Source organism: Haemorhous mexicanus, chromosome 5 (genome assembly GCF_027477595.1).
Source record: "Haemorhous mexicanus isolate bHaeMex1 chromosome 5, bHaeMex1.pri, whole genome shotgun sequence".
In the NCBI taxonomy this organism is placed as follows: Eukaryota; Metazoa; Chordata; class Aves; order Passeriformes; family Fringillidae; genus Haemorhous; species Haemorhous mexicanus.
Window position 1 is genome coordinate 12,121,793 of NC_082345.1, and position 56,406 is coordinate 12,178,198.

General features: G+C 40.1%; 2 protein-coding genes across 5 annotated transcripts; one reads left to right on the plus strand and one right to left on the minus strand.

Moving 5' to 3' along the window:
* Positions 1-824: 824 nt before the first annotated feature.
* Positions 825-35,635, plus strand: DNM1L (dynamin 1 like). Of its 4 annotated transcripts, XM_059845916.1 has the most exons (20): positions 825-1,055; positions 12,165-12,312; positions 17,406-17,444; positions 18,618-18,664; positions 19,727-19,798; positions 20,266-20,352; positions 20,964-21,126; positions 22,416-22,536; positions 23,150-23,281; positions 23,549-23,755; positions 23,953-24,073; positions 24,947-25,102; positions 25,219-25,308; positions 26,054-26,146; positions 27,911-27,967; positions 29,184-29,261; positions 31,440-31,607; positions 32,247-32,356; positions 33,501-33,660; positions 34,742-35,635. In XM_059845916.1, exons 1-20 carry the CDS (start codon positions 954-956, stop codon positions 34,796-34,798), a joined length of 2,208 nt encoding a protein of 735 aa, XP_059701899.1. In that variant the 5' UTR covers positions 825-953; the 3' UTR covers positions 34,799-35,635. The 4 variants fall into 4 exon arrangements, with proteins under 4 accessions (XP_059701899.1, XP_059701901.1, XP_059701900.1 ...); XM_059845918.1 differs by lacking the exon at positions 29,184-29,261 and having other exon boundaries at positions 826-1,055; XM_059845917.1 differs by lacking the exon at positions 17,406-17,444 and having other exon boundaries at positions 826-1,055.
* A 4,158-nt stretch (positions 35,636-39,793) lies between these two features.
* Positions 39,794-46,392, minus strand: YARS2 (tyrosyl-tRNA synthetase 2). Its single transcript, XM_059847804.1, has 7 exons — positions 46,363-46,392; positions 45,303-45,353; positions 43,624-44,522; positions 42,453-42,620; positions 41,186-41,341; positions 40,695-40,865; positions 39,794-40,459 (listed from the first exon to the last, which is right to left on the minus strand). Exons 1-7 carry the CDS (start codon positions 46,390-46,392, stop codon positions 40,300-40,302), a joined length of 1,635 nt encoding a protein of 544 aa, XP_059703787.1. The 3' UTR covers positions 39,794-40,299.
* Between the last annotated feature and the right edge of the window lie 10,014 nt (positions 46,393-56,406).

Here is a 56,406-nt window from a genome sequence, read left to right on the forward strand (position 1 = left end):
AGCCCGAAAGAGGACCCTCATTAACAGAGGATTAACCCTTAAAAGCAATAACCTGTTGTATATTCATATATCTCATACATTATGCATAAATTCCATTCAAACAAAGGATTCTGTCTGGTCATCGTCAACTTCTTCCTCTTAATCCTGACAGCGTCTTCATGGCGGAGCAAGGTGGGAAGAAGTTTGTTGCCTCTGATGATGGGGCAATAAATCTTCTTTCTCTGAAAGATTTAGGTGTCCTGTGGCTGCTATCTCGGTGCGTGTACCTCATTCCTCTCTTTAAAAATATATCCCACATACATAGTTTCTATTTTAACTACAAAAGTAACATTTTAACTACAAAACTACATTTATCATACTATTAAAATGTTAACACAGCACTACTAATCAATGCAACACAATACATATAGCAAATATCTGCGTAGAGCTATAGAATATGAACTTTTCACATTAGGAGGAATTTGTTCACAGAAAGAGAGATTGGGCATTGGAATGGGCTGCCCAGGGAGGTGCTGGAGCCGCCGCCCCTGGGAGTGTTTGAGGAGGGACTGGAGGTGGCACTCAGCGCCTTGGTCCGGTTGACATGTGGGTCTTCAATCACAGGCAGGACCCAAGTGTCCCAGAGGTCTTTTCCAGCCTCACCGATTCTGTGGTTCTGTGTAATAAAACCTGGCAGTTTTGCGATACAGCACCACAGCGCCCGCGCCCCCGGCGCTGTCCGAGCAGGGCGCGGCCCGGGCGGGGCCCCACAGCCCCGCGGCCTACAACTCCCATGGTGCCCTGCGGAGGCGCCGGTGCGCGCGGCGGGCGCGCAGAGGCTGCCGGGGGCCGGGCCGTGCGCGGGGGCCGGCGCCGATGGCGGCAGGCGCAGGGGGCGGCTGAGGGAGCCGCCGGTGCCCGTCGCGTCCATCGACCGCCGACGTCTCGCCCGCCCCGTCCCTTTGCCCGCCGCTATGGAGGCGCTGATCCCTGTCATCAACAAGCTGCAGGACGTGTTCAACACGGTGGGGGCCGACATCATCCAGCTGCCGCAGATCGTGGTGGTGGGCACGCAGGTGAGGCGGGCCGGGCCGGGGGCGCGGGCGTTCCCCGCCCCGAGGGCAAGGTCGGGGTGTCCATCGCGCTTCCGCCGCCGCGGACCCGCGGCTGCCTCCGCCAAGGGCACGGGGGGACGCGGCAGGCGAGGGCGGGCGGGGCGTTCTCGGTGCCCGCGTTCCCCCCGCACGCCCTCGGCGGCTCCTCTGCCTCAGCCCCGGCTGCGCTGGGAGCTCCTCGTGCGCCGCCCGCCCGCCCTTGGGCGCCGCTCGGGAGCGCTTCGAGCGGCCCGGGAGCTCCGCGGGGCTGCGGGCAGGGCCGGTGTCCCCGTACCCCGTGGCTTCGGCCCGCACCGAGGGAGTGCGGGCGGCGTCGGGGGACCCGGGGAGCGGCAGCCGCCCCGGTCCGTCAGCGTGACCGCCATCGCCACCCGGTTCCTCGCTTCTCTTCTTCAACAGCGGCCGCGCAGCGGGGCCGAACCGAAGGGATGTGGTAGCGGGACGGCATCTTGCGGGCGTGGATGGTTGTCCTTTCCCCCGAGTGCCGTTTGGACTCTTTGTCTTAGCTGGTGACGGGGAGTGAAGGTGGGAGGCGAGGCCGGCGACTGTTGGCTGCAACAGTTGCAACACGTGCGTGTGAGCCTGGTAATGCTCCTGGGCTCGAAGATAGCTCAGACCCTCTCCTATCTCTTCAAATGGGATGCTGCTCTTCGGCAGAACTTTTGGCAGGTGAACATGCCTGACCAGAGCTGCAGCGGTCACAAGGGAGTAGAAGATGAAGCTAAGACTTGAAGCTAATGGATCTCTCATTTTGTTTCTGTGAAATTTAAATATGTATTGAATGTGCTGTGCTCCTTGACAGTAGCTTGCTCACCAATGACTTCAATACCAAGTACTCTGTGCTCAGGATTTTTATTGATAACTTAAAACACCAGCTGTATGTGTAATTGCAATGGCATTTTTTTATGTAAGATTAAAAAAGTATTTTTTTTCCAGTTTCACTTAATGAAATATATTGAAGTGGCGTTTTTTAAAAATGCTTTTCAGCTCTGTCCCAGTTTTCTTTTCCCAGGTGTAAATACTTTTAATAAGTAAGTACTGAGAATTAAAACAGTATTGACATGTTTGCTTTCAGTAGTGTCCCCATCAGTATCAATATCTATTCAGTGCTGTATCCATGATATTTATGAGCCCCCTTTAATTAGCATGAAATTTCCTATCATGCCAAAACAAAGTCCTCTATGGACTCCAGAAGAATATCTAGCAAGCTGTATCTTGGGGTGTTTTTGTTTTAGTCAGGGTTGTTGGAAGAAAAAATTGTCTTTACTGACATAGTAATTCCATAGGTGATTATTTTATGCAATTAGTTTTAGTTTAAATAAAATATTATTAATCTATTAATTTGCAGTTAGTTTATTGGAGACCAGATTTCTAGACATGTGTCAGATATGGCATTAGAGCTGATAGTTTTGCTGCTGGTAGCTTTTTTCCTTTTTTTAACATGTGCCTTTTAGGTAGTCTTGTTTCTTTGTGAAGTGCTGTGTGGCCTTTAAGTTTGTTCACACAGTTGATATGTCTGTAGCCCACTGGCATATGCTGTCTTTGCTTTTTCGTCTTTGAATAATATTCCCAATAAACAGTCTTGAATTTTTCACCCCCATTTTTCTTGTAGAAGCAAATGCTGCCATTTAAGGTTTCTGTAATTCTCTGTTATTTGAGTTATGCTTTTTTGCTTCCAATTTGCCACATGCTTTTTTTAAATGCCCTTTTTACATACTCAGCAAGGAGAGGAAAAATGCTTTTTGAAGTAGTTTTCTGTTTATTTTTCTCTCTCTTCTCTACCCTTTTGTTTATTTGTGCTTATGTCTTTCTCTGCTTCTCATTCTGTGCATTAAGTTAATTCTTTCTTTTCTAGAATGTGTAGGACTAGTAGCTGTTTATAAGCCTTAATTCTGTTTCCCATGTTCTCTTTCCCCCACCTCTGTTATTTGGGATTTGTTTCCTACCTCCCTTGTGCCCTGAGCAATTGAAATGTTTTAATTTTTCCTCTTTTGGATACATTTTAGTGTTAATTGTGAATTGTTTCTCAGTACATTTTGCACATGTAGATGGCCTCTTGCACTTGTAGTGGTTTTCCTACCATTCAGTCATATGAGAATTCCTTCTCATTCTCCCTATAAATATTGTGTGAGTTATTTCTGTATCCTAGTACAGGGCCATTTAAGAAAACTGGGGATTGTGTTAGTAGAATTCAGAGGACACCTTCAGACTGCCAATTTTTCTTCACTGTTTCAGGGTTTTTCTGCCATTTCCAGATAGGTGTTCTATTTTTTCCCCAATTCAGTATTCCAGTTCCATTTTTAGAACTGTATGACTGAATTGCAAAAAAAAAAAAAAAAAAAAGTGTCCAGGTTAGGAATAAAATATAAAAATATTAGTTTAGTAATGTTGTAATACTCAGTGTTCTGGTTTATACAAATGCTTTGTGCTCTGTATTTTATGGGATAACGAGGTGGTTTTGAAGTGCCTCAACTAAACACATTAGAACTACAGTAAAGGAGGCGAGGGGACAAAAAGTGATTTGGTTAATTATGGCCTTTGTGTGGATAGGTGGTATCACAAAAGTTAAATGCCTACACTACCAAAGTGATCATAAGATTTAGAAGAAATTTAAGAATACCAGCCAGGCAACAAAATATCTGCCTAGAAGTAGGTAAAAATGAATTGTCTTTGGTTTTTGTGCCATTAATTCCTGGAATATGTTTGGGGGTTTTAGTAGTCATCAACCTAGTTTTATACAAACTTTATTGTCAGCTTTGCAGCAAAATTCTTCTAATACTGACATTATAAAAACACCTTGTCGGCTTTATTTTCACTTTGTAGTGTTAATTGAGGTAGAGACGTTGTAGTGAAATTGATGTAGCAACTGATGGAATTGACAGGTGAGATTTTGGAGTGACCTTTTATGTGTACATTTATGGAGTACTTTTGCTCAGTCTTCTGCTAATGCTGTTTTGAGACTAAATGGGGAGGTGTAGTTTACAGTATTTAGTAATTGATAAATCCATTCTGTTGGATGTTCCCCTGGGATTGGCTCACAGATGAGCATTACAGTTATTCCTTTTGTTTTTTACTGTTTGGTGTAAGTATGTTTGATGCTAATTCTAAACCACTTTTTATTGCAAGGTGGAAGATTTCTTGATCTGAGGTCACAGCCTGAGCACGTGGATATGTATAAATTTATGTTCTGGTAAGATAAATAGTTGGAAGAACGCTAATTTGGCTGTTAAGAAGTTGACAGCAATGGGAAGGTGATGTACAGTCCTGGCTAGTGGGATAAGGAGATGAATCCAGCTGATGCTATCAAAGCATCCTGTCTGAGAGAGACTGGTGCCTTTGTCTGGAACTTCAGGTGTTCTGCAGAGCTTCTGTGACTTTCCCTGGCAGGGGAACAGAAATTCAAACCACTTAGCTCATTCAGTGTAGCCTACATTGTGTTGGCAAAAAGCCAGGTTGAGGTGAAGGAAACTCCAGTTTGTACCAAGCAACAAGGAAAGCTCCATGCCAAGCACAGCCATGTCTTCCTCCCTCCTCTCTTTGCTGGGTTTTTGGTTTGATTTTTGTGGAGTTTTGTTTGTTTTGATTTTCTTTGTTTTTGTTGTTTTGTCCAAGGGTCTTTCTGGCAATTCAAGCCAATGCAAAAACCCATTTTTGAATAGAGGATGTAACCAGAGCATTGCTTCCATGCTGGCTGGGGACAGTTTGGTTTTTCTCCCAAATGTTTTGCAAACTTCCTGATTTCATTTTTTTTTTTTCTTTGTTTTCATATCTGACATTTACAGTCTTGGTTTTGGGCGTAACTGTTTTCCTTTTTTTTGCCATCCTTTGCTCATGTCGAGTCATGCCCTGACTGTTCTGTTTGTTTCAGACAAGCAGCAAAGTGAGGCTGACATTAATTAGCTATTTGCATTTACCAGACATAGTAGAAATGTTGCTGCTGATATGATACAGTGCAAACAACATTTAGTGTTGTGCTGTTTCTTTTCCCTGATGGGCTCCCTATGTTTCTGAACAGCTGAACTTTTTGGGTGCTGAAGGTTTCTGTGATTGAAAGGATGGCATTTTCACAGTTTCTATCTGCAGGCTTCATATGAATTAAAATAAAATTCTAATTTTAGGTCTAATAACTTGATCCTGCATATTAGCATTTTATGATTCTTAAAATGAGAGCATTATTAAACACCATTTAGAAGATATTAATGTAATTGTTTGCAGATGCCTAGTTATTTTGGAAGAGTGGAGAGTCTGCACAGAATTCACAGTTGTAGAAGGATGTGGATAAAGTCTTGTGCTTCTCTTTTCTTGCTTGGTTTGTGTGCTTTGTTTTGTTTTGATGCTTTACTGCAAGGGTTCTGTTCATCTTGTGATTAGCAGTTTTTTTTCTTGGAAAACTGCTGTTTTAATTAGACCAGGTGAGTCTTGTATGTTGTCCAGGGGGCACAGTGCAAAGAAAACATATTTTCAGGAAGATGGAGGGGAAGAGTATTAAACCAGACAGCACAGGCATTTGATTTTTACAATCTGGAGAGAAAATGCCTGTGTAGTTCTTGGAAAATACTTGTTTGTGTAGTAGCCAGAAGGTTGACTAACTTAGAGATTCTTTGGGTTTTTTTAATAGTACTGTTGTTTAGAACTTTTAAAATTTGAATATGCAAGTTGGTTTTATTTTGATTTACTTTACTGCAAGGCATGAATATAGCAGTATACACAGTGTTGTGTGAGGTCAGGATATCTGGCTTGCAAATATGAATCTTCAAATACCACAGTTCCATGATGTAACTGAGAGTCTGTAACTTGTTTCTACTTAGATGAGGCATTTTTTTTCTTAAGTGAATTATTGGAGGGCTTTGGGAATTGATGTACTGAGGAAGAAAACATCTGCTAATCATTGCTGTATTTGCTGTTGTTTGGCACTTGTCTGCAGTTAGATATGGATCTAAATGCAGGATTTCTGAAGAGTTTTGGCTGAGCTCTGTCAGTTCTGGCATTCCTTACTGCTGGTACATAAGCTGTTTTATGTGGAGGTAGTTCCTGTGACTTTGAGTCTCTCCCTGACCTATTCAGGAGAGCCTTCTATTCAGGTAAATGGGGAATGCCCTGCAGGAACAAGAGTCTTGTAGTCTGGACAAGATCTTGCATGTATTTTGAAACAATGAGCAGTGCATTATGCTGGTTTTACTGCTTTCTCAAGTTGGGATCAGCCAGTTGTCTCTTCTGCATCTTTTAGAAGTGTTATTTTGTTTCAAACAATGTCTTAAAATAATTCATTTGGCCTGCTTATAGCTTTAACATTCTTTTTTGATTAGTAAATAAATTTTTAAATTTGTTGGCTGTTTAGAGCCAGCCTAGCTTGGAGCATTCCTAGTTTGAATAGGAAAATTTTGTTATAATATCTGTTCCAACTAAAGCAGTTCCTTTGTGGAACTGCTCTGAAACTGCATGTGTACTCACCTTTTATTCCAGAATAATTTGTATTTGCAAAATAAGGAGAGAAAAAGAAATACTGCTGTTCTTTAGTTATAGCAGGCTGAACTCTTCCAGGATGGCTACTGCAAATAACTTTTTAAAGCATCAGTGTGGGTAATATTCCTGTGGATGACATCCAAGCCCAAATGTATTAGCTTTTATTTCCCAATGATAGAATGGAAATTTTTGAAAATTCTGTATGTACAGATTTCCAAGAGCAGGATTTACCAGCAGGACTTTTGGTACTTCTTGTATGGCAGAAACTGCAGAATTGCCACCATTTCATCTCAGATATCAAAGCCAGATGCATTGCTTTGCTTAATAGAGCTCTTCAGAAATTGTCTCATTGAGCAGTATGTCTCCTTGAGAAGTGTCTCTTTCTTCACAGCTCCTTACTGTCATTCCTGAATGTTTGTATTGTGCCACTCCAAAAGTCAGAATTCTGACATCACTGCCTCTATTTTCTTGCACTCTCCTATAAAAAAGTCTGTGTTGTGTTGCTGGAGTTCTTTGCATTTTTTTCCCTATTGGATGAAATAGTAAAAAAACTTATCAGTTTACCCTGTTCAAAAGCAATGAGCTAAATTTTACACTCCTTTCAACTAATTTTTGGTTTGGAAGTTTCCCAGTAGTTTATTGGACATGTTTCCTTAACAAGGCTTTTCCCCCACAGATGTACTGTGTATTGGCTCCACAAAGACTTTATGAAGTCTAAAGATAGACAAGGGAAGGCAGGAGATTCTTGTAAGATGACTTGGAGTTTGTTGCAGCTGATTCAAGTCCATTATCATTGTAATAATACTTGAAATACACAGCAGTCACTAATCCAAGCGTGTGACCATAAGAAATTTGGTGGTTCTTGTGCATCAGTGGGACTCCAGGTGAGCCTTGTGTTAATTTTTCCTTCTTGCTTCGTGGACTTCATAAGAGTAAGAGCAGACTTTGCTTATTTACTGAGCTAGCTGGTGAGACCCTGTAAACTAAAGGACAGTGAATCAAGGGACCTGGCATTCCGTTAAGGACAGCCTCATGGACCACAAAGCAATAGTCCATCCACTTGCTTGGGAGAATGAGTGGAGGTCTAAGGAGAGCAGTATTGAGAGAACTCATGACTCAGCCTTTGCACAGCACACTCATGCCGGAGGTGGAAACAAGGACAGGCTCGCTCAGGGATATAAAAATCCTGCCTGCATAGGCAGAGGTGGTATTGAGAAAGCCACTGTTAGTGGTAAGGGCATCAAAGGCAGAAGGAACTTCTAGCACTGGATCAGGAGTTAAAAAAAAAGAGAAATAGGGAAATGAAGGCTTGCTGCTGTGTGTGACTGGTGATCCAGGGACAGTGGATATGGACAAGGCTGAGGTGCTGGATCCTTTCTTTGCCCTGGCCTTCTCCATCAGGTCTTTTAGGCCTTTATCCCTATAGGCAGGGTTAAAAATGGAGAGTAACTCAGTGCTGCCAGAGGATTGGGTCAGGGTTCTTTTTTTTTTGATATGGAGAAAACATCTTTGCATTCTGTTTGGTGTAGGGAACAAGACTCCTAAAATAGTAACACTAACGAGGATTTGGAAATAGAATAAGAAAGCCAGTGAAGTAAATGGGATGGGGTGAATTTGAATGGTTGTTTGCAGTGTTACTTCATCATTTTCAAGATGGACTCTCTTCCATCTGACTTGTCAACAGCCCTTAAGTGTTTTTGGAAGTAACATCTCTGGCTATTAATGAAGCTGGGCAATTATAAAATCATGCACTTGCTGTGTGCTGCTTCTGAATTCTCAAAGCTGTGGTTTGTAATGCAGCAGATTGTAACCCACATTTTCTCTTAAGAATAAGTGTAATGGATGGGAGCAAATGCCTTTTGATACTTTAATGCGTGCACAGTTGAAACATGCAGGGACAAGTAAAGAAGAAATGAAGGATAGGGAAGCAAAGCAACCCCATGAGGACTGTTAAAAGTAGAGGTGCTGGTTATTTGGAGTGGGTCACAATTCTTACAGCTCACAGCTTTTTAATTTGGGAGGATAAGTGCACAGATGTTTCCCAGTGACTGCCCTTCATCCTTGATTGTCAGCATCATCTTCAGATTAATCTAAACCAAAGATGAACGTACAGAGGTGTATGTAACAGGTGTTACTTAGGCAGTGAGAATGCTGATAAGGTTTCAATACACTCTGACAGTACATACAATGTAAAATACAGAAGTCCTGTGTGCATAATCTCTTTATCTTAGTACTTCAGAGGAAAATGGTTTTACCATCCACCAGACACAGGTGTTTCTCTGTGAAATTAATGGTGGTTGACAGAGCAGAGTGTATAGTAGTTTGACTCAAAGGTTAAAGGAATGACACAAGATGTTCCTGTATTTGCCCCACCCCCCCAGCTTTTTTTCTGAGCAACCTCTATTAAGTTCCTTTAGATATCACAGCTAGTAGATATTTCAAATAAGTATCAGATATTAGTGTCCAGAGGGAAAATCTGCCTGATCACCCATGAAAAGTTAGAGTTTGTTAATGCTTTTTTTGACTCATCATGAAATGAATCTCTGGATTTCAGTTCATGCTTAAAATTGTGAGGAGCATTTTAATGAGATGCCAAAACAAGTGTGATACTTCTGCAGAATCGTTCCTTAAAATTCCTTTGGTTATCAGTGTTAGTGTCTGTCTATATCTATTCTATGAAGGTCTGGCTGAACTGACTTTGTATTCTTAACAGACCCATATCCCTTGCTTCTCCCTCACTGGCGAAACAAGATCAGCTTTGTGTTTACTGCTTCCTGCACCGTGTTCCCAGACAGTTCTTGGTAATGGATGCTGAAGAGTCCAGATTAAGAAGTGCGTCATTAGATAATTGTATTCCAGCAGCAGATTGCTTTAGTTGGGAGTGTAATGCAATTTGAAAGAATTTCCTGATGTATGGAGTGCTGTAATGTTTCATTTAGTGTGTTTGCAAAGGATCCAGATTGTTCCTTCCCCATCCAGAGGTAACTGGGAGCGGTGTAAGACACAGTGGTTTGCTTCTATACGTAGCTTGGTTTACCCATTTTAGCTTCCTGCATTACCCCTCCTTCGGAAAGACAAAAGAGCAACAGTGTGTAGCAGCTTGTCCCATGGATTTTGGTTTCCTTTTGTGGTGAGGTTGTTGATAAGGATTCCTGCTATTTGTTACTATCCCTTATGTGCTCGGATTATATGTTCGTGAGAAGCCACTTCATCTAAGTCTGATCTCCAGCCTTGTGAGACTGAGTCATCATTTTTCCCATGCCTAAGAAAATCTTGCTCGAGAGACCACAGAATCATCAAGACTGGAAGAGACCTTCAAGATCATCTAGTCAACCATCAACTCAGAATAATCACCCCAAGCCATGTCCCCAAGTGCCACAACCAGATGCCTCTTAATATTTGAAATATTTTTAATAAATGAAGCACTGGTCTTTGTTTTTTGTGGTTTTTTTTTTTCCAATGCAGAAGATGAACCTTTATCATCTCTAATTTTTTTGGTTAGGCATTTCACTTGTTTTAAGTAAGTTTCTTGAGAAGTGGTTTGTTATTTGTCTCTGTGAAGTTTGTATTTTCACAGTCTATAATATCAGTAGTTCTTCAGAAGTGGGCCAGACCAGGAACAAGTCTCAGGGAGGCTTGCAGATCTAGTTCATGCTTTGGTCAGGTTGTTCTTAAGTTATTTGGTAAGAGTTCAGTGCCCAACAGTCTGTTATAAGTTGCTTGCAGGGAAGGTGCCCAAAGCTGATTTGGAGAAGGACAGTTGAAGAAAATTATTAATAACTTTCTAGGGGAGTCTTTTGAAGGAAAAACAAATTTTAATAAGGCTGTATTTCTGCTTGACCCTGCTCTTTTTCCAAGTATTTCTAAACCGTTGATCTCACTGCTGTCAAATGTGGTTGAGATTTACTTTGAATAATACACATAATCTCCATTGGTGTGTTATTTACGTATTGAGACAAAGGTTATTTTTTATAAAACATCTTTTTTTTCTGTGCCATAAAACATATACAATAAAGCGGTACAATAAAAGAAGGCTTTCATTTGTTGTTGTTCAAACTTTCTAGGGGTTTGGCCTTGTATTTTAATATCTATTTTGTCATTTTGCATTCAAGCCCTATTCAATAGGTTTTAAAACTCATATAAAATATATGTCTTGTTTTATTGCACTAGTAGAAATGTACTGTCTGATAGCAATGTGTTGCTTGACTTCTCATCTATTTTTCAGTTTTAGAAAAGTCACCAATTGTCACTAAATTTGTGAGATTTAAGGATATTCATCACTTTTTGTATATCATATTATGCTAGGTTATATACTAATTTGCTTGAAGCCTCAAATCTCTTACTTCAGAGCTGGTAGGCTGAGTGGAGGTTCTATAGCAGTTACATAATGCGCATTTCAGCTGTCAGAAGCATCTGTTGGTTTCCTTTTTTGGTTTTGTTTTCTTGTTTGTTTGTTTTCTAACAAGAGAATTGTTTGGTAGTTGCATTAATACAGAAATATTTCCTAGATGATGGCAATGGCTGTGAGAGCAGGTTTTCTCATGGCATCACCACGTAGCCTTAGAGCTGCAGAAAATTGGAAGAGTTCAATACAGTTTTGTTAAAAAGACAAAATCTTCTCAATTAGGTTGAGTATTATATTGACATATCTGTGTCTATTTTTTGTTGTTACTTTTAACATGGTATTTGTCTGGAATCACTTTTGAGACCCAGGTTTTCACAGCTCCTGTTGGACTGGTTATGAATCTTACACAGGAGTTCTGCAGGAGAACATTTTAAATGTAGATTTTCAAAGAATATTTGTAATTTCACAGCCTTTAAGTATTTCCCGACTTTTTACAGTTTGTTGTTATGCAAATGCTTAAACATAGAGAGAGTGTGGGATGCCATGAAACAATGTTTGTTTCTATGTTTAGGGTATAAAATACTGTCTGTACTTACCAAGCTGGTACAATACATTATACAAAAAAAACCAACTAACCAAAAAAAACCCCAAACCCCCCCATCCAACCAAACCTCAAACAGAAAGGAATGTAACATTGTAGCAGCCTATGTACTCAAGTATACATAGTTAATATATGTTTGTGTAGTGGCTGCTGCTGGTGTCAATTCAGGCAGCCCTTGTTAATTCTAACAAAAACTTACCGAGAGTTAAATTCCTCAGTTTACAAAGCAGTTTTACTTCAAGATTTTAGAAAATGACATAGCACAAGAACGTTATAAAGAATGGCATTTTTTTCCAGAAATGTTTCTGGAGAGTTTGATATTTGTGGTAGAAAATGTTAAATAGGAGGTTAGTTTTTCTGAAACCTACTATGAGTTTAGTTTGACCTTAAGAGATAAAAACTGTGGGACAAACCATGTAGGTAGAAACCTGTTCTGAGTATCCCAAGCAGATTTAGACAGTTCCTGGCTTGTAGCAGACCTGTGTCACTCAGTGCCTGTGCAGTGGCACTGCTCTGTCTGCAGGGAGTCTGTCACATGCTCCTTCAGGCACTCTAGCACAGGACAAGACAGAGTGCTCTTTGCAGGCCAGATGAAGGCAAACTAAAATATCACAGCATTTTTATGTTTCAGAAAGTAATGTAGCTGTATTCCACTTTTCAGAGCAGTGGAAAAAGTTCTGTGTTGGAAAGTCTTGTGGGGAGGGATCTGCTCCCACGAGGTACTGGAGTTGTCACCCGGAGACCCCTTATTCTGCAGCTGGTGCACGTTTCCCCAGAGGATGGTCGGAAAGGAGCTGGAGATGAAAATGGTAAGTGTGATCCAATAATGTGTTTTGCCTTTTTATTCAAGTTTTTCCTGTCCTTTGCAATGAAAAATCAGTTGCTGTAACCTTAAAACTCTAGTATGCTTTTTAAAATTTGCTTGGAAGAAAACACAGCTGTTGTCACATCTGTTTTTTCCATTTAGCAAATGTCATGAAGTCACAATCTTTTGGATATTCAAAATACCTTTAATGTTTTAAGCTTTCCTATTCTTGGGAATTTCTTTTGAGAAAAACAGGCATTTCAGTTATAAAGATAATTGTCTGGAGTGTAGAGAACATGATTTTCTTGTGTGTTTTTCATCCCCTCCCCTTTTGCAGTTTATATAAAGTATTTCATTGAAAGGGTGATGAGTATAAGAGTTTTTAGAAGGAGGGTGGAAATAGGTAAGTTCTGGAGAAATGAAAACAAACTTGTAGTAGAAGCAAACAGAATTGAACTGACAAGTTCTGAGCTTACACATGCCGCCCTACAGGGCTGCACTGAGAGAATTCAAGTGCATCAAGGAGGGCACATTAAATGTTCTGTAGTTTTTACTTTGACACTTGTCTTCTGTACTGCTTCTATTTTGTCCTTCAGCAGATCAAGACAGTGATCTCAGTTGTCCCTTGGGAGTTTCAGTGTTCATTTTATACCAACTAATGCTCCTGATTAGGAGCAGCAGAGGCATATCCACCTTCTGATAGTAAGATAAATCTGAGGTTTTTTTTATGTAGACACTAACAACTGCACAGGCTTTTGTTGGCGTGATAAACTTGGGACTATAAATATTCTCATTGTGTTCAAATTTTTCTTAATTTCTTTCTACCAATGGTAAGTCAAGGTATCAGATGTTCTTTACAGTATTTATTTTCCTGTAATATTTATGGCCTTTGATTTCTGAAGGACAGTTACTTGTATTGTGCTGTTTGAAAGGTTTAAGCTCCAGGTCACAAGCAGAGAACACAGTTAGGGTTCATAACAATTAGCATGCAAACCATGTGAGAAATTGTAGGGAAAATTCAGGCTGGAAATTATTTCTGGAGACCTCTAGTCCAATCTCCTCAAAATAGGGCCCACTCTGAAGTCTAGACCACATTTTTTTGGTCTTTATCTGCTTGGTTCTGAAAACTTTGAAGGCTGGAGAATTCAATCTCTGTGCAACTTTTAGAAATGGCACATTTGATGTCTTTAAATGCAGTTTTACGTTGCTTGTACTGTGCAGTGTATAGTTTGTATTTCTAGAACTTCTCAGAATGCTTGGATTCTGAGTTGTAGGGTAAAATACTATTTTGCTCTTCTTTGCTACTTTGCAGATGTAAAAGGAGGTTTTGTAATTGGAGTATTCTGAGTCAGGGCAGAGCCATTTTGTTTTAGGTTGTATTTCATTTGGGGATTTGGATTTTAAATTAAAAATTAATAGGGATGTTGGGCTAAATTATTATTTATGATGCCCATGTAGATTTTTTTTGGGGGGGAAACAATCAATATGTAAATTGTTAATGTTATAATCTCATCTTGTTCTTCTGAGAGAGATGTGGGCTTGTTTGGTAAGAACAGGGATTTGATAAGAACAGAAATTGTGATTTACCAATTGAGTTTGAAATGTCTCTCCAAAATTCAGGCAAATTATGGTCTAAATGGTGTTGTCACTGATCTGGTCTAGCTTATGTTCAGATTGTGGTGTGACATCTGAGAAGATGGGATCAAGTAGCTTGGAAAGAAAAAAAGATGACAACCTCTTATCCTGGCTGTGCTGTGTAACATTGTAATAAGTGCCATTAGAGGTCTGTTTTTAGAGGTAATTGTATTTGGTATGAGGTGGATGTTGAGGTAGGGTTGAAGATGGATTTGGGATTTCCCAGAGGGAAATAGTCTTGCAGAAAAGGATTTTATCCACATGAGGGATTTCTTTACAAGTTGTATATTGGACTGATACAAGAGTATCAGTCTTGGCATGCTGCTTTCTGAATGCTGGCATTGAACTCTCTGTGCACCCAAATAGTTTTATACAACTCTCCTCTTTTGACTTCTGTTTTGTGATTGTCACCTGTGTCCATCATAATGCTTGCTCTACTGGTATTGTATATTGACACAGCCATTTCAAAAGAGCTACTACTCTGTGGTTCTTACAAGCTTTAATTTTACCTCTGTTGGAGTGTTGGCATCCAGAAAGCTTCCCAGTTTTTAACACAAATCACTTTTGACTGCTCTGCTGTTCACTTAGGGAGGGGATAAGTAATACCCTTTGTACTGTGATCACTGCAATAAATAAGAGAGTCAGAAAATACCAAAGATAAATTTTCCATTAAATGGGAAGTTCTGTATTTTTTATAACAGGCTAATCTGTATATTCTACAGGGAATGTGTGTAATTTGATGGGAAGGAAATGTTCTCATCATGCTTTTGCTGTTTGTTGGCCTCTAGTGATTCAGCACATATGGTGTGTTTGATGTGATGATACCACACTGCAGTGTTCTCTGATCAAATTGCAAGAGTAGCAGCACTTATCAGAGAACAGGGCCTGGTCTTGTGAATTATTAAATTGGCCTTGCAGTGAAGACCTATAATGGTAGTTCAGAAATGGAAGATCAGAGAGAACATGCCAGTGGCCAGGTAGGTGCTTATAGATTCCTTTTTTTCATTTGTTCCAAGATAGGAAACTGAACGTTGTTCAAATTCTGAGCAGACAGAATTGATACAGAAACAGGAATAATTAATGCAGATACATTGCTTGATAAATCAACTTTGTTTTGTTAGCCTTTTGCTCTCTACTTCAGATAGGAATCTCTTACCCCTAGCTCTCAAGCAGTGTGGCCTGCTTCACTGGGCTTGGCTTTGTAGAGGCACTAGAGAGGAAGAGCATTCCCTCAAAAGTGTTTGCAGTCTAGTTGGTGTAAAGGATGGGAAAAATGGTACAACAGTTAGTATTTGGGAAGTTCTCATTGCCATGCTGCTGGAAATCCTCTGTGGTGGTGGCCTTTTATGACTCCCACCAGCTTCTCCATTGGAAATGAGTAACAATTCTATTGCTTTAGAAAGGGACAGCAGATACCTGAATAACTGAAGTCAGTAATCTTTGTATTTTATTGAGCTTCTTAAAGGAGTGTTGTGGAGTAGGACATAACAAGTACAATTTGGTGGAGGGCAGTCCTGAGAAAAGTCAAGTAATCCATCTGCTTTTCCTGGGTATTAATTAAGGTTTGCAGGTCTTACTACAGTTTATGGAAAACCAGAAAAGTATAGACTATTGCTTTATTCACGGGATGTGTGGGGTTTTTTTTTGAAAAACAGGATCTGTTTGTTCTTAATAGTTGCTGTTTTAGTAATTTCTTACCATGTGTAATACTGGATTTCATCATGACCAAAGGGTCGTTTTGTCACTCCTTTATCTAGCATTTAATTTTTAGTGTAATCACGTGATTCTTCTGAAGGTATTGCTTGAAAAGCTTTCAAAAAGTAACATAACTGAGGGAAGACTGATTTACCAGTTAAATGTGTGATAAAAAACCATTCTTCATGGAAACCAGAAGAGTGGGTTCCTGAATGTAGGCTAGTTAAAACACTTTCTCATTGCCTTGAGCATTGTTACCTTTAGAGAAATGCAAATCCTTCCTCCTTTCCTAAAAACTCCTTTCCATTAAATTGGATCTATTGGAAACTTTTCCATGGATGTTAGCAAGTTATAAAGCAGTGTCTCTGACCCGAGTGTGTTTTTTTAATATTTATTTTAAGAAGCTTCTAGATAATACTGAAAAAAAAATATTTATACATGGAACTAAGCCTAGTACCTGGCTGCAAGTTCCCATGCCACCAGAATGAGAATAATTTAAGACTAAAACAGTGTCTGAGAAGGAAATCATCTCCCAAGAAGGGTCATAACCAGAGAGTGCTTGGTCCATATATTTCAAATGTAACACTTAGCAGTATCTTGCTGTATATTTTTCTTCCTGGCTTTAGGCATCTCTTTAGTCCCTTAGATTCAATTTTCAAGAGGAGATGAGCAACACAATACTGAACATGTTATAGTTTCTTCCTCTGTGTGCATTTTACTTTATTTCCTTTGAACAGTAAATAAAACCTTTTAAATAACCTGGAATTGAGAAACCCTTTCATTTTGCACTTACTTTGGAGACTGGTATGTCATTTTGCCTATTTACTAACCAATACAAGCAAAAGTTTTTCCTGATGTTATTTTCTTCGTAGCTCTTGTGCCTGCAGAACAGTAGGGATGAAAGTTTGGTTTTAAAACTTTTTCCTTAACAGATCCAGTCCATCATATTTCTGTTGATGATGCACACACCTTTGACTGAGCAAAACATCAACTCTCCAGATGAACTAAGCTGTTCAAAGAGATGAGTTGATTATTGTTTACTACCTGAATTTTGTACCAAACCAAAAATATCTTAACCAGTTTGTTTTGCTGCTTGTACTTTCAGGGTGTTGTACAGACATCACAGGAAAACAGTTTAAATTCATGAACCCCTCAGTAAGAAGTTGGAGTGTTTTTGTAATGAAATTTCCATAAATACTTTGAAAAATTAAAAATTGAGAAGGGTAATGCATATGTTGCCTCTTCTTAAATCTGTCTCAGAACTGATGTTAGTCTTTAATTGAGTCTTAAAAATATTGATGCACAGCATCAGATTTCCTTCCCATACAGTAACACTACTTCCAGTGACATTAAAAATGTTGCTTTACTCTTTCTGGTTCTTCCTATGAGTAAATTATGAGAAATATATTTTGCCAAGGAAGTTTGGCTCTGTGGAGCTCAGTGGTGCTGTTTTCTGTTCTCAGATAAGAAAATACATTGAGCTGTTGGAATTAGGTGTATGGCAATAATAGTCACCTTCAAGTCAACTTTGTTGTAGAGAATATCTGATTAATAGTCATCATTTATATGTGTTTAGTTAAGATCTTATTTCTGTGCATATTGCTAATATGTTACACACTCTCATCAATACTAGAATAGCATGCACATCTGTCTGCATGCATTTGTGCTCTTTATAATTAAATCTGGTACTGAAAGTGAATAAAATGCTATATTAAATATGATTAAAAATGTTAAACACCATTCAATGCTGTTTCTCTTTAACTGCAGACCCTGCTACATGGAAAAATTCAAGACACCTTGCTAAAGGTTGCCTTTATCCACTTGCTTTTTCTCCCTACACCTGAAGTGCATGCTTATATACACTAATCACATACATTTCATGCCACATGGTTGTTGATTGATTACACTTTTCCTTTTACACTTCAGCTACTGTGGTGATTATTTTGCTGTCTTGTGATCTGATTGGTTTTCAGTTTTCTGACCTTGTTGCATTAGAATGAGATAATTTTTGCTTTTCTTCTGTGCTGTTGCTGCTTCATAAAACTTCCTGCACTTTTAATTCCCAAATCCTTAAAAAAAACTTTTTTGATCAGCTTTCTTAAATTTCAATTTAAGTGAAAAAAATGTTTGGAAAGATTATTTGATTGTAGGTAAACCATGTGTTTGCCAAAGGGCCAGATTTCTTGTAGACAGTTCTTGTAGAGCAGATTGCTGTGTCAGGGAGCACAGAGGAAATGAACCTAAAATAAAAATTGGATAGGGAACTTGCCTCTAATACCTGGAAACCTAATAGTGAAAATGTGAATATCTTGCAGTGTGACTGAAACTGCTGCCTATGCTACAAAGCAGGAATTGAACAAAACCTCCTTTGCTGTTTCTGGGACTGCTCTTGCATAGTCCCCAAGTAATTCTGGACCTCAGTGGTGACTGACAAGAGTGAAGATGTTTGGTTCTTGATAGATTTGGGAAGAGACATGTTCTCCTAAGGCTTCTTTGTTATGCAGAATTCTTATGTATTTTCTGTTTGCTTGCTTTTAGTTCTACAGGTTTTTCTAACTTTTTCTTTCAGCTGTAATTTGATCTCACTTGCATGGTTTAGAAAAAAAGATGCTAAATGGTAGCCTTTTCTTTCCCAGGTTTTTAAGCTATTGCTAATAATACTTTTGTTTTACAAGCTATATTTAGTGAACAAGATCATTTCTGAAAGATTGCAGGATAGGTGATTAGCTCAGTCATAGGTAGGAAGGTGGACCTTGTGTGAGAAAAATTAAACATAGTAGTGAGGTGCAATGTTTTAATAGACAAAATCATAAATCTATTTATACTGAGCTATGTAACATCTAACTGTAGAAAGCTAACTAATTTTTCTTTGCTGCTTGAAAAAAAAACAAAAAACCTCATAGTTTTCAATGACCAGGCCTTGGAAAAAATGTTAGTGAAAAATCTACTTTTTTCTGATGTGTCCATTTTTATTTTCAGAGGTAGATGCTGCAGAATGGGGTAAATTTCTTCATACCAAAAATAAGGTATGTTTACTCTCTTGATGAAGTAGCAGTGTAAGATACATACTTAATTGTGTTATCTCTTCCCTTGACTTTCCTGAAAAGGAAGGAATTTATTGGTATTATTATACCTGCTGTACTATATGGCAGAGTATTGAGGATTTTGCGTTTTGCTTTTTATGCGTAGAAAACTTTTGAAAACATAAAATGTCTGTTGTGTGAGTCATTGATTCTGCTGAGTTATCATAGTCCTTTTTGGGTTATTTTATTGTTTATTCTATTTTGTGCATTGCCAAAATTAGAATGGATGTCACAAAGACAAGGACAGGTGTAAGCACAAGTCATTTCAGTCCACTGAAGAATTGGCTACTTCAGAGGTTTGTTAGAAAGCTGTGAGAAAGAAAAAAGAGCCTCATGTGCATCAGGATGAAGGAGCACAAACTGAGATGACCTAGCACCTCAGGAAGAGTCAAAGCTTAATTCTTACTTGAAGAAAGTCATATTTTTGTTGGCAGCTAAATGATACAAGTGTTTATTATTTTAAAGTGATTTTCTCACCTTCTAGGCAGTGCTAGAAATTGAAGTAAAGTTAGAGAGGAATACAGAGGGAATCAGTGGAAGGATAGCTCTGTGCTAACCTTTTTAGGTTGGTGGCAGGAGAACAGTTTTTACAAGAGTGGAAAAATTTGAAAATTAAACTGCCCTTTGTCCTCTTCACGATGAGAAGGGGTTTAGGCTACATGTTGCTTATTAACTTCAAAGGATTACAACTAGACTCAAAATTGAATTAAGTATTTGAAATTCTCTGTAGGTTGACACAAATTAACAACTTGTGTCTGACATTGGTCGTAAGTGCTAATAACTGCCATCTCACAGAATTAGTCAATAGATTAAATACCAATTTCTGTAGTTTTTAGCACTGATCATTCCTGTTTACATCAGTTTAAGGGCTACTAGTAATTCTTAGATATTTTTAAAATATTCTGTATACTTAGAGGGTTTTTCACCGTCCCTTGGAGAACATTATTTTGCAGTTAAGTAAGTAAATGCTGTCTTTGATTTTTAAACTGTTTTTTCTTCCTTCAGATCTATACAGATTTTGATGAAATTCGTCAGGAAATAGAAAATGAAACAGAGAGGATTTCAGGAAACAATAAGGTAAATCCTGTACTGTCCATCTGTTGTCTTGCTATTGATTTTCTTGCTGCTTAAACCTTTCTTAAAGAGTTTCAGCAGCTAGGAGTGAAAAGCACTTGACTGTTCTAATGAAGAACGTGGGAATACTTCTTGTTATCTTGAGATTTTTTCACTGTGTTCATGAGAACAATTATTTTAGCTGAAAGATGGAGAATTGTTGCTTTACGTCAAGATTCTGTAATAAAAGTGCAAAAAATAAACTTGCTTTCGTTTTTCTACATTCCTGGCTTTATGTAATTTTAAAACTGGCTGCTGACAAAGACAAAAGAATTGGTTGACAGATGGTTGGCTTTTTTCCTTGCTATGTGTTTTAAGGTATGTGGTGAAAGAAAGTGTTAGTAGTATGAAACTACAGCCTTTGGATTTTCATATGATGAATTTAAATAATCCTGGGCAGTAATTATCACTTCTTATTAATGTATTTCTAGGGGATCAGTCCTGAACCCATTCATCTTAAGATTTTTTCACCTAATGTTGTAAATCTGACTCTTGTGGACTTACCTGGAATGACAAAGGTAAGCTGTAGAATGCTCCTCTTCTGACTCAGTGTGTATTTTTGAACAAGGTGTGCCTGTTCACTCTTTGCCTTTGTTCTGCATGGCTAGATAAACTACTTTCCTGGGGTTCAGTAGTGTTATGTAAATTTGACATGTCACTGCCTTCTGGGGTAAGATTTGGGTTTCTGCTGCACTTTGCTGATGTCAGAGATAGATTTGTTTATGTTTTTCCTTTTTCTACGTATATGTGATGGTAGGTGTATGGGCTGCATGTTCCTTTCCATAGAAGAGGTAGCACTTCAGGTCTCAGAGCTGTTCCTGCAGATAGATGAGTATTTGGCAACTTGGAAGGTCTCTTCCACATTGCTTCTCCAGGAGTGGCTATGTGTATTTTTTGTAAGAGGCTGTATAAAGTGAGGATATCCTAATAGACATGTTCAGATCCTGCTTGTTCAAGAATAATATGAAATAATTTTCTGAGACATGACGATGACAAGATGACTTCTTTCCCTGCCCATGCACACATCCCCACCCCACTCTGCTAGTTGTGCGTGTGGTTCTTGGACACCCAGCCTCATGCAGGCATAAAGACACAATTTTGAGCAGTTCCATCTTGTTTTTTTCTCTAGGTGCCTGTTGGTGATCAGCCTAAAGACATTGAACTTCAAATAAGAGAGCTCATCCTTCAGTTCATCAGCAACCCCAATTCCATTATCCTGGCAGTCACGGCTGCCAACACGGACATGGCCACTTCTGAAGCCCTGAAAATAGCTCGGGAGGTGGATCCAGATGGTAAGCACCAAGGCTAGCTGGATGCTGCAATTCAACTGCTTTTTAAAACTCAATCCTAAAATAAAACTGAAGTTGTTTGAGCAAAAGATAGTAAGAAAAATAAATGTCACCATATTTCCTAGAAAATCTAAGTTTTATATTTGCTTAAAGACTTCTTGCTGCAGTCTCTGCAACTCAAGAAGCTATTGGGATGAATCAGTCACTGATAGATTTCTGGCTTGCCAGCAGGCCAAGTAACTATTCTAATAGTCATGGAGTCACTTCTGTTTCCTCAGCAGCAAAATGGTGTTAAGAATGTTGGGAGTTTTCAGAGTTTTAGTAGCTCACAGTGGTCTCTTCGGGCAGCTTCATGCTTTATTGTCCAACATTGTTTCCTTTGGTAGAGAAAATATGCCCACTCCCAGCTGAGTAATTGACTGTCTAGCTGTTAGTTTAGTGACTTTTAGTAAGGATGAGATGAATTCTGTGCCCTGTATTTATGTGGGAGAACTGACTGATTTAATGGAATAGGAAAATTATAATTTTATATTTACCTAAGGACTTTGAAACAGATCTGAAGCTACTGGCTGCCTGCTTCTTGCTTAAATGCTGTCAGTACCATTGACTAACAAGTGGCATTGTGTGATTTGAAAGAACATGGATTAACACACTTGGAAAATAAACATACAGAAATTAGGCTAAAATTTATAGTTGGTAGCCTCAAATTTTTCTTTCCATAAAATGTAACATTTCTTGATTGTTTTCAAACCCCAAGTCTACTTTGACTTGTCTGCCAAAAACCTTGAGGGAAAACCTCTTTGGGCAGTCTGCGCAGTTAAACCATCCTGGTTCAAAATATCCCTTTTATTTTACTCCTGTAAAAGTGATTGACAGTGTCTTTTGGATCACTTCCCAAAATTCTGAAACTTAAAAGGTCTAGAGTGGCAGATCATGTTGCAGGTTCTGCAGGAGTAGTGCTATATAGTGAGAACCTACAGTACTAAAGTAGCTACACTCACATGAAGGTTTCAAGACCCAAGAACTTACTGATTTTACTGAGACGCTGGTTTATCTTGTTAGACTCAAAAAGTGTGTTACATTTTAAAGAAAAGGTTCTTGGCACATTTTTTTTCAGACCAAGAGCTCAGGAAGTATTGAGACAAATCCTATGTGTGTCAACCTACTGGTTTAGATGGGCAGTATTTCCCTATTTAATGAATTTAGGTCACTAATTCTCCATTTGCTGAATTATGAGTTTTAGTTACTCTGGTGAAATCAGAACATCCCTGTGAGTGTTTTCCTTTTGGTAGGTCGAAGAACCCTTGCTGTTATCACAAAGCTGGATCTCATGGATGCTGGCACTGATGCTATGGATGTGCTCATGGGAAGAGTGATTCCAGTCAAACTTGGCATCATTGGAGTAGTGAATAGGTCTGTGTGGGCACATTGGTGCTATTTTTAAAACTCTGTTAATATGAAGTAATGCTTCTGCTTTTATAGCCATGAATATAGTTTTAAGAATAAGGTGACAATGTTGAAATAAACTTCTGAATAAGCAAGTGAGAAGCTTGTTGCTCACTTCTCAAAGCCTTTGTTCTTCCACTCAACCAACTGCTAATGCAGACAGGAGTAGAGACACTTTAGAGGAACTGTAGTGTCACCCCTTCAGCTGTTGTCCTTCAGCTTGAGGGGTGCTTCTGGTCAGCTGTGCACAATAGCTCTGATCCAGCTCAGGTCCTGTATATATTAGTCCTAACTGCATATGACTGTGGTACTGTTTGCTGTATTTTTTTACCTTACTTGGGTCAAATCTCATGTAGTTTTGGTAAGAGCATTGCTTACTCTGTGTATAGTTGCTACCAGTACAGATTTGTTGACTGTGCTGCACGGAGAAACAAATAAAAACCTCTAAATTCTAAGGAAGGTGAGTTATGTGTGTAAAGCAAAACCCAGTTGTTAAATGTTCTGTCCAGAAAAGCAGAAGTGTAAATCACTTTTACTTTGCATCCAGTAACTAGTGTGTAACTCTGCCTTTTACCTTCAGGAGTCAGCTGGATATTAACAATAAGAAGAGTGTGGCTGATTCCATTCGTGATGAGTATGGGTTTCTCCAAAAGAAATACCCTTCCCTTGCCAACCGAAATGGAACCAAGTATCTTGCTAGAACACTGAACAGGTATTCCTTGAAGACATAAACTGATGGGTTAGAGATATGTGCAGACTTTTCTTTTTGCCCTTAGTGTCTCTTTTGGTGCTGTACAGTAATGCATTAAAGAAAACTCTGGTTGCAAACTCTGGTTCTCTCGGTTTCTGAATTTACTGTAATTTTCCCAAGTAAATGTTTTCCTTTGGTGGTTATTTTGTGTCTCTTCTCTGTTTTGATGGAGATGATAAAGCTGAAACTTTTCCTCCCTTCTAATGAGGGACTGTTTTCTATTTTTAGATTGCTGATGCATCATATCAGGGATTGCTTGCCAGAACTGAAAACAAGAATTAATGTTTTAGCTGCCCAGTACCAGTCTCTACTGAACAGCTATGGGGAACCTGTTGAAGACAAAAGTGCTACTTTATTGCAGCTGATCACCAAATTTGCCACAGAATATTGTAATACTATTGAAGGAACAGCAAAATACATAGAGACTTCAGAGCTGTAAGTGCAAGTGTTTTCCTGGAATATTGACTGAGTGGTTTGGTTGATCCAGTGGCTCTTACTGGCTCTCACTGGCAATATTACTACACTGGACCGTAACATATTCAAAAAAGTTTGAATCCAAGCAACTGTATGAAAGGTTTTAAATGAGAGCTTTCTTCTTATTTGCTACTTCAGTTACTATTTTCTTCTTTCAGATGTGGTGGAGCCAGAATCTGTTATATTTTTCATGAGACTTTTGGAAGAACTTTAGAATCTGTTGACCCTCTGGGTGGCCTTAACACAATTGACATTCTGACTGCCATTAGAAATGCCACTGTGAGTGTTCTTCTGTACTTTTGAGTGTTGTGGCTGTATGTTAGATAGGAAGCTAAGGTTTAATTCTATATAAGAGGCACAACTTTGAGATGGTTCAGTGTGTTCCTGACAGATTTGGTTTCTTGCTAATACAGGAATTGGTGTTGCTAAGAATTAACAGAGTAAGGCCACTTTTAAATTTTGCAGTATATAATATGATGTTCACTCCTTCAGGCTTGACTTTGGATGTCACACCTGTCAGTCTGCTTTTGTACTGTGTCTGTTGTGTGTGGACAGACAGGCAGGTTCTGCATGGTCTTGGAGCATGAGGTACTCCATAGCAATGATCTGTGTGTATGTTCCTATCCTCCTGTAAATGTAAAATGTAAAAACAGGATTTAGTAACAGGAAAGATGTCATATTTCAGGTAAAAAATGTTATATGTGTAGCTAAGCATTGGTCTGTATGGTCATAAATGAAATTACTCTAAACACTGAAATCCACCTATCTTGTTGATGTGGCATTAGATGCCCAAGACTGTCCGAAAAATAATGGCAGTGCCTCTCTCTGAAATTAGAAAGAAAATGTCTTTGCCTTTATAATAGATTTCATCAAAATGTGGATCCTCAAAAAGCATTGTTCAGATTTGAAAGCCTAAAAGGGACATGAGTAGGTAGAAATATCCCAAGATTCTGTAAGGATGCTAGTTAATTGTTGTTTAATACATTTTGTCTTAAAGATAGGAACTTACAGCTTTTATTTTTACATATTCTTGAGACCTGTTCTGAGTGTCACTGTGACCTGATTTATTCTGGGCCTCATTAAATACTACTTCATAGAAAAGCATCCTATTTTATATACAATTTAGCAGCTTTCTCCCTCCTTTTGAACCAGGGTCCTCGTCCTGCCTTGTTTGTTCCTGAGGTTTCCTTTGAGTTGCTGGTAAAAAGGCAAATCAAACGTTTGGAAGAACCAAGCTTGCGCTGTGTGGAGCTGGTTCATGAGGAAATGCAGAGGATTATCCAGCATTGTAGTAATTACAGTACACAGGTAAACATGCATGCTCTATAATTGGGATTGTAATCATGGCATGTGTGTGTGGGTGTGTGATTACTTGCTTAAAAACTTCTGGAAGTCTCACCAGTAAAATTCGGGTTTGTTTTTAGGAATTACTGAGGTTTCCTAAATTGCACGATGCCATAGTTGAAGTAGTAACCTGTCTTTTGCGTAGGAGACTTCCTGTCACAAATGAAATGGTAAGTTTCCATCTACTGTAATTTTGCTGGTAAAAGTCCATGTTTTCTGGAGTCTTGATGTTTCTGTTTGCACAGGAACCCAAGTTATTAAAGGAATCTTAACTTATTTGTTAAATTGGTAGTTATTTTATATATTCATGTTTTGATGTGTACACATTTAATATGTACACACTCTTCTATATTATAGATACATATAAAACAAAGGGGTGGTGTTAGGGTTAAGCAGGTTGTCCCCTATGTTTCAATTTCCCAAGAACAATTCTACAAAATTTCGATTTAACATCTTCTAGTCTTCCTCATATAGGTTATTTCCCTCCCTTGTAACAGAAGCTGTGTGTTTACTGTAGGGTTTGGGATGCAGTGATGAAAATGAAATTGTAATCCTTATTCTGTGTGTTTCAGAGGCTTGTAATGCCCTTTACCTAGTGAAAACTAAAAGTTCAGCTTGTACCTTTAAATAAATATGTTTTAATATTAAAATCTGATTTGGACTGCCTGTTGGGCAGTAAAGAGTGTTTCGGTATTTGACTCTGCATTTGATGTGAAAAGCGAAAATTGTTTGGCATACTCACTGTCCCTCACAGTGAACCATCTCTCCCTGGTTCACATACTGTGGGTGGTTTGTGGCTGAGTGTCTTTTGCTATAGGCAGTTAGGCTGTGCTTGCCAGCATTGTAGGTCATTGCTCTGCACTGGCATTAGGTTTACTCCCTGCATTTTTGATCTGGGAATATCTTGCATTGCAGGTTCATAATCTGGTGGCCATTGAGTTAGCTTATATTAATACCAAACATCCAGACTTTGCTGATGCCTGTGGGTTAATGAATAACAACATAGAGGTAAGAAAGTATGTTCTCTTAAAAAGTTTCTTGCCTCTTTAAGTGAGGGTGAAATTCATAAACTAACAAATGCTTCAGCTTCTTTCCTTGAAGCATATTTCTACATTTTGAGGCATGAGAAATGTGATGAATTATGAATATCGTGTATACTCTAGTGATCTGTGGATTTGTTAATTTCTATTGCATATTACTTTTAGGATCACTGGTTGATACTTCACTGAAAGGATTCTGTCTGTTTTTCAGTCTGGAAAATAAGATGGGCATCTAATTGAGTATTGCCTATGAAATGAATTTTTTTAAGGCGGAATTGAAATATGTAGTTGTGAAATGGCATTCATGTTGAAGTAACTGCATTTTGTCTTTGACACAATGTATCAATAATGTTCCTCTCATTCATGAAAGGATAATACAAGTATTGTTTCTTCTGTTCTGGTTCTAATTTCTGCTTGCTTTTGGTTTTGTTCTTGAATCTCTGTGTTACCACACTTCAGTCTCCCTGAGACATTTTCTCCCTCAGTCTCCCGTCAGTAATCTTGTGTTTTTCAAGTCCAAATCTGATAATACTTATTGCTGCCATCATCCTGTGGAAGCAGTTCAACAACCAATCTGCTCTGTTAGATTGGAAGAACCAATCTGGTGTTTTTGCAATCTCATTAATAAGAGCTCATTAATGCCCTTGTGTTTATCCAACACATTTTAATTCATCACAGAATCATAGAATGGCTTGGCTTGGAAGGTCATCTCTTTTCAACCCCCCTGCCATATGCAGGGACACATTTCTCTAGACCAGGTTGCTCAGAGCCCCATCCAACCTGGCCTTGGACACTTCCAGGGATGGGATATCTACAGCTTCTCTGGGCAACCTGTTCCAGTGCCTCACCACCCTCACAGTAAAGAATTTCTTCCTATGGAATACGTAATTTAAACCTACTCTCAGTTTGAAGCCATTCCCCCTTGTCCTTCACTGCATACTCTTATAGGGTTTCTTTTTTAAAGGCTTACATTAAAATTTCTACTCTATACAATTTCTTCTATAATCTGTAAAATTTCTTCCTTCTATACATATATTCTGTACTGACTAGGTATGCATTAGAATTTGACTTGGTAGACTACTCTTTAATCTAGTTCAAAAAAAATGTATTTGGAAACTGCTGTGAGTACAGAAATTAAGACTTTGTGAAGCTGGACATAAAAAATTGTATCATCTCGTGTTACTTAAAGTAGTTTTTTTCCTAATGTTTTCCTAAAGAGGACATTGACATTTTTGAAGAACCAAACCATGTAAACCCAAGCCTTATTTGGTGGACAATCAGTTGTTAATTTCCAGCAAAATCAGACATTTCTTTGTCCTAATTGCTTCAAATTCTGTTTTGCTATGAAGCAGATTCTGCCGCCTCCTTCATTTTGGGCTAATCATGTGTTGGCCACAGAATCAAATCCTTTAGACTACTTGGAGGATTTACAGCTTAATGAGGGCTGTAGGGTATCTGTGGTGAACCGAATTGTGGAGTTTTGATATTGTTTTTTAAAGGCTCAGGCTTTGATTAGGGAGTGTGGTGCAAAAAAACTTTGCAAAACTTCTTATATTGAGAATTTATCCAAATAATCAAGAGTTTCATAGACCACAGTATTAGCATAGCACTGGATGAGATGAAATTACTCGTGTTTGTGTCTAAAATGGAAGTCATCTGTAAAATGTGGATCTTGCCTGTGTGTTGATACAGAGTAATACATAATTGAGGTCTTGCTGGATTGTTTTTAAAGGAGCAAAGGCGGAACAGGTTAACCCGGGAATTGCCTTCTGCTGTGCCACGAGACAAGGTAAGTAAATGTTTGATTTTATTTTTTACCTAAAGCTGAATGCATTCTCCTAGATCCAGTCTAAGTATTGGAAATTTTCGTATGCTGCTCTAGTAACAGTCTTGGGAGCTTACAAGTATTGAGTTTTTTCTTTTCAGTTTCATAAGACAGAAGTGGAATATCATTTTCTTTTCTTTTTTTTCTTCTATAATTTTCTTTCAAGGATGCAATTTTTGGGATGTTTTAAATCTGGTATTTCAGAAGACTTGTCTATAAATGTAGTAATATGCTTATTACTTGATTTTTGTCACCTCAGGTGAGGTGTAAAATGCCTGCAGATGTTAAAGATGGACTCAGAAGTTTCATGCTTAAATTTGTAGCTGAGACACACTGATTTCAAAAGATAAACAAGTGATTTAAAGTATCCAGTTCCAACATAGTGACTTGTGGTTGATGTTTGTTAAGTCACTCTTAAAAGTGCAGTTTATTGCAGTCTTACTTTCTTTGGCAGCAGATGTTGGAGGTGACATTTTCAGTTGTTCGTCATAATCCAGTCATGTATTCTGTCTCTGGAGTTTGCTTAATGTAATCAGGTTGTGGGATTAGTGCAATGACAGGAGTGGAAGAACCAACCAAATGTCATGGAAAACACTGTCTGGCTGTACAGTCTGACAACAAGCTGGAATTTTAGAGTTATTTAATACTATGTGAATTATTAAGAATTCAAAGATAGCGACCATAGTTTAGGATCCTTATGAGGTTGAAATAGGAGTTTCTACAGCTGATAGAAATCTGTTCACTAAGTTCATTACCTTAAAAAGTGAGACAAAGTCCTAGAGTAGATCTAATACTGTTGCCTTTAATCAGTGTAAGAGAACTGATGGATGAACTGGAAATGTAAGGTAGCGATCTAGAGATTGCTTTCAGTGCTCTTTGATCCTTCATTTTATTGATTTCATAGTTAAATCATCAGTGTAGGAGCTGAAATAAAATTGAAGGTCAGATAATCCAAAATAACTGTCTTGGAGATGCTTTTTCTGGTTTTTTTTTTCCTTCTCTTTTCTTTCTTTTTTTTTTTTTTCTGCTTCTATTACTGTTTTTCTTGCAAATTCAAAATATTTCTTTTCTGGATTTTGAAAGATGCTAGTAGGTAAAAGTGTATGCAATTTGCTAGGTAAATTTGGTGGTCTTCAGTTGAATTTTTTTTTCCCCTCCCTGCATTTTTTACCTTCCTTAGTCTACTAAAGCTCCAGGTGCATTGGCACCTGCTTCCCAGGAGACTGTTACTGCTGCTTCTGCTGAGGCTGATGGCAAGGTCTGTCTTGATTTTTCCTCTAAGCACTGCATGCACGTTTCTGTTGTGGTGCACCCCAGGTGTAAGGAAAGCAGTTTGTCCCTAGTGTTCTGTCACCAGCAGTGTGTCCTACCCAGTCTGGATGTCCTCCCCAGTGTGGATTACTTGGCACTACTGGTTTTATGTGCAGTGGCATGTCAAGACATGCCATGAGGTGGCCAAGTCACTGCTTTCTCTTTGAACTCTTGTTTGCAATATATTGTGGTGCAAATATGCACCTAATTTTCCTCAAACTGTCCGTAGATTGTTGGGTGCAACAGTACTGTAATCAAAAGTCTTCAGCATGGCTGTTAAACTGCATGTTTTTAATGTGTTGACAGTTAAAGAAGGAGGACAGAAGATAAGCTAAAATGTGAGTTTCCTGCTTCCTGCAGGGAATCTTTACAGGCTTTGTTCAAACTGAACCTCCTTTGTGTTGTTTCACATAATTGTTGAATCTCTGGTTTACTTATATTTGTGAAATGTGTTCTGCAGTGTTTTTTACATGTTAGGTGTGCTGTCTGATGTGTTAAAATAACAGCTTGTTATTCCTCTGAAGGCTTTTCTGCTAATTGCTCTTGCTAGGAGTAAAATAAAATGGGCAGTCACAAGTTTGTCTATTAGAAGTACCAAGGGGACTCAGGCTTTCTGCTTTATTGCCTGTTCAGATCTTAATGCAAAGCTTCCATTTCTGTCCTGAGCAAAGTGGTTAAAGTCAAATCTAGTAAATAGTAGAATTGTAACTATTATTTCCATCAGTGTTTTAGAGGTTTTGATATGCTGCAAAACGTAAAAACAACCCAAGAGCCATTGTGAAGATAGTGTTGTGACTTAGGAAGCTGCCAGATTTGGTTTGCATTTCCCATAAACCCTGTCCCCTGTGGGGTGGTACATTTCACACTCTCTTGTGTGGCTTTGTTTCTGAAACTGCTTTGGAGGTAGAGCAGGCTCCACAGTAACACAGAATGAGAGTGACATTTTTGTCATTTTGAACAGCTGTCTTGCAATCAGAAATCATGCAGTGGAGCTTTCCTTAACAATAATTTTCTCTTATTAGCAGAGTTTGATTTGAATTCCTAGTGTGTTGTACAACTCTGAGCAGTTGTGCAATTTAAATAAAATTTTTGATGTGCACAGCTTAGCTGAGTTTCCTTCTGTTTGCTGCTGCTGGTATTCTACTTGCTATGCTTTGTTTCTCACTTTTTTTTAGATTTAAGATCAGCCTGAGGTGTTTCATTGTAAACACAATAGATAAATTTAGCTTTTTTCCTCCCATACCTGAAGCAAGACAAGTACAAAGCCTTGAATGACCTTTTTCAAACAGGACTTTATTTTAAAGCACAGAGCAAATAGAAGAGATATTAGGCTTGTGGAAAGGTACAAAATAAAAATCGCCCCTATTCTACATCAAAATCAACTTTAGGTTTTTTAATACTAATTAGCATATGGTGGATACTGTCCACTAATATTTATTTTGTTCAGTGATTCCTAATGTTTGAGAGTTGAGTGTTACATCTTTTTCTCAGAAGATTCATGAGTCATTCTTTGTCTGGAACTCCCCAGAATCTCTGATCTTCACTTTGAGAGGATGAAGATTTTTGTTTTGATTTGTTATAAAAAAAGCCCTTCCGTTAATTCTGACAGCACAAATATGATCATAGCTGTGCTACCTCAAAACAGAAATGTTCATATTTTTTAGCTGTTACTGTAAGAAACTGAAGTTTGTATTTAAATAAAACCTGAAGTATTTAAATTCAAGTATTGCAAGAGCTGTGGTGATCTTCAAAATAAATTTTCAGAATGATCCTGATAGTCTAGGATGTGTGGTCAAGGTCAAATGACTTAGAAAGACCACCCCATATTTCAGAAGTGATTTGTAGACTCTTAAAATGCTATGGAACTTCTCCAGGTGAGACATTTTCATACCCTTTATTAGGGACAGTATGAGTTTTAAAAGCTTTCATTTTACTGGTACCTTTGGTGAGCTGGAACCAGCGAAGGGAGAATAAATTTACGAAATTTGGGAAGAACAGAATGAAGGAATATACCTATGAAATTCTTATTTTTAGTGAGTTTTACCTGTAGTGATTTGATCAGATGCTTCTCTATAGTGGCCAAGTTCTAATTCTGCCATGTTTTTTCAATGTGCTGTTTGTGCAGAATCCTTCTGTAGGAGCAGATGCACCTCAGGAGTCTGGAACAGGCAACTGGAGAGGAATGCTGAAACCCTCCAAACCAGAAGAGGTATCAGCAGAGGAAAAATCCAAGCCAGCTGCAGCCCTACCTGCTAGTCCTCAAAAAGGACATGCTGTAAACCTATTAGATGTGGTGAGTCTTGGAAGACAAATTGCTTTTCTTGGTAGTTCAGTCTCAGGAAAGAAAGCATCTCAATTCCAGATCTTGTAACTTTGCTGCTAATATGTGGTCTCTTTGTAAATAATTCACTATTGCAACAAGGAGCTCCACCCAGTCTCTTCTGCTTTGCTCCTTGCTTTATCCCAATCTCCCTGCAACCTCCCTGCCTGCTGCAGTTTCAGGGCTATGATTGGGATAACTGGCTTCCTTTCACAAATTCCTGTGCAAGTGAACTCCTTGTCTAGATAGCTGTTGGTACAGAAACAAATCTTAGCTCAACTCAAATGCCTGCTCTTCTTGTGCTGAATTTAATGTTTATATTAGAGGAGAACCATTAAAGACAAAACCCACTTAAGTTAAAAACAGATGGAGATATTTGAAGTATTTGGAGATGTTTAGAAAAAAATGTAGTGGTGACCTCTGACCTTTGTTTCGCATATATGGATTTTGATATGTTTCTAATTTTATTTCTGAGGAATTATAGGTTTGTTGCAAGACAGATTACATCTATCAAACTCAGGCTAAAAGAGCAGTAGTTAGAGTTTTGAGTTTTATTTACAAATGCAAATGAGCAGAATTGGTTAGCTGAGGGTTTTTTTTTTTTCCACACAGCCTGTACCTGTTGCACGCAAACTTTCTGCCCGTGAGCAGCGAGATTGTGAAGTGATTGAACGACTTATTAAATCTTACTTCCTTATTGTCAGGAAGAACATTCAGGACAGGTAAACTCAAACTTCCTTGAAATATTTAAGCCATGAAAATATTGTGATATTTCAAGAATCATATATATGATCATGTTATTTTTATCATGTTCTTATGTTTGTAAGAAGAGAGAAAATTAATGAATTTTTTAGAAGGGACAGCAGCAGTAAAATTTGACACTTCACAGAATGAAGCAGTTTGAAGAAGCACTTTTTTCCTCTAATGGTTTCAGGTTCTGTATATTAAGTAAAAGGTTTAATTATTTAGGAAGTGCCTTTCTCTGGAGGATGCTTCAATTCAGATGGAAGATTTGCAGCAAATAACTGGAATAATCTCTAGATGCTGTGTACCCCGACAGAATTAGCTTTGCCATACTGTTATTTCAAATGGGAAGGTCAAATAGGAGCTAGTGTGTGTGGCTCAGTTTTCTAGCACTTAGCTATAAGGATGGAAATGGCATGAAAAAGTTCTTTCTGCTGTGGAAAAATCATACTTTTTCTTTAATGAGGAATTCTATAAAACTTTTTTTGCTTATGTGTTTATGAAAAGGTCTAGCTTCATATATATTTTTTGTGTATATGGGAAGTCTGAGGGGAATTCAGGAATCTGGAAACCAGATTTTAGAGCAGGTTAGTGAGGCTCATAGGTGTTTTAGTCTATCCAGTAAACTATTACCTTCAATATAATTTTTAGTATTTCATGGCAGAGGAGTGCTTTGTTTACCTTAACTTTACTGCACTGTTTGTAATATCAGAGATGTGAATTATTTCTTTGCCTCTTTCTTTTCCCATTTACACATAAAATTTGGTTTTAGGGCTGACATACTTAAATGTCTGTCATCCCATGCACAGTAGAGAGAGGTTGGCTTCTAATGAGCAAAGTTATTTATTCTTATTTTGTGTTTTACACTGTTCATGTTTTTTACAATGCAGCTTTTCTATTTGGAACAAATTAAGTTTAATATGAATTAATTCTACTCTAATATTGTACATGATGCTGCTTTTACTTGAGAGAGTTTTTATTTGGTATTTATGGTAGTGATAGATTCCTGATAGTTTGAGCCAATGCTCTGTGTAGCTGCTTGCCCTCATTGTGCATTCTTCATCTGGAACAGACCTGGTTTTGAACAATTATTTTAAAGAAACAATCTTGATGTGCTTGCAGTGTGCCAAAGGCAGTGATGCATTTTCTGGTGAACCACGTGAAGGACACTCTCCAGAGTGAGCTGGTGGGCCAGCTGTACAAATCCCTGTTGTTGGATGACCTTCTCACAGAGTCTGAGGACATGGCACAGCGCAGGAAAGAGGCAGCTGACATGCTAAAGGTAATGAGGAGATCAGGAGCTCCTGGGAGCAGTTCACCATATCAATGGGAGGCTTTTTGAAGACTTGTTTTCCTTTTTTCTTTACTGCTTTTTAAGACTATGCCAGTGTATTGCTTTTCTCTGCTAGAGGAATTAAAACCAATACATGACCAGAAAGGATTACATAAGAGCTTTTAAATCTGCAGTTAGCAGGCTAAATAGAAAGTAGGTGCAGTTTCTCTTTTATGACAGACTTTTAAAACTGTGTATGGTGAAGAAGTCTGCCCTTTTTGAGAATTTAATGGATTGCCACTTGTTTTATGTCTTGGTTTGGAAAGACAGGTGCCTGCTAAGGAAGGCAGGAGCCTCCCCTGAAATGGAGAATGTAAACCCCCTCCCTCTGAATTGCTATAAACTTTAAATTTAGGGGCTCTCCAGCAAAAAATATGGGATCAGGTATAACGGTTCTTTATTAGGGAAGAAAATAAAAGGATAAAATAAACAATGCAGTAAACTAAAACAACACTGACAGAATCAGAACATAACCTGACGCCCTGTGGGTCAGGGTGCTGGTAGCAGTCCAATTGGAATTGTGGCTGCAGTCCTCCTGGAGTGTCAGGTGTGGTTCTGCTGGAGCAGGAATCCTGTAGAAGGGTGGAGTCTTCCTCTGAAGATCCAGTGGAAGAGGCAGATGTTCCTCTGGAAAATCCAGTGGAGAAGCTGTGCTGGTGTTCCAGAATCTCCAGATTATATCCAGTTAGGAATGCTTGGCTCTTCCCTCTAGGCGGAGCATCTCCCAATGGGATGCCATAGTTCTTATCGGTCATGCAGTGACATTCAATGGCCTGTTATCAGCAGGTGTCTCTCTGGAGGGAGGAGGGGTTGTGGAAGAGATAAGGAAAACTGCCCACTTAACAGAAGATAATTGCCATACAGATGGCAAATAGAATACAATTTTCTTGACAATCCAGGACATTTTGTAATGACACTGATTAGCTTTGGTTTGATTTTTAGCTTTGCATTTCCCAGACTGCTGCTGTTTTGTCCCTGGGAAATCTCTCCAGCATAACTAACTCTGACTTTTGTGTGTTCCTGTGTGCAGGCCCTGCAGCGAGCCAGCCAGATCATTGCAGAGATCCGAGAGACACATCTTTGGTGAAGACTGTATCAGCCACACTATTTATATGCATTGGAGGTTACATTGGCTTGACAATTGCTAGGCATGGTATACGGAGTAGAATTTTTATTTATGAACTCTTCTTATCTGTGTACTGCAACTGTGTAAATCTGCTCATGTAAAGACAGTTGGTTTGATTTGCAAACAGAAAAACATGCTGTATTTTGCAAAAGAAGTCGTATTTAATCCATATAATAAATGGCTCTAAATGTTTCCTTACCAGGTTTCTGGTGCAAATTAAAGCAGACCAAGTCTTCTGTCTCAGTGACAGTCTCATTTGAACTTGGGGAAAAACATTCAAGTTCCAGTGCCTGACTTGCTGAACAGGTTGCCTGTGGTTAAGACAGCCAGTGTAGTCTTGTGGCATAGTTTTAAGCTGCTTTTCCAGTAGAAGTTTCAATACTGTGAAGAAAAGAGAGCACCGAGTATTTTCTTTCATGAATATATTGCATGCACTGTGACAGATGGAGGTCTCCATTTTATAGCACAGTAGAGATGTTGAGCGTATTACTATGTATGTGTGTTCCCTTTTTTTTTCCTTTGTCCCCAAATGTTTCAATGGCAGACAAAACTTCAGATTTGATTTCATGGAGTATCATGTAGGAAGAATTAGCCTGGAGCTTGTGAACAAGAACAGCCTACTAAAAAGTGGCTGCAGAGTTATTAATGTGCACTGGAGCTTGTGTATGAATGTTGGAGTTTAAAATCAGGCACAAGGATACCTTCCCCTTCCTCCCCCCTGGGACCAAGCCCCTGGACTATCTGATAGTAAATTTGCTCTGGCAGAACTGAAAATAAAACTGGATTTCAAAACTGTCATGGGATAGTAAGCGTTTCTTTTAAAAACAGATGAAGTTGGCCAGGGAGAAGGGGATGCCCACAAATTCTGCAAATTTTGGAATGTATGACAGTATGAAAGAAAGTCTGTGGAATTGGAATATTTATATCAGAGATTACAGTTGCTTTTGAGGAAATTTTATTGTGCTGTAAGTAGCTTTTTTTTTTGAGGACAATCGTAAAATTATGAAATTTTTAGGTTGGAAATTAAGTTGATGAGGTTTCTTTTTTTCTTTTGAATATAATTCATACAGATGACTATTGATCACACTAGCCTTGAAAAAGTAAACATTTTAATTTTTATGAATAAAAATTTATTTAAACTTCAGCCAGCATACTTGCATGTACTTTTCAAGCAGATTCACTCTTTTGTATAAAGTGAAAATGTTTACTATAGTGTTGCTGATACTTTTTCTTTAACACAACTTGCATGAAAAATAGGACACTGCTGTTAACCTCCATGGCTTGATTTTATGGTATTGGGCCACAATAGTGAGGTTTTCATTACCATATGCAGTTCCTTCCCCTGAAATCAGTTGGCAAAAAAGGAATTCCTATGGTAAGCTGCTAAAAATTGAACATTCAAAAATTCAGTTTACAAGAAGCTGTGTTTAAAAATGTATTTTTCTCATGGTAATCTTTAGTTTGGCATCAATATGAGCACAAGGAGTTAAGTCTGACAGATGCAATTTTGGATACTTCATGTATGATCTGAGGTAATTCTTGCAGAACACAAATACATATGGTGTATTTTTAAACAGCCTAAAAAGTCATGGTATATGCATTACACGTAATGAATACAAAGGAGGTACTTTTATCTTGCATTGTATCCTGGGATGGTAGTTCTCAGATTTAAGAAATTTAACTCAAGTGCATACCACTTTTTAAATCAATTTGGTGATCAGTGAAAGCTTTTTAAGTTTTGTCAAAAGCATTACATTTCTGTTTGGTATTCACCTGACACCTCTCTCTTTTTTGCTTTCAACATCCAAGAAGTTTTCAACAAGGTAGTGCCGTCCATAAGTGATCTGCTACCTAAGCTTTAACTCTCAAAGTTCAGTCAGCAGTCTCTGTGGAGAAATACTCTGATTTGTAAAGTTTTGAAATGCTGCATAAAGCAAATGAATTTCATTTATTGAAGAAATTCTTGCAAGTGATACCTGGCTCTGTAATGTCATGTGAAATTTCCAGTGTTAATTTGGTTTCTGAAATGTTATGACTTTTTTTGTTTAAGTTTCACAAAAAGTTTCAATTTGGTAATGTTTGAGTGCCAAGAAATGAACTTGATTTGTAATCCTAAATGCAAGACTTTGAAGGTCCATGCTGTAACAATCCTGTTATTTAATAAACAGATAATACACAAAATAATTACTCCAGAAACAGTTTTGGACTGACTTGTAGTTCTGGTGGCAGGACTTACATGTACTTGTAAGTTAGTAGTATAAGTACCTATATGTGTAGAACCTTAGTTATGATTTCACTTGTTCTCACTCAATTCTGCATTCTTGAATAGATCCATAACTCATAATCTAGACAGGCTGCTCATGCCTACTGATAGGTTTGAAACAAGCTGTGTTCTGGAACTGAACTAAAATACTTCAAATGCCACTATTACTACCAGCATTAAAATAAATTATGGGGAAGCTGTGGAAAAAAGCCTAACAAGGGCAGCAACTGAAAAATTCCCAGATTAGACTGATGGTTTACAACTGTCTTCTAGATCGCCTTAGTAAATTTAAACTTGAAAAAATGTTGTCACCAGTCCATGAGTTTTAGCTAACTTGCTCTCCAGTGGGGAGAGAACCATGGAGGGGAAAACCCCCTCTAGCCAAGTTCAGATTAGCAAATGTCTGACACTGATACCTGAGCTGTTGTAGTCCTGCTGTAACTGAAACACAGTATCCTCCTGATGGGAACTGTTTGTGTTCAGTTGTCAGGCTCAAATTTTACTTACTGAAACAGATGGGTAGAGGGGACAGTGGTATCTCTGTGCTTCAGATCTTACTCTGAAGTAAACGGAGCAGACCTTGTGTAAAACCTGCCTTTGTTCATTGCTATGTGGATGAGTGACAGATGCCAGATTGGATATGGCAAACTCAGATCCCTGCTTTATGGACCAAACTTGCCACTTTATTGTGCCCCTGTTGGGAACTTGAATGGAATTATCCTGGGTAATTTTTTTTCTGCAGTTTTCTCCTTCAGCTGTGAGAGCAATGGGTAGCTGATGTTTCCTGAGGTCACTGAGGATCTCCACTCTATCTGCTTTTTGTTGCTAATTAAACACTGCTTTGAGGTGAGAACAAGAGGATTGGTTCCTCAAAGTTTAATACAACTTAGATATGGTTTTGTGCTCAATGACACTCTTTAAACTAGTGAAGGTGCTTTCATGCTCCCTTAGTTTTGAGTTTACCTGCTGCATGCCCTTTCACCCTTTATCTCTTGAATGGTAGGTGCCACAATAAGGTTAAATTCAAGTCTTTCAGGCTGTGCTGTACAAATGTTTTTGGTGGAGCTTTTTAAGTTTGTTGGTTTTAGGTTAAGTATCTTAATAATAGTTACTTTTCTTTTTGCACTTTTAAATCATGCATATGTAACCATGTTAAATACTTTAATATTAATTACTCCTTGTTCACATTTGAACAAGATTGGACAATCTCCTTCTGATTTTCTGAACATGCCTGTATGTAAGAATTAAGGCTAAGAAAGAATCGTTGATTTTTCCAGTCATCCTTGATCCTTGACCCAAGTGTTCAAATGCCCAGTTGTGACGGCCCTGTATGGTCATGGCAAGTAGTGCTGGCATCCAGCTGTTTCTCTGGGAAGAGTCAGGGAAGGGTTTGGAGTGCTAGGACTTGGTCAAAGGCAAGCATGGACTAAATTTCTTGAGGTTTATGAATCTTATTAGAAACCTTGCATGTAAAGAATTTAATTCCTTTTTTGTTTCATGTTGCTAAAAAATAAATTTACTGATTTTTTTAGAGGTGGATATACATGTGTGTCTGCACCATTTGACGATGACAGAAAACAGGCAGGAAAGAGATCAGACATGAAACACTACTTATTTCTGGGAGTTTTTCCTGTAACCAGAAAGAAACTCTCAAATGGGTGTGTAGTGGAGCATTTTGGTCCCAGGTGCATGTTTCTGATTTGCTCCAATGCTTCTGTCATTTAAAGAACAAGGTGGCTGTGTTAGGTGGATGGGCTTTCCCTTTCCCCTTCCCTTCCCCTTTTAATTCCATGTGCTTTCTTTCAGGTAGAAACGACTCAATTACTTTTGTTATGTAATAGAGATTAGGCTAGAGATGTTTCATTATGAGACAGATAAGTATGATCTGGAAACTGAAATTAACACTAAGACCATGCTGAGCTTTTGAAAGGACCATTATTTCAGTTCCTCTGCCAGAAGAAACTGTCATCTATAACAAGCAAGCCACTACATTTTATTATTGCTGAAATATTGAGTCATGGTGCAAATGAAATCAGCATGAAATTTATCAAGTAAAAAGAAACATTAAAAACATACCTAAAACAGTAACAAACTCCCCACCCAACTCTAGAATATATAACCACATTCCAGAAGCTAAGATTAAGGCTTTGCTCCTTGTGGCTGCTGTCACTGCAAATTTATATTGAAGATTTCATGGACCAGGAAATTGTTCTCCATGGCCTCAGAGTGAGATCTGATCCTTGAAAGAAAAGCTGCAAAGTACTTCAGCTTCCCTCATGTGTTTCCTGGTCCAGAGATCCTTGTGGTGCTGTTCACCCACAACTCCCGGGCAGCTAAGATTAAACAAAAAACCCCAACTTTCATGTAGATGCTCCAAATCTCCTGGTATAATGTGCTATCTTTCAGCTGACTGCAGAGCCTACAGAACTAGTACCAGGATATTCCTTCAACAAGGAATGCTGGATAGCATGGATGTCAAGTGGACCAAAGAAGTGGAACTGCTACTCCCCTTTTAAGTCAAACTATGCACACAGAAGGTCTGAAGGATTCATTAGGCTGATTTAAGCTTTGAAAGGCTCTGTACTTTCAGATTTCAAAAGTGAATTTGCTGTGTATTCCCACATGAAGGCTGGAAAGCTTTAGTGCAATGTGTCCCCATACATAACCAAGAACCAACTTACATTGGTGCCTGATCATTTATTATGAATCTTTATTATGAATTTTCTGCAGCTTCCTTCAAAGCAAACCTCTTCAGGGAAACATGACCACAAGTTGTTTGTCTTTGCCCCCAGCAAGGTTTCTTGGTTCCATGAGCACACGCTGGCTGTAAGGAGTGGGTTTGAGTTTGCTTTGGCTCATTTTCCTGTGGGTTATCCTGTGGAATAACTGGCCACTGTTCCCCTACAACACAGAAGGCTGTTACAGGAGGGGAAGCACATGTTCATCGCTGGACTTTGAAATGAATCTTTTAATTTTCTTCTTATGCAGATCCTTATGAATGGTGCTTTGAATAAGGCAGAGTATCTACAATCTCTTCAGTGGTATAACTCAGCTCCTTTATTTTAACTCTGGTGCATTTTGAAAAAGAAGTGTTGGGCAGTCTGTGAGCTGTGTAGTAATGCACAGTACAGAAATATCTTCAAGTATATCTTCAAACAGCAGAATCAGAGACGTGTCATTTTAGGGAGATACTCTGTTGTCACAACTGCAGCCATTTTATAATGTAGTAATTTTTCTTTCCAACCCTAAGTAATGATACTCCATTCTTCAGAATATGCTGTCCCAGAATAAGAACAGTCTCAGGATTAGTTACACGATTCCCATTTATTGAAACTCCTCCATCTGTAATTTTCCGGTACCTTGGAAACAAAACAGAAACAACTGTTACTTGCAAGAGAAAGCTATTTATTAAGAATTGAAAGTTCACTTAAATTTTTGTTGTTGTTGTTGGATGCATAATTGAATACATTTTAATTCTTCTGCACTTCCAGTTCAGGTCAACAGTGACTGAAATGAACCTTAGCCTCTACTACACTTTCTGAGAAAGGTAAATACTGTTTTGAGAATGAGCCACGAGCACAGGTGAGAACTCACCCACTAGGTCCATCTGGAATGGCATTTGCTTTACGACACAAGTCAAGAACAGTCATGCCAGGTTCAAGCATCAGTTCAGCAGAAGTAGCTTGTCTGAAAAGTTCCTGCAGCTCTTGGTCAGACATTTCTTCCAGTGCCTCCACACTGCTGTAATAAAGAGCCTTAGTACACCTGTGGGAACAAAGAGCATTCAAAATACAGAGCTAGTCTTCTCTGCACACAAAATGCTACTCATCAGATTCCCCGCCCCAGTTTCTTTTGGGAGTCCACAAACTAACAAATACTTTAAATACACCCCCATGTTTTTATTGTACCCTACTGCCCTGCAAGTTTTTTTAGTATTTTCAGTGTATTTGTAAGTCTACAGGATTATTACATTTTTCTCTTTGACCATCTAAGCAACAACTTAATAGATTAAAATAGTCCCTGAAAAGCTATGAAGAATTACCATAAACATCTGAAACAAAACTACTTGATAAATCAAACTTTACCTCTTAGCAGATTCCAGCCCCTCTCTACCATGGACAAGCTTAGTTACTTCAGCAGCCAGTCGTTTCTGAGGGCCCCATTTCTCAGGTTCCTTAGCATGCATTTCCATGATGTGGGCAATCTCCTCAAGAGGAAGGAAGGTGAATAGTTTCAGGTATCTGTGAGCAGGGAAAAATACTTTGTCTATATAGCCATCATTATGGATTTCCTGCCTTTGTCATTCAAACTTCAGTAACTGCATGAAAATGATTCTTAGTCATTTTAAGAAATACATATTAAGATGCTCTGTCCTTTCAGTCTAATCTTTAAAACTCACATTTTGCTTAATATTCTGCCTAAGGTCAAGTCTTCAGGCATAAGATAGTGTCAGATGCTTTTATGAAGCTTGTACTCTAGTCAACAATTTGGTTTTCTCTTGAAACTTTTAGAGGATTTATTGGACTTGTGTGTCAACTAACAAGGTTTTGTATTTATCCTAGGAGATCCACAACATGCTAATGCAAAATCCCACTGCCAGTCTGTGGCCATCATGGGACAGAAGCATACTTGTATTGGCAATTATCTCAGCAGGAAGATTATTTAGGATACTCAAGCATTTAAAGATGAACCCTAAGCCTACTCTTTACAACAAAGTCCATTTTAATGAGCTGTCAGTCCCATGCAGTGTATTAAAGGCACCTTTACTGGTAAAAAGTCTAAATGGCTGAAATATTTTAGCGTTAAGTACCCACATAACCTTCCTTTCAGTTTGAAAGGTGCTGGGGATCAGAACATGTATTTGAATTATCAGGGGATAAACCTTTCAGAGAGGTAAGTTAGTTATAAGGCAGGTCCCAATATGAGGGGAAGTAGCTCAGATTTAACAGTGCCATTGACGTTTAAAGTAAAACAGATTTAGAAAAGAACCCAGAGCAACTTATTAAAATCAATGTACTAATGTAGTGTATTGAAAAAAACTGTGGAGCTACAGTACTAAAATTAATATGCCATATAAGAGTCACCCCACTGGCAGAACAAAATAAAAGCATTATTGCTTCACTCCTCTGTCATCCCCCTTATAATTTTCTGGTGCATATTTCACCATATGGAAGTTCCACTATCCTGTCTACTCAGGAACCAGTCATGCCTGTTTATTTCATGAACAGTTATAATTAACACATACTTCTATGTGGAGCTTGTGTTGCACAGAATTAAATGAAGCAGTTACAGTGAACAGTTAGAATCAGGTTTTATGAACAATGACAAATAGCAAGATGGAGAAAAACTTACTTTTCAACTACATTATCTTGCTGTCTGACAAAAAACTGATAGAGCTCAAAAGGAGAAGTCTTCTCCCTGTTCAGCCAAACTGCATTTCCAGCAGTCTTTCCCAGTTTATCACCAGTAGTACTGGTAATAAGAGGTACAGTAATTCCAAACACCTCTGCTCCTGTCATCCTGAGAAAGAAGAGTCACTGGATGTTAAGAAAAATAGATCATATCTTGGTAAAGCTGACTAAAATACAAGCATTCTGCAAGATTCTATCCTTGATATAAAGCTAGGGATGATGGAAAAAATATGCCAGAACACTGTTGTGTGAAGAGGGCTTTAGGAAAAAAAAACCAGCACCATATGTTTTTAAGTTATTTTCTATGTATCAAAGACATTTCTGTCCTTTAAGTAGTTTATATGTTATAGACTGCAACTGTCTCATAATCATATCTGGATCTGATTACACCAGGATGTGTGTCTCGACTTTGTCCCATGCTTCAGGATGTTTCATTTTGGTTCATGGATTCACTAATACAAGAAACTATTATTTTTCCTAAAAACTCATGTAAACCTGGTCAAAATGGTCCAATTAATGGTCAGGCCAATTAATTACTCCTCTCAAATCACAGAGATTTGTGTGTGGCCAAATCTCTCGTTGCTTAGAGACTGAGCAGCAAGTCATACAGCATTCTGTCATGGAATCACAGAACTGGTGATGTTGGGCAAGACCTCTGAGACTGTCCAGTCCAACCTGTGACCAAACATCACCATGTCACCTGAAGCATGGCACTAAGTGCCACGTGCATCTTTCCTTACACACCTCCAGCGGCTCCATCCCCTCCCTGGGCAGTCCATTCATGTCATGTCACCTAGAGCATGGCACCATGTCACCTGGAGCATGGCTCTAAGGGCCATGTACATCTTTCCTTACGCACCTCCAGGGACAGTGGCTCCATCCCCTCCCTGGGCTGTCCATTCCATCGCTGCCCTTCTCCGGACTTGCTCCAGGACCTCAATGTCCTCCTGAGTGAGGGGCCCCGGACTAGACACAGCACTCGAGCTGCGGCCTCACCAGTGCCCAGCACAGGGTGACAGTGCCATCCCCGCTCCCGCTGGCCACACCGCTGTCACAGCTTGCCCGATGCTCAGACCCCGCGCCTGCCCTCCCGCCCCGGGCTCCCGCCGTACTTGGTGACGAGCTCGTATCCGGACATGATGTTTCCCATCTGGTCGTGGCCGCCCAGCTGGATGCGGCAGCCGTGGTGCCGGTGGAGGTGCAGGAAGTCGTAGGCCTGCAGCGCGGGGTACAGGAACTCGGCCAGGCTCATGCCCTCGGCGCTGCGCAGCCGCGCCTGGCAGCTCTGCCGGCTCAGCAGCGTGCCCATGCGGAGGCGGCCTCCCGCGCCGCCCAGGAAGCGGAGCAGCGGCTCCCGGCCGAGCCAGCGGGCGTTGTCCAGCAGGGCGGCGCGGCCGAGCCGCCCGGCCCGCGGCTCCCAGAACAGCTCCCGGTGGTTCCCGAACAGCCGCTCCAGCCCCGCCCGCAGCGCCCGCGCCTGCGCGCGCACCCGCCCCGCCGGCAGCGGCTCCCGAGCGCGCTCCCGCCCGCTGGGATCCCCCAGCCGCGCCGTGGCCCCGCCCACCACGGCGATGACGTCGTGGCCCGCGCGCTGGAAGTGCAGCAGCGCCATGACGGGCAGCAGGTGCCCCACGTGCAGCGAGTCCGCCGTGGGGTCGAAGCCGCAGTAGGCGGCCAGCGGCGGCCGGCCCGGCTCCAGCAGCGCCGGCAGCTGCTCCTCCGCGCTCTGCGCCGGGAACACCTCCTGGAACAGCCCGCGCTCGCACTGCGTCGCCAGCAGCCCCGCCGCGCCCCTCGCCCGCCGCGCCTGCTCGTGGGCCCGGCGGCGGAACGGCGGCGGCGGGAGCGGGGCCCGGCGCAGGCCCCACGGCCCCGCCGCCCGCCCGCAGCGCCGGCACAGCGCGGGCGCCGCCATCGCGCGCGGGGCACGCCGGGAGCGTCGGGCGGGCGGGGCCCTGCGCCGGGACCGCCCCGGAACCGGGAGGCGGCGGGGGACGGGCGGGGGAAAGGGCTCGGAGGACCGGGAGGATGCGTGCGGTACGGAATGGCTCGACTGCGGTCAGCTTTGCGCCGGCTGGAGGTTCTTCTCCGCCACATTAAAGATGCGACAAAACCGGCGTGTGTTGGCTCTGCTCCGCTGCACTTTTCCCAACCCGGAATACCGGGAGTTCATGCGCTGTCAGGCGGTGGGAATCGGCCTGGCAGAGCGGGTACCACGTGCTTGAGTTGGTCACACCGGGGCTTCAGATTTTCTGACCCTAGAATTTATGAGCTATGTTACCAGAATTTATTAAGCTACATTCCTGGAATGTGTTAGCTATATTTCTGGAAATTTTTAGCTGTGTTGCATATCTTGAATGCTTGGGAAGAGGCGGCTCAAGCCATAGATAGAGGTGTGCAGCTGAAGGCACGTGGGTGATAAAAGGGCGCTGAGGAAGCATGGGTCTGCTGCAGGGGAATGGAACATCTGGGATAGGGAGAGTGCTGAGGTATGCCGTGGGTTTTTTTGCCTGTCTTCACTGGCAGGTGTTCAAGCACCCCGGCAGAGTTGCAGAAGGAAAGGTAAGTGTGAGGAGAATGAACCATCTCCTATAGGAGAAGATGAGGTTTGAGCCTGTCTAAGGAACCTGGGGGTGCACAAATCCGTAGGACATGATGAGGTGCCTTCACAGGACCTGAGGGGATTGGTTGGATGAAATGTCTAAGCCATGCTCCATCATGTTTGAGGAGCTGTGGCAGTGTGGTGAGGTTCCCACTGATGGGAAAAGGGGCTCAATTGATCGTTGGTTACCTTTGAGACAATGGCAAGCACTTTGTAGACATTGTCAAAATCTTTGCTATTCTGTGTTAGAAGCAGTATGTAGAGGTGATAATACAATGGGAATATCAATAAATGGAAATACTGTGTAGACTTAGAAAAGTTTAGATTATTAACTCACGAATAATACAAAAAGAGTAATTCTGACACACTAGATCCCAAAAGCCAGCCATTGTCTTGTAATGGGTCTGGTAATGTTCTCCAAGCACCACTTTCACACTCGGCTGAAATTCCTATTCTCTAGCATTCCCTCGTCCTATTTAAGTGCTAGCAAAAACAATGACTATGGCAAGTTCTTCCTTGCTGTATGTTCAAGTAAATGCCCAGCTGGAGCAGATGATTTGATTTGTTTGTGCTGGAAGGGGCCAGTGGCTTCACATAATCCCTTTTTCTTCCCTTGTTGGCTCACAACAACCCCCTGCCATGCTACAGGCTGTGAGAAGAGTGAGTGGAAAGCTGCCTGGGGGAAATCAGCCTGGGGCTGCTGGTTGGGGGTAGCTGAACATGAGCCAGCAGTGGGCCCCGGTAGCCAAGAAGCCCAATGGCATCCTGGCCTCTGTCAGCAAGAGTGTGGCCAGCAGGACCAGGGCAGTGACTGTCCCTCTGCTCAGCCCTGGTGTGGCCACCCCCCAAATCCTGTGTCCAGATTTGGGCCCTTCATGACGCAAAAGACATTGAGGTGCTGGAGCGTGTCCAGAGAAGGGCAATGGAACTGGTGAAGCACCAGAAATATACTTCTTTGAAATCTCTGAGATGCTGTGTTGTGTTACCAACAATGAACCAGTTGATTCTGGTACAGAGCTAATTTTTGCTATTTTGTTCTTTATTCATGTCTCCTGTACCTCTGCTTTCATTTCACAGGGACAGCCTGTGGCTGCTGGGATGGTGAACCAGCACAAAGCTCCACAATATCAGCATGAGCTTTAGCATCCACCTCCCCCAGCCCCAGTAAATTCCCTGGGGCTGGGATAATCACCTTGTGATGGCAGATGCTCTGGCTGTGCTCACTGCCTTCCTGGAGCACACCTCATACCAATACACCTCTTTTCTTATTATTGCTCATGCTGTACTCTGAGGGTTTTTTCCTTTATGAGGAGTGGGAAAAGCATTTACTTGTCATGTACATCTAAGGGGTAGCCTGGCTCTGTGGTGTCTGTAGGCAAGAGGACATTTAGTATTTTTTGCAGTCCTTAATCTCTCTGCAGCTTTTATCTCTCAGATTAGTCAGAGCATTTGAACCAATAGTTTTCCTTTGATGAGGTTTGTCACTCTCCCTCACATTTAAGTAAACACATTTCATTTGATCTTATTTTCAGTATATCTATTTTTTTTTATCTTGTCATCTTTTTCAGCTAAAAATTAACTTGTTCCCTGTTTCCTCATCTCTCCACTCAGAGGTATTTGGTGCTTGTGTGTTCCTTTCTTCTCCTCTCTTTTTCTGCTGTAATTGCTTGTTGAATTTTGTTTCTTTTCTGTGGACCTCTATATATGTCCTCTGTTAGGTGCATAGCTATTTTTAATTGGTCTTTGTGCCATATTCATCTTGTTTTAGATTTAATATTCATCCTTCAAAACCCAGGCCAATTAATATGGAATACGCTTTCATATTTTTCCATGCTAAATAATTTTTTTTGACTTTACAACAACCCAGGGGTTTGCAGCTGACAGCTGCTTTTGTCCTTGATTTTAGACTCCATCAAATTCAGTTTCAATACTGGGTTTTTCTAAGACAGCCCCAAACCCAGAATCAACTATAAAAATCCTCTTTATTTTTAAAATGCTGTTGTGACAATGTTGTTATTTGTGGCTTGTTAGCTTTCAGCAATTATTCTTTTTTTTACACACCTTTTTTAGACATGACAGTATCCTAAGTCCAAAATCTCTCCATTCTCCACAAACAGTCATGCACAGAGGTAATTTTCAAATAAGATAAAAGTATTGGGAAGAAAGTTCTGCACCTCCCATGAAATGTAAGTAATTACACAATCTGTATAGGCACATGGAATTTTTCCCCCAAAGCTTGTGGGTTGGTATCACTCACTAACAAAGCATTTGCTTGTGACATAACTGAGAAAACTTTTGTGACTATTTTGCCACCCTGCTATACTGTAATGGTCAGATTATTAATTCTGAGAAGCATTCACTTAAAAGATTAGGGCAAAGCCAAGGGTGATCTCTCTTGGCTGTATAATGGGATACCAGTAATGTAACCAGGGAAAGTCGGAAGTGTTCCGGACTAAATCCCATTAGGCCACAGGCTAAGCCTAAGTAGAAGAAATGTGGATGCAGTTAGAGATGATTAAGGTGCTTAGTCTTTCCATTATAAATCATCAATCTTCAGGTGTGATTGTCTTCCTATAAATCATAAAGCAATTTATTGTAGCCTTGTTAGCAAATTATTTTTTCAGGCATTTTGAAAGCATTTTCACACAAGGAAATCCAGAACTGATAGTGAAGGCTTAGCTTCCATTATGATAAACAGAATAGTCATGAAAGGATCTTTATTTTCATGGCAATGTACTTGGAAAAATAGCACAGATTAAAACAAGAACTAACAAGACATAATAATGAGAATAAGAATGTTTCTTTTTGTAATTCAGTTGTTCAGAATGAATCCTTTATCCTGGCTGACTTAGTATTCTGGATGATGTTGATGGAAAAGAGAAAACCCTTCTGCTTTCAGAATATAAAAGCAAATATGGAAACTGAAACTCCCTCTGCTTGCCAGTGCAGGTGTATAAACTTCCTGGTGGTTTGAAGGAAATTACTTGGACGGTTCAGGGAACTGCTATGCAAAATTAGAGTAAATATAAAATGCTGGTATGAAAGGCCTGGGTGGAGCCTGGGGAGCACCCACACAGTTCTCTGGGCAGTAGCTGATGTCACTTCCAGAGGTAGGCACCCTCCAATTGTATTTTCCTCCTTGCTCTTCGCTGAGCCCATGGCTCCTTTGCCCTTCACTATTCACAGGTCGATGCAGATATAATCAAAGCCAACCCCTACAGTATTGTGGGATGTCCTTCCCAAAGAAAGGTAACATTTCCTATAAACCACAGCTCTCTCTATGTCAATTGAATATCAAGTCACCTGGGGCATATTAAAAGCATTTCCCAGTCAGGTTACTTAACTGGAATAATTTTGAAGTCACTCATTAGTGGCACCGTTGTCTTTTATGTCCCCCCAGGAAGAGTGCCAGGCTGAGGGACGAGTGCAGAGCTGGCACATCACAGGTGAGGTGTTCACTGAAGTTTCCACTTCATGCCTGAGTTTTCACCCAGTATTTGATTCCTATTCCTCTTTCAGAGAAGATCCTCATTCCATTGCAAAGTATCATTATTAAATGTAACTCCGTTTAAAGCTCTGCTTCGATTTGTGCCAGCATTTATTCCCTTATGTAACAGAAGGAATTCCTGATCCACTCTCCCAGTAAAGCCAAGTTATACGTGCATCAGCCACGAGGTGGCAATACAAGAGCTTGATATGCTGAATTTTGGTGCCATTCGTGCCGGGGAAGCTTTGGATATTAGCTGAGTAAATATATTTACAGTGTTTCTGCAGTTTGGCTTTCTCTGCCAGTGCCCCACATCTGCATAATCGAGTTCATGCAAAAGCCAAGGGAAACTAAGCTGATTTTCTGGATCAATGATTGAAACCTTTTATGTGGCTAATAATTGATATCTTTATTTAAGTGGCTCAGTATGGATGAGAGATGTTATGCGAGGAACTTAGCTGTGGTTAAAAGCAAAATATCTTAAGAAAGGGGATGCACTGGTGACATACAGCTGTCCCACTGGGAGTTTTCTCCTGGCTTTAACTTCTGACCTTCCTGAAGGCCAAGGAAACCTGAACACCTCACATGTGTGGAATTCCCAGACGTGATTGCTTCACAACATTAACATCTGCCTTTTTCATCCAGGCTTTTTGATTCACTTATCATGGCTGATGCTTGTTTTTCTGCCTTATAAGAGCATTCAACACTGGTGTCAGGTGGAAATAGTTAATTCCCAGTCTTTTTCATCCTTTCTTGTCATTTTCAGGCATTAAGGAAAGTGATAATATCTCTGTACTTTCAAGGACTAGTTTTCCACCCACTGTAATGGAGAAAGTATTTTAAGATGTTTTTTATTTTGACATTAGCTCTTTCAGTAGCAGTCAGTGCTACAGCTTTTCAGAAGGTGGAGTTCTCTGTTTTCTCATTCAGATAGATGAAATATCTTCTAGCACAAGAACTGTATTGTGGACTTGGCAGATGTCTCATGTCACTATATTCACCAAAGTGTTTATTTGAACCTAGAGAAATTATGGATGTGCATTTTGTTATTTCACATGAAAGTGCTAACAGCCTGCTACTGTCTTTTCCTGACATGGAAACAGTTTTCCTCTCAGTACTTTATGGGAAATCTTCCTTTCAATCAGACAATGCACTGTGAAGTCTGTTAGCAAATATGTCTTTCAAGTACATGCAAGTTTGTGGTTTAGGAAATAAATAGCAATGTAAGGAGAGGAGCATAGTAGGAAGCCTTGAAAGAGTAACTTTTGAGAAGGGAACTTCCCTAAGAAAGATCTGAGATAAGATTCTGCCTGTGAGTTGGGTGTTCAGCGTGTCAGAAGTGCTGTGGGCACGGATGCTGGGACTGGATTGTATTTCAGATAACACAAAGCTCTTCTGCATGGGCAATGATGGCTCCTCTCAGTTTGGGCACTTTGCTGGACCAGGGGCACTGGTACTTGTGTGCCATTGTCCCCTCAGAATTCAAGATTCACAACTATTAAAGCTTGAAGGAACTGAATTGGCTGATTTGCCCTCTGCACAATGCTGACCATGGTTGACAGAAATTGCAGAAATGGAGACCTGTATTTGCCAGGAGCAGATACACCACAGCCCAGGTGTCTTTCAAAAGGATCTCTAACCCTGTCTGCTAACATCAAGCAGCCTGCTTAGGCAGTTGATAAATAAACTTTGTCTTCAAAGCTGATAACAACAGCTTTCCCCCGAGAAAACATGCACAATACCCAAAGCCTCTTCTCTTTCTTGTGGTTGTTTGTATGTAGTCTCAGCTTTCTGTCTCAGATACTGCACAGCCTCAGGCCATGCTTCTGGCAGGTTACATAAAAAAAAGCTTTGAGAAGCTGGCTGATGATGAAGAAATTAAAGTGAGCTTTGGGACATGATGTTTGAGGAACTGGATGGCTGCTGCTTTTCCCTTGCAGCTTTCTCTAGTTATAATCACCAGCCTGGGGGCAAGATGCTGGACACAGATCCAAATGGGAGCCATTTTTCAGAGATAACAGGTAACTGGTTGTACCAGCAGAAGGATAACTCAGTGTTGAGCTGATAGGATAATATTTTTGTCCACCTAAATTGTTCTGCAGTGTCAAATGACGAAGGTAATTTCACACTTCTATTAATCCTTGGGTTTTGGATGTTACCCTGACAGCTATGGCTGTACAGAATAGATGTGCCTGTGGGAGGGGAGAATTTGAAAGGGAAAAGAGGAGCAGAATGTGACCATTAGCCTGAAAGTACAGTGCTAGAGAGAGGCCACACACCATATACTTTTCTTCCAGAAAAACAAATGATGACAGTACTGTGTCTTCTCTCATCATGTAGTTTGTTTTTCTCATGTTTATCTTGAAATGGATACTGATCATTTGTTGTATTGCTCATTTCTGATTCTGATTTAAGGTGTTTAGTGTATATTTCAACCAAACAGAAGGAACCTGGTGACCATTTAAGCAAGACATGAAATGATGTTCCCTGACATAGACAACAGTGTCACTGTTCATTCCGGGTTCTGGTTATTTTCCATATATATATATATATATATATATATATATATATATATATATATGTATATGTATGTATGTATGTATATCTGTTATTGATGTTTGCAGATGATTAATTTGATGGGTTTGTGGTTTGAAAGCTAATCACTTATATTTCTGCTCTGTTCCTGGAAGGGAGAAGCTTGCTCTTTCTTGCCAGGAATCGTTAGTCAATGCACTTGGTTCAGGCTGTTCATATCTTGTGTATTGTTATGTGATAAGGGGGAATTACAGAGTGGGATTCTGCCTGAAGTCTTCTAGGCCTGTGGGAGTTCCCCCAACATGTCACAGACTTCTTCAGATACATGATAAGGCAAGCTGTAAATACTGATAAAAGATAGAGAAAAATGTTTGTTTTTCACAATAGAGGGGGATTACCATCTGGAATCCTTTACAGATCAATGTTAAGATCAGTGCTGTTTGAAATACCTAAAAACAATGTGGGCAAGTAATTGGTTAGTGAATTGTTGTTGAGAGGGGATGATACCAGCTCCCAAAGACATTTCAGGTACTCCAACCTAATCATGTTTAGAGATTTGCTGTGTATTGAGGTGCTATCATATCTAGTCTGGCTTCTCAGCCATCGTGGAGTTGTCAGGCTGCATGGAATTCAAGAGGAGAAGAAACCTTAAAATGAATGTTTCTGGCAGGTTTGTAAGAAAAAAAAAAATCTTTTTTCTAAAGCAGGTTTCACTAAGAGAAAAGACATTTGTTCCTTCTGTTACCAGAAATGCTTTGTTACAAGACCCATTTGCAAACAGGGAGAATAACTTTGGCCTGTGCCCAGATGCATTTGTAGTTTAAATACAAAGTAGAGCAGTAGTTGGTACAAACAGCCACTGACTCTGAAGAAACAAGCCCTGCCCTGCCCAGCCTGCCTTGGAGCCTTCCCACCTTATCCAAGGTCCAGGACCCTATTACAGCTCAGCCCAGGATACCTGTCCTGGATACTTTATAGGGGTAGCCTTGCCTGGCCTCCTTTTGCTCCTGTTGAACCCCCTGGTCCTGGCTCATTCCTTGATGTTCCTGATGTGGCAGAGGTCTGTTGGCCCCCTGCTTGTCCCCTCTCCTGGGGCACCACAGGGTTATGTATAGGAAAGGCAGGTCTATCAGTGACACACAGGATATCTGGGGATGCCAGGTGTCTCTGAAGGATGGGCTTTATTTTCTGTCTTCCCTGAAAAGTGTCTACCTTCACCTGCAGCTCTCTGCATGAGCCTGTTCCTAAATCTCACCCTCCCCCTTAAGAGGCAGCTTTTTGTCCCCTGGCTGCAGCTGGGGTTATGAGCCCTGCAGGGACCTGTCTGCACTCCGGTGTGACACTGGCAAAAACTGACGGCCCACAGTCTTGAGCTTTGTAAGAAGCAGTGGCTTTGGCTGTGAGCTGCAGTGAGAGTCTGGGTGAAGTGGCTGTCAGCCCACAAGTGTTGTTCTAGCTGTGAAATTACAATGTTGGGCAGGCCAAACCAGCAGAGATGGAAGAGCAGTCTGAAATACCAGTTTCCATTGTCACCGTGATATTTTCTGAAAAATCCTTTCACCAGGATTTCTTCTCCTGGGAAGATGAGAAGCCTCAGCTTCTCCATGTTTTGCTCCTCTGGAATGTGGTCTGGAGATTGTTTATCCAAACATGTGAATTGTTTTTAATTAATGGCCAATCACAGCCAGCTGTGTCAGACTCTGAGTCAGTCACGGGTTTTTCTTATTCATTCTTTGCTAGCCTTCTGATGTATCCTTTCTCTTTCTATAGTACAGTTTTAGTATAGCATATAATACAAAATATAATGTGATATGATATGATATAATGTGATATATAATAATATATAATATATAATATATAATATATAATATATAATATATAATATATAATATATAATATATAATATATAATATATAATATATAATATATAATATATAATATATAATATATATCAGCCTTCTGAGAACTTGGAGTCAAAGTTCTCCAACATCTCTCACCTCATCCTGGGGACCTCAAAACACCACACTCCATGGTGATTCAATCCATGCCAGGAGTGAACTGGATGCAGTGTCTGCTAAAGAGCATTAGATCAGCCTAATGCTCATTCTCTTTATCAGCTGAAAGTATGTCTGTGGTCCCACATGTCCCCAGAGATGTTAAGTGGTGGGGTTTGCTCCATTATTTGCCTTCCCTTTGCCACCCCTCTGCAGCAGCTGCAGGCTGGGAGATGTCCATGGAAATTGAAGCTGCTCAGTCTGATTTGGGTGATGGAGACTTAGAGGTTTCCTCAGCCTGTTGAAATGGATCTGGCAATGGTCAGTCTTCCTTATTTCTGTGGAACTCCAGTGACCTGAAAACCAGGCAAACAATGGCCCTGTATATCCCTGTCTACAATTGCTTAATTGTCCTTGCAAGTAAGGAGAGTGAGGGTTCCTCAGTGCTATGTGTATCTTAGCATTATGGCTAACTGTGGGATATTGTTAGCTGTTTACATTGCTTAACATTAATGTTAAACAAGACAAACTATTTCAGAGCCCAGGATAACTCCTGGCTGCCAAACAGAAGGGAAGAAGTCCAGGTGCAGCTGTGTAAGCAGTTTAAATTTGTGTGTGTGCGTGAACCTGAAATAACCCTGAGGAATTCATTACTCAATCTTTATCATGAGCACAGAAACAAACATGTTTTCTATAAATAGCAGTTTCATTAACAGTGGTGGGTAAAGGAACCTCTTGTGTGTGTGGCCTTGATATTGTGTTTATGTGCAACCAGTGGATGATTATTACCATTTATTAGGGTTAACCATGATTGCTATATAACCTATACTATATATTACTATATAACCTATGATTGTATAGCAGGTTATACCTCTACACACATATATGGGATTAGTTTTAAAGTTTATATAAGAATAATGTGTATGTATATATATGTATATATATACCCCCCTATACATGAATACAGCCCAGTAGTCCTGCTAAAGCTCACAGAAACTCATGTGAAGAAGGAAGAGCAAAGAGCAGGGAAGTCACCCTGGCTGTTGGAGACTTTCCCAGCTGGCTAAAACCAATGCAGTTGGCTCTTGCTCTCTGTCTTCCACAGAATTAGAATATTACCTGCTGACATTTGTTTGGTCAAATGCATTTGAGTAAAGAGGAAGAGCAGAGGGTAACTTCAGAAGCCAACTTTTAAAATAAATCAAACCAAAAGACCCAGTGTCACAGTGATATTTTCTGAAAAATCCCTTCGCCCGGATTTCTTCTCCTGGGAAGTTGAGAAACCTCAGAGAAAAATGTAAATAATAATTATCTGATTTGCTTCTCCTGTATTTGGCTGCTTTGGAGTGTGGTCTGGACATTGTTTATCAACTGGTGCATATTGATTGGTTTCATGTGAATTGTTTTTACTTAATGACCAATCACAGCCAGCTGTGTCAGACTCGCTGAATCAGTCATGAGAGTTTTCATTATTCATTCTTGTTAAGCCTTCTGTCTATATCCTTTCTTTAGTATGGTTTTAGTATATCATTCTATAATATAATATGATATGATACGATATAATATGATATATCAGCCTTCTGAGAACATGGAGTCAGATTCCTCATCTCTCACCTGGTCCTGGGGACCTCACAAACACCACAACCCAGAAGTGTCAGCACAGGCAGCTTTGGCAGCTTCTCTGATGGTACTTTGAGTGCCACAGAAAGCTCAATAATCCAGAGTAACTGCTGGTCACCTCCAAAATATATTGAGATATTTACTAGGGACTGAGAAACATTTTAAGTCCTCCTTTTTACCTTTTGTGACTTTTTCATTTGGTACTTTGGAGCTTTCCACCTCATATCTCCTGTCACAAATGCCTCAGGAAAGCTCTATGGACATGTCCAGAGCTATGTGCCCTCCAAAGGTATTGTTTCAGCTTGAGCTGGTCGCAAGTCCTGGGGATCAACAAGTTCAGAGCTGGAGAATGGGAAGAGAGCAGAAGAGCAAAGTCAAAAAACCCAATATGTAAACCCAAAGGGAGATCTTCCTGTTCACTGTACTCCCTTGCCTGAATGCCGCAGTAAAACAGCATTTTTGTCTAGGGCATGAAAGGCACCCCCTGCTTTCTTCTTGAAGCCCAGCTTCAGTGATGTGAGGGGTGGAGAGCAAGGCAGAAGACATTGAGAAATGACCAGGATAAAAAAAGATTTAAATGCAGCCATTCAAAGGTAAGTGGTAAATCCATTAAATGCAATCAGAATTATTAGACTATCAATCAGTTACAAAAGCTTCAGTGAGACACCAGCTCAAGAAAATGTGCAGCAGCTACAGGGACAAAGTGCTTAGAAAGGTGAGGAGTCATTAGCCAAGAGCTGTACCTGTTCCCCATGTGCTACCTGATATAGATGTTTTATCACAGTGACTTTTCTACTTCATTTATTTTATTTGAAGCAGATAACTCCCTGTATTTCACAGGCAGCAGTTTCTTTCATAAGACAGCAATTTAACAGTTGAAAGCCTTTTTGCACATTTGTACTCCACTCACCCTTTCCTGTTTACGTAGAGGTTTCCATGCCAGCATTTTCAGATTATTTCTTATTTTTGTTGCCTGCCTGGTCCATTATGGTATGGTCCTTTAGTGCTTACCTAAAGGACTATGACCATCTCCCCATGTCCTGGGTTGACTATATGATGCTTTTATCTCCCAAATTTGCCCTGAACCAGGACAAACCACTATGTGCAAACACTGGCAGGGGGAAAGACCTGGGGGGGAGGGTTTAGCTGGAGGAATGAAGATGTTGTGTCACTGTGTGACCCATGACGTGGAAAGCAGCAGCAGGACAGGTCCAGAAGCCCTGGAGAGTGTCCCCACTGTGGCTGTAGCTCAGGCCATTGCCACTGGCTCAGCTGAGACCCCTCAGCACTCGTTGGAGGCTCCTGCAGCTGCTCACTGGGGCTGGGATGTGGCCACCCTGCTCCTTCCCACCCTGGTGGGAGGCTCCCACTCCAGGCTGCAGTCATGGAGGCTGGATGGCCATTTCTGACCAGGCAGAGCCTCAGCCTGTCTTTGGGACTGCCACATGCTGCACAAGCAGAGGCCACAAGTCCCTTTTTTATATTTTTTCTTTGTTTTTTCTTCCCATAGTGGTTGAATTATACAATAAATTTTTTAGTTTGGCATGTATCATTTCCACAGTGTTTATAATGTGTTTTCTTTGTGCTCAGCAGCTCGATTTTTGTTTGGTTGTTTAATATTACCTGATCTTTGCACTGTGATGGGTGATTAATCTTT

Bases quoted from the DNA above. Each gene is read 5' to 3' on its own strand.
- YARS2 (XM_059847804.1), bottom strand. From the start codon at position 46,392: ATGAGCAATAATAAGAAAAGAGGTGTATTG. The intron at 45,354-46,362 runs GTATGAGGTGTG...CTTCTAACACAG, and splicing joins ATAAGAAAAGAGGTGTATTG to AATAGCAAAGATTTTGACAA. The intron at 41,342-42,452 runs GTAAGTTTTTCT...CCCTGCTCACAG, and splicing joins CAAGATAATGTAGTTGAAAA to ATACCTGAAACTATTCACCT.
- DNM1L (XM_059845916.1), top strand. From the start codon at position 954: ATGGAGGCGCTGATCCCTGTCATCAACAAGCTGCAGGACGTGTTCAAC. The intron at 19,799-20,265 runs GTAAATCCTGTA...ATGTATTTCTAG, and splicing joins GGATTTCAGGAAACAATAAG to GGGATCAGTCCTGAACCCAT. The intron at 21,127-22,415 runs GTAAGCACCAAG...TCCTTTTGGTAG, and splicing joins TCGGGAGGTGGATCCAGATG to GTCGAAGAACCCTTGCTGTT.